Raw genomic sequence first — 72,089 nt, 5'->3', positions numbered from 1 at the left:
TGTAGCCGACACGTTAGTTTACCTCTCAGAAGGGTCCTCTTTAATAGTTCTTATCGCCAGCTCAGGTCTCAATTGTGAAAAAACATACTGTATCGGTCATCTTGCTCTACCTCTGCTGTTAAACGTTTCCCTACAAAGCGAATTAATCAGCTGCGCTGTCAGGCCTGTCGGTTAGAGTAACACTATACATGTTTCATATTATTATATGATCGTATTTATATTTTATAAATACAAGAAACGTATATTGAGTAAGGCCCTGGAAGAACTCTGGCCACATTGGGAAGGTATGAATTGAAAGCTGAGGCCTATAACTTGTTTTTGGGTAAACGAGCGCAATTTATTTCTCATATATACTTTTAATGTTGATTAGTTTTTTCAGACATTTTTCTCCTCAGTTCGGCGGAACCACGTGGAATGCGACGGGAAAGTCATGCAAAGTAGTTTTAGAAAGTATTCTCATTGATATGATAGATATAAAACCACATTGCTATCAAAATGACACCTGCTTGATCCTATTTAAGTGCGCATTTATAGTTTCCTCCAGCGTCCGCAGAGCGATGCTGGGGGATTTTACGGGAGAAAGTTTAATTTACTTTGGTGTATTTCTAGCATAAACCCACGGCAGCTCTCTTGATTGCTGTAGCGATGCGGGTTCAATGTGCACTTTTATTCTGCTTTGCTCGCTTTCTACGATAAACCACGGTACTGTGCGCGCAACTAAGCATAAGAAAATCGCCATCCACAACTTGGAGAAGCGCTCTCCATCCCCTATGAAGGTTCGTACACAGTGCGGGGGCATATTGATTGGACGTTTCTAAAATATGCAATGTGATAAGCGTGCCGTACAGCGCGTTCTTCCGAAAGGAGAAGTGCATACGCTATTTTAAGGCTCAATGTACAGGCACAGATATCAGCTGACAAAGGTGGGATGGAAAAGCTTTGGCGACCTGCGTTTTTCTTGAAGAAACGTTATTGGGCACTGTATCTCCATTCTGATGGGTGTTATTTTCACTCTCCTTTCACCGTAAAAAGTGAACCCACAGTGCAATTAAAAAAATGGTTGGCTCAAATTTCCCCAAGATAATTTCGCCGTCAGGCCGTGCGGCAGAAAGCCATTCAGGTATTACACCGCGGGAGTCTGATAGAAAAAGAAAGGGGAAGCAGTTTCGAAAAAATTAAAGCCGTTCCACTCTACGTGAAAGCTGACGGAAGTGCAGAGAAAGTGATTCGCCATAATGGGCTTTAGCGCCGTTATCCTCACACTGCTACTACCCAAAGCAATTCAAATTTCCCGCCTTCGTAGTGTTCGCTCGCTCCCTGCCTGAAGCAGCGCCAGCGGGAGTTCTGTACTTTTTCTGCTTGCGTCTCCTGTGGTATGTGCTGCGGTTGCACTGCCACTTTTTTTAAGTGCGAATGCACTTTATAAGCGACCCTAGATTCCGGCGACCGCCGTCCGTCCACATAGCAACAGCTGCGGGTGCGCGCGCTCCTCGTCTTCCTTGGCAACGGGGGGAGATGGGCGCGCGCTGCCTGGCCGCTGACATGGCACATACCCACGTGGGGGATTGGCCAGGAATCTCCTCGTCTTCCCTGACAACGGGGGGAGATGGGCGCGCGCTGCCTGGCCGCTGACATGGCACATACCCACGTGGGGGATTGGCCAGGAATCAGGCGTGAGAAGGGCTAACGCACCCGCTTAAAGGAGTACTGACACGAAATTTCAAAGCTGAGATCCGCTCTAGCAATCAAGTACAACGACAACACAAATAGGTGTCTGTGAATAAATGCATCTTTCTTTCTTTGTAGTTGTGTGTGTGTGTGTGATCTCTCTTTCGCGAACATTACCGAACCGCGCAAATTCAACTCGTGCATTCGCACTTTCACATTCTTCCCCTCGGGGAAATGCGGGGAAATTTTTAGCTTGCCATCGCAAAAAACAACCCAACGAGCGTTACGAACTAAATGAACGTGGGTGCTGCCGGTTAAGTACATATATTTGGCGTAAAATGTACCTGTAGTTCTTTTTTACGCTTAACAACGAGGAGGTGTAACATGACAAGCGCCAGCGTTTCACGATTTTCGAACGGTTATGGCTATTTAAACCGCTTGGTTTTCGAAGCCTCTGTGGGACGCCCTACGACGGAACGCCGGGCCCTACTTGGGTCCGTTGTCTCACGGCACCGCCTGATTCCGGCAATAGTTTGACATCGACCGTTACGGCGAGCTACGACGACAGGGGGAGCCCTGATACTGGTCTGCATTTAAAAGCCCTGGACGTTACCTAAGGTAGAGCTTGCCGTCAGCTATCGCACTGCGCTTTCGGGTTTTATCATAGCACGAAGTGGAGAACTGGGATTTGCTGCTTTAGAAACACGAAGAATAAGCCGAAATAATGGTATTTATGGATGTATTTACAGAAATAACGGGGCTTCCAGTACAGGGGAATATTATGCATCTTTAATAGCATTTTAAAGAAGAGAAGGTTTGAATCGAGTAATGTAGTGTACATTTGATGTACGAGATGTTTCTCCACATAATAGTTGCGCACATGAAACGTCGGCATCCCGTGTACCCACGAAGATGACCCCCTCTTCGAGGAGTTCATCCGGAATACGGTGTAACGGCCATCTACGAACTGGCAGTCCGTTAATGAATCACCCGCTACTGGTCTCTTGTTACCTACGTAAATGGTTATAACCGCCACTGGGTGATAGGTAGTGCCCACCGATTTTAGGTGAGTCAGTTTTTCACGTGCTCATCAAACTGGCCTTGCCACTTGCGGTAGCCGGTCTTTTAATTAGCCTTAATAAGAGGTACACATGCAACGTGGGAAAGGGCTGCGCGGCTACATCCAACCACGACGACCACTGAGTATTCTATAAAGATGTGGAATCGGCAAAGTCTCGAGTGAAAACAGAGTATACTGGAGTTATGGGAGACTTCAATGTTAAAGTAGGCCAGAAGCGGGCTGGAGACCTCGGCAAAGGCTCGAGTGAAAACCGAGTATACTGGAGTTATGGGAGACTTCAATGTTAAAGTAGGCCAGAAGCGGGCTGGAGACTCGGCAGTTGGAAACTACGGTTTGGGCTGTAGAAATAACCGAGGGCACTTAGTGGAGTTCCCCGAACGGAATAATTATGAATGCCTTCTGCATACGGGAGTGCAGGAAGTGGGCGAGGAGGAGCTTGAATGAGCCGCATAAAAATGAAATAGACTTCATACTATGCGGTAACCCCGGCGCCGTGCCGTATTTAGAAGTACAGCACTGGAAGTACAGTGGATGTGCATCTGTACAGTAGCCGCAACATCCAGGATAATACCGAAATAGAAAGTAGTCCAGAGGAGATAGACATCCCACCAGTAACGACAGAATGAAGGAAGGCTTTGAAAGAAATGCAAGGGGGCAAAGCACCTGGAAAAGATCAGATAACAGCAGACCTCTTGAAGGATTGCCGGCAAATTGTAGTTAAACCGGCAATCTTGTATACGCAATGCCTAATGACCGCAACTGTACCAGAATCTTCCAAGAACGCGAACGTCACCCTAATCCATAAGAACGATGACATGGAGGACTTGAAAAATTACAGGCCGATAACTCACTGTCAGACGTCTACAAGGCAATCGCTAGGTAATCGCTAGCAGAAGTTTTGCCAACTTAGATTTCGGTCAACCTAATGAACAAGCAGGGTTTCGACAAGGCTATGCAAGAATTGACCATATTCACACGATCAATCAGGTGATAAAGTACCCGGAGTATCCTCAATCTCTATGTACAGCCTTCATAGATTATGAGCAAGCTTTTTACTCGGTTTAAACCTCGGCAGTTATTTAGGCATTGCGGAACCAGGCTGTAGACGACTATTACGTAAAAACACTATGAGATGTCTGCAGTAGGTACACAGCTGCCATCATCATCCATAAGGAGAGCAGTAAAATACCTATAAGAAAAGGCGTCAGACAAGGAGACACAATCTCCCCCAATGTTATTCACAGCATGTTTACAAGAAGGTTTTCTGAACATTGAATTGGTATCACGTGGGCTTAAGCGTTCATAGAGAATACCTGAGTAACCTCAGATTTGCTGGTGACGCTACCTTGCTACGTAGCTCGGGGGAAGAATTGCAAATAATGCTTACCACACTTGATAAGCGGAGTAGAACATGGGCCTGAAAATTAATAAGTAGAAAACTAAAGTAATGTTCAATAACCTCGGGAGGCCACAGCGTTTTGAGATACGTGGCGAGGCAGTGGAAGTGGTGAGTGAATATATCTAGTTAGGCAAAGTTGTGTTCCCGGATACCAACCATAAGGCAAAGATACTTAGAAAGATAATATTGGGGTGGAGTGCATTCGGCAGGCATTCTCAAATAAGGAATAGAAGGCTACCATTGTCCCTGAAAAAGAAAGTGAATGACAGCTGCATATTACAGGTACTCACATACGAGGCAGAAACTTGGAGGCTCACTAAAAGGGTGCAACTTAAATTGAGGATGACTGACCGAGTAATGTAACGGAAGCAATGAAACAAAAACGACGCCATTCCGAAGTTTAAAAGGGTGGGTGAGAGAATAGCACCTTGTGTAGTGCCAGTCGTACCGAGAAGTTCATCTGCGATCGAATCAGGGAGACGGAACCTGGCTGTGCGGCCGCGCAGAAATGCCGCGATGTAACCGTACATCCTTGGTGCAGAGCTGGTATTTAGCAAGGATATTTAGGAGAGGATCGTGGGCAAGGTGATGGAATGCTTTACGCACATCCAAGGTCACTATGACTGGGAGAGTGCCTTCTTCCTTGAGGGAGTTTACAATGTTCAGAAAGTGTGCTTTGTTCTAGTCGGATAGGGTTCGTGTAAGTACATACGCAATTTCGTCTGTACCTCGGGCCGACTGCCGCTTTAGGTCTTCTATCGCCCACTTAATGTCCCGTAGGGTAAATGGCTCATCGCGTTCTGCAATGAAGGCGCCCATGTACAGAAGAAAACTGCTAGTTACGGGACGAGGAATCCAAGGCTCGCGAAGCTAGGTTGCTAAAGCTTCCACGCCGAGAAGGAATAGTGTTTCACGATTGTGAAAACAGGAGCCGATTGAGGCTTCAGTAGCTGCCACGTAGTTGCAGGTTCTTTTCTGATTGTGCCTGCCGTTGATGGCGCTAATTATTTCATTCCGTTGGTTCGTGGAAAGTGCAGCGCAGGGCTCTATGAACTATTGCGTCAATTCAGAAACGTGCTGGGCGAGGCGCCGATTTTTAGGCTAGGTGCGAAGGGTGCGCAAGAGTCGCTTCGTCCGTTTCCAGACACGGACAACATAAGGGTCCATGTGCCCAAAGAAAGTCCGAAGTAGTTGGGCAGTCGCGCAGACAGCGCGGGCTCTGCCGTGGCCCACCTGTAAATACTGTGTACTGGAGATAGTAGTTCCCGACACCTTGCGTTTGGTGTGCGCCAATCTCCCTTGTGCAACCGATGGGGTATGTGGCGGAGGAAGGACTGCTATGTGCCGCATGATGATGGCAGGCGCAAGGTGCTGGAAGAGAGAAGAAGAGGAACGGTCATCATCGCGAGTAGCTCGCTCTAAGAGAGCGCACCGAGACATCGCTCTGCGTTTCCTTGCCCGTCTCTGGTCTCTGCCTCTTTCCAAGCGTGCTTACCCATCTCATGTTTGCCACCATTTGTTTTTTCGCCATGTAACATTTTTGTGCAGCAGCGGGGTACATGCCCGTTCAGCCCCCACCCATCACTCCGTCTCTGCTCCTGCAGCGATCTTATCGAGCCCCTTGGATCGCGCCAGCATGCCACAGACCTGGTGAGCGATGGACACATCTGTTCCCATCCCGTGTCGCCAGCCAATGATGAGCCGAAGTGAGCCGAGACGTGACAAGCCGCGACCCGACAAACCGATGGTACCGTTCTCCTGCCCCTTTCACCGGAGCGTCTTCAAGGGCTTTATATGTTGCTGAGGTCTTCGGCAGGCATAGTTGTCCTGTGGCCGGCATCCACCAAGCTCGTCATCCTCATCTGAGGCGGTAATAACGCCTTCACTGTGTATTCTCGTTTCATCGTTCGTACTCACCACACTCACCCACCAGCTAAGGCGCCGACCGGGACGGTAACCCTCGACGGCGGGGCTATGCCACAAGAAGATGGCGACATACTGCTGAATCGCACTCATGCAGGACTTAAACAGAAAAGTAACAACACACAGGCAGGACGATGCGCGAACTTATTATTCTTCACAACAGGAATAAATATACAGAAAACGTCTGTGTGTGTGTTCTCAGTTCGCGCAACGTCCCGACTGTGTGTTGTTCCTTTTCTTCTTAAGTCCATAATCCGCGCGATTCAGCAGTACGTGCAACAAACTAGCGACAATTTGAGTAATTTTAGCCAAAATGGCGACAAATAATGCAATCTAATCTGATGGTGTGGGGCCCAAAGTTTGAGGAACAAGAAGCTGGGCAGGCACGCGGCCAGTGTGGAGTCTGTCATCGCCAACAGGTTAAAACTGTTCACTTCAATTCTTTATTTTCCTTTGGCAGGAGGAGGCTGGAGCTGAAAGCCTACGTCTTTACGTCTTGATGTTTCCGTCTATTCTCTTTCTCTACAGAACGTAGAAAAAGAGAACGTAGAGCATACTTTCTTTATAAAATGTAGACAAAACGGAAACAGAAATTTAAGTCAATTGTACAAGGGGGATTCAAAGAAATGCGAATAGAGCACACAGCCTCCGCCGCATGCCGCACTGTCTGGCTGCACTGTCAGTAAACTGCGCGCATGCGTAGTTCTTTCACAGCGTTTGAGAGTTTGGCCTACTGTTATGGGGACGATAAAGATCCCCAGGTGGTCAAAATTAATCCGGAGCCCTCCACTACGGCGCGCCTCATCGCCTGCGTTGCGTCGGCGCGTTAAACCCCACAATCAATCAATACTGTTATGGGGAATGCTTGATAAATAAGGCGACCCCGGTCATTTATTTTAAAGCATCTTGTTATGCTCTGTCGCCACTGAGCATCCTGTTATCTGTTACATTCTTGAGCCAAGCGCGCAGCAGGCTGATTGCAGCTAGCATGATACTCTTCAACCAACGCCGCCTGTATAAACATTGCCTAACGCGTGAGCGAAAAATGGCCCAACAGCCACTCTCCTGTTGCTCTCTCCTACCCTTCCCCGCTCCGTAGCCTTCCAGCGTGCTTTCGTGTCCGCCAGCCAGCGCCCCTTCTCGGAAACTATGCAAAATAGTGGAAAGTTTGTTTAGCGTTCCCGAGGCGGCGCTCCTACGCCTTCTTGTTTTTCACCATGCCTGTCTGTCTCGGTCTGTCACCGATAAAACTTCCTTTGTCACGAAGCAAAATCCCTTGCGCTGCCGCAGGCTGATGCCGGCTTTGCGAGCTTATCTACTCGGATCACAGGCCCTGAAATTTTCTGACTGGGGCATCCCACCTCTATCCCCTCCGCATTTAGGTATTGTTTTGACCCCGCTGTTCTTACTCCGCATCGGTACGCACTTCTAAAATTGAGGACTGTACTGTAGAAGCGCCCGGACAGCGTGGCGGGATCCCAGCTGCTTATCGTTTTGTTTCCTACAATTATCTGAAGTTTACAAGCACGTGATATTATTGGAAAGTAATCGTAGAAGTGAGCGCCTGAAGAAAAAACGTGCACGGAATTTTTTCTTCTCTAAATACTCCAGAAAGAAAAATATCAGTAAAATAATGGCTGCCCCATCCGAAAATATCGTTTTTCTGTTAGCTATATGTCTACCCGACAATCAGTATGTTCTTACACTATTTCAGTCCACCTCCGTCTTTATCTTTGGAAAAATGCAGCAAGTATGAAGCGAGCGACACGTTGAACGAAATCCCCCAGTGCGCCACAGAACTAGTGCCCCGTCGCGGCTAAGATGTAACGAAACGGCCCTTGATGCCCAACAGGCAAGCTGACAGACACACGTCGTAGAAGTGGGTGCAGCGTTCGCGATTCGCGAGCAGTGACGTGAGGCGAGGTGTCCGCCGGAACGCGCCGCATAGCGGATCAGTGCCTGAACTAAGCGTCCCTACCCTTCCCATTGCAAAGGGCGCGACGCGTAAGGCAATGTTAATACAGGCGGCGTTGCTTGAACAATGATCCAGCTCAGTGGCGACGCAGCGTGAAAACTCGCCTCAAAATAAGCGACCGACGTCTCTTCCTGATCAAGCATTTCCCAATAATGTAGGCTGCACTCTCAAAAACTCTCGAAAGAGTGCGCTTGCACGCAGTTTACTGACTTTTCAGCCAGACGGTGCAGCATGCGTCGGAGGCTGTGCGCTCCGTTGTTCGCATTTCTTTTAATCCCCCATGTACCCCTGTGAAGCCTGCTGCAACAGCAAAGCTGACTTCGGCATGCTGTCGGCCACTTTGCACACAGGCGGGGGTCTCGGCGCGGCATGTCCGTACTCGCAGCTGACCCACGGAGGTCTGATAGTTTACTGTGGCATATATGTGAAGCCGTAGTGCGCCGCCTTCCCCGGCAGACGAGCCACGATCCCGCACCGGACGACCATCGCATCGTCTCGGAAGCACTTGGGGGCCCGCGGTAAGTGTTCAATGACTGCAAGCGACGGCGGGCGCGTACAGCAGGAGTAGGGCCCTTCATGATAGTGCACGGCAACCTTTCCTTTGGGTGCGTAGTTGCATGTGGCGACTTCGGCAGGCTGGCGACCACCTCCCGCAAAGGCCGGGGCCCTTCCCAACGCCATTCGCCGCGGTATGCTCACAAAGGGAGCTCGAGGCTCACAAAGGGAGGTCTGGCAGCTTATCGGGGCATATATATAGCGAAAGTGGACTTCTGCTGCGTGCCAAGATATTGCACTGGACCGCCGTGGAGGCGGCGGCGTCAACTGTCGGCCCAGCGGGGCACATTCGCCTGGATGGACAAGCGGGGTACCTTCTTTTCGCATTACTGGACACATCTTCGCCTATGAAAGGCATCAAGCTGTACACCCGCCCAATTTTTTACCAATATCACAGGAGCGTCGACCGTTTTGTCGATCAGCGCCGCGTGATGGAGCGATACGGCAAACTGGGCGAGAGTAGCCGCATGCGCACTAAGCAAAGGCCGCTGCTGCCGCCGTCTGCTAGGATGTTCCAAGAGCAGACGGCCACCCTCGATTTTCGTTATTTGCTTATCACAATGCCTGCCATACTCGAAATTTTTCTTCAAGACCAGGCACGTGGCATCAATTGAAAGCAGAGTAATCAGCATTGCCCAGCGCTAGGTTCGTTCGGCAACACTGATTACTCTGTTTTCAGTTGGCACCACGTGCCTGGTCCTGAAGAAAAATTTCGAGTATGGCAGGCATTGTGATAAGCAAATAACGAAAATCGAGGGTGGCCGTCTGCTCTTGGAACATCCTAGCAGACGACGGCAGCAGCGGCCTTTGCTTAGTGCGCATGCGGCTACTCTCGCCCAGTTTGCCGTATCAGTCCATCCTACGGCGCTGATCGACCGAACAGTCGACGCTCCCGTGATATTGGTAAAAATTGGGGGGGTGTACACTGTGCGCCCGTAAATAGCTCCGCTGTTAAACCTTGGGTGACAACGGCTCTGCAAAAGAAGTGGCGCAACGGTGCAGTGGTATGCCAAAAAGTGCTACACCGAAAAAGTGAAATACGGGAGACAGCCAAAACGATGTTTACATGCTGTGCTCGCTGCCGTGAGCACCGCTGCCTCGGGGAGGCTTCGTTGTGGTGAAATTGTTCTACTAGTATCCAGGAAATGATGTGGTCAGAAGAAAAATCACTGAATATTTATTAGTAGATATTTAGGAATGCGTGAGTATCACGTCAGTATACCTCGAGCACTTGAAGCTGGGCACTAGTGGGCGTTGCGAGAGCACTTTTCTCCGCTCTCGAAAGCACCTCTCTTTTCGCGCTACCTGCACTCTGTCACTCTATGCTTCTGTATCGCTCTCTCTGTTGACAGAAAGACGGCGATATAAAAAAATTGCTACGGCTTAGTTCAGCTAGCCTTGGCTATGCAAAGCAAAATCTTCGCTTACTCTCGATGAGTCTGGCTTTCGCTTTCCTTTAATTTAGCTATATTGCCGACCACGTCTCAAAGCCGTTCAGTTCCGCGCAACGCTCACAGAAGAAGGCCGGGAGTGCACGGTGTTCATTCATGCCGAACGCACCGTTCCTTTTCATGGCGAACGCACCGTTCCCCTCTTGGCGCCTGCAGGGGTGGTCCGCTGCCCCGGCCGGAGTGGCGGGGGCGACCACTGTCGGCTCCTGCAGGCGCCAACAGCGGGCCCGGCGAATCACACGATACGCTTCGAGGGGCGTGTCACCGGGGGTGTGTCTCTCGTCAAACGGTGACCTTGGGCATTCTCCACAAAATCGCTGGACGAAAGTAGTAAAGCTTTGCTTTAAAAGAAGATGCCGCAAAATATTTTAACAGAGGCTCCACTTTTTGCTCAAGCAATAAGAAGAACATCATTACTTCAGCAGGAGCCTAGGGGAGGGGGTGACTCGGCGCGCGAGGCCGCTTTCCTTGGTACCCGCGACAAGTTTGAGCCCATCACTACGTACCGGCTGGGTCGCTGTTCGCAGTTTTTACAGCCGCGACATCAAGTAATAAATTGCCGGAAAACATCGGGTAGATATCGACCTGCCGTTATGCCTATTGGCATGGTGTTATCTTTATGCCTAGATTTTTCTTGCTATGCAAATCAAGAAAAATAGAAGATGTTAATGTTGTTCCCGTATAGGTATTACTGAGGTCTTCAAGCAGTTCAACTTTGAAGCGCGTCCTTTAAAATTTGCAAGTAGTACGGTTCCCCGCTTCGGGAATTCGGGCAACCCTTTGAAGGATCGGCATTTTCATTGATTGCTGTTCGGCCTTCGGATGTACTGAAAGACTTGTAAAATGTCGCTCTGCCTTAGTATATCCTGGAAGACTTAAAAATAGCTGCACTTCTTTTCTTAGAATTTAGTGCCGTATCGGTTTGAGAACCGCTGTTTTGACGGGAATAGGATCTCTGTGGAATTTGAGGTTGTGCATTCTTAACGAGGCTCCCGTCTTTTTCTATGCAGATGCTCCACTGGCTCGACAGGCGGCTCAGCTTTTTCCGTCATAAATAGAAAATTTTGAATTTTGGATGCGTTTAGAAGGGCATCACGACGAAGAGCGTTGCTTGTTATTTGACTGTCATTCGGTTATTCGGTTTTGCTTTGTGCTAAGTGATGCCTTCAAATATTTTATACTTTTTTGATAACCAGCCCTCGTTCGCTGAACATTTACTCTGTGCAGTGTTAGGTGATTCAGTTTTGCTAAGATATCTTCAAACGCCTCTGCATCTTATATAAAATGTCGCAAAACGAAAGCATCTTTCAGCATTACCGACCCTGCCTTTAATGGATCTGCCTGATTTACCCACATATACTGCATGCGGTATCCAGGTCTTTGCGGTTGTGGAGAGAGAAAACGATGGTGCATGCCAACCACGCTCAACAAATAATAAAATAAGACAAGAGAGAAAATATTCAATGTACTTGTTTGAATAAACAAAACTTTGTAGAGAATTCAATGGGCCGTGTACATTTAGTAATTATATTTACACCAAAACGAAAAAGGCAAATCCAGCCACTTTAATCGGTTATAACTTAATATACACCGGACACGCGTACTAGCTACGCATAGCTGAGCGCTTAGAAAATAGAAAAATCAATTTGTTTTGTTGTTTTTCTACACGTTTGTGAATAGGTCCTCCAATGTGAGAGCGGTTTATTTCAAATAGGCCTTCGGAAAGAAGGTTACAATAATTCTAATTCTGACGTTATAAAGACCTTATTAAAAGACCTTATTAAAGACCATTATTAAAAAGCCTTTCTTGGGCTACTTAAGTGCCAAAAGTTTTGTCTCTCTGTCAGCCTTTTTCTGTGACCCTCGATAGAAACGATTACCACAAGTTAACAGATTTTTTTGACGAGCCGTTTATGTAGGAACAACATTTCCAAACTAGTAGTTAATACTTGTGAACACTTTGCAGTACAAAGAGGACAATAGGCATACATGAAGCAACCTATAGCCGAAATAAATAACTGATGCTAGCATAGTTTTTTATGTAAACAGCTTGGGCGTAATTTTTTTTTGATAGAAGACACCAAATGCCAGTTCTAAGTAAAAAGTTTACCCATAAAATAGAAAACGGGCAAGAGCCCTTTCATAGACCCCGTGAGTCGGATGCAAAGAGAAAGATTAACAAATATTCCTAACGGTACGCCATGAGTAAGAACGCGGGAAAATTCAAGGGAATTCAGCAAACCTACACCGCGTTCATCACGACACGACCGACCACGGAGAGAGCAGCGTAAGAAGTGGTGTGGGGAGAAGGTTGAAAGAAAATAAACCTTACAACGATCATGATAATGTGGCGTTGGTTCTTCAGTTCAGGACTATCGTCCTTTGACGACGTACGCAGCCGAGCGATCAGATACACGACCAATTCTTTATCATTGCACGAGATGCTTCCAGGTTTACAGCGTCATTGGGCTCATTATATTTAATAGCTGCGAATATTTGGAGTAACAAAATCGGAGAACCATTTCGTCAGTTTCCTAAGTTTTATCCCATTTCCATCTTTGGTAGAAAGATTGATAGTAAATTACAATATGCCATGACGTGTTCTCAATTTCTTCAATTTCGCAATGGTTTGAGTATTCTGCATCACTTACGTAAGCGAGCACCGCTTTCCGAGACTTTTTTTAACAATTGAAATAAGCAGAGTCTGCTCTTAATTAGGCCTAACTGCGACGACAATGCATATTTTATGGTAGGAATTATGGTGAAAATGGTTTGGAAAGTTTAAATCTGCATTATTGGCGTTTGTGGCATGGCATTTCACTTCGCTCGCATTGAGGCTCATACCGAGTTTCGGGCATTGCCCATCAGCATAGTTCACTGGGGTACTGTGCCTGGTTTCTCAAGATGAGTCGCTTACAACCCTAAAATATCGTCTTCAAGAAACCGTTATCTAAAATGGTGAGTGCAAAATGTGATTGATATGACATAGAAACTTCAAAAGAATAAACAGTCTGTGGGGTGTGTCCGAGTCCACATTCACGTTGCCAGACACGTGGGCCATCACAGTGATAAATTTTTCTCTTTTGTTTGAATCAACAAAACTACGAGGCTTCAATGTCGCCAATCCGATAGATCGCTATGTACGCAAGTCGTTTTGCAAAATACCGCTTTAGAATATATAATGTCAACGTCGCTCGTTTTGCTACTCGCGTTGGCCTAATGAATATCTCGGCATCCATACCGTTGATAGGCCACTTTTAAAAAGATGTTGCTTAATAAACTTTGAGCTACTGCTTTACAGATAGGTGACCGTTGGTATAAACATTATAGGTTAGTCTTTTCGTAACAGCTAGGTCCTTGTGCGTTGAACAGGCTCCACTGTACCTGAAATTGGGTGACTGATTTTGGAAATTAAACGAGTCTTGCGCTATGAAAATCCCCGGAACGTATAAAGGTGTGGAAGGTCATGTTGCAAATTTTACGTACGAACTTGAAAATCTCGAGGATGGACGTATAGTTCGAAAGAAACGTAGAAATGAAAAAGAAACGTGATATTAAAGCTGCAATTACTCACTAAATTTGTAACTGGAATCAGCTTCAATTTAGTTGAAACTGGACTTTAGGGTTGTATAGCGCCACGAAAAAGACGAAGGACGGAAAGGATGCACAAGAACAAAGCGCTATGTGCATCATTTCCATCCTGTGTCTTTTTTGTTGTGCTATACAACTCTTAAGTATGATCGACAAACAAGCCCAGCAACGTACCGTATTGAAATTTGGAGATTAAGATTGAAATTTGGAGGTAGTAGTGTTTAGTTACCTCATTTAAGGTTTAAAGAATATCTCGCAACTCGACAAACCTAGGTTAAACAAGACCTCGACTGGCATTCGCGTCCGCGCGGTGGGTTAGTGCGTGCGCTTGGACGTGTGCGATGTCGTTGAGGTTGGCGAGGGAATCGAGCTGGGAGTCGAGATGTGCCAGGAACCACGTGATAGTATGTGGATGCAGTACTCTACCATGGAGGATTCTATAAGCTTCTTCGGCGATGGAGCCAGAGGCGTATGCCCTGACCGCCGCCCTAAAATCCGTGAAGATTTGAGTTCTCTCGTCGCCCAGGAGTGCCAAAGTGATCGCTGCCTGTTCCGCCTTAGCCGGCGTGGAGCCTCTGATGGTGGCTGCACAAGTCACCTGGCCTTCGTGATTGACTATTGTTGCGACGAAGCTAGATGTGCGCCCCTACTGAGCCGTATCCACGAAGCTGACCGTGTCAGGGTAGGCGTTGATCTGCTGGAGCAGTGCCACAGCCCTTGCTCTGCGTCTACCCGCATTGTGTTGCGGGTGAACGTTTTTAGGAAAAGGAGCAACCATGATGTTGTCCCTTAGGGGATCCGACATAGCACACATACGTTCCTCCACTAAAGTGGGGCCGAGTCCCAAAACCGCGGGTATCTCCCTCCAGACGGGTGGGCTGGAGAAGCGTGATATTTGAGCCGTTGCCTGGGCTTCGATGACTTCGTCAAGTGTGTTACATACACCCAGCTGGAGAAGGCGTTCTGTGCTGGAATTTACCGGAACTCCTAATAATTTCTTGATGCTCTTACGGCGTATCGCTTCCAACTTGTTCTTTTCGGATGCCTCCCACTTGTGCATCGCAGCCGCGTAGATGAATTTGCTCATGAGGAATGCGGGGAAGAGCCTGGGAAAGTTATCCTCCTTCAGACGCCCCCCCCCCCCTTTATTATAGATTCTAGTGATCAGGCCGGTCATGCACTCCGCTTTCGTAGTGATTTTACGGAGTGTGGTATTATTAACTCCACTAGATTTAATGAACATTCGGAGTACCCTTAGAGTGTCTACCCTAGGAATGTTGGCACCACTCTTGGTGTGGATCTTGATGTTAACCTCGTCGAGGGAAGCTTGCAACCCTTGGGCCTGGGACCTTTTCTGACACGTCTGTAGGAAAGTAGCTCAGACGTTTTCGTCGAACACCTTAGCCCTGTGCCCTCGAGGAAAGTTTTGGTTTGGTCTACCGCCTCCTGGAGACTCGATTCCACCTATTCTTCGCTGCCTCCGGTACACGAGATGGTGAGGTCGTCTGCATATATAGTATGATTAGTCTCTCAATTGCCGAAAGGGATACCGACAGTTGCCTCATAACCAGACTGAACAATAAGGGCGAGATCACGGCTCCCTGAGGCGTCCCTCTGGGCCCCAGCGAGTACTCTTCCGATTTGGGTTTTCCGACCTTTAACGTAGCAGTTTCATTGCATCTTGCGTTCAGAGGCCTGGTCTGTAGCCGACCGTGTGACAGGGAAGGAGACCATTCTGTTATACGTGCTTTGCTATGCGATTGGTAATTACATGCTTCGCTACCTTCCCGACACAAGCCGTGAGGGAAATAGGTCTCCGATCGGACAAGTTGGGAGGTTTACCGGGCTTCGGTATTAGTATTACCAGGGCTACTTTCCATCCCCGGGGAACCTCGCCCGTCTGCCAGGCCTTGTTGATTTGTTCTGTGAGCCCTTGTATGGAATCGTCTTCTAGGTTCCTGAGAGCCTTATTTGTGAGGTAATCAGGCCCCGGTGCAAAGCTGGCATTGAGACATTGTAAGGCCTCCCTGACTTCATAGGTTTGTAAAGGAGCCTCTAGTTCGTGGCTTGATCTCCCCTTGTACGCTGGGTAGTCGTTCGGCCCGGCCGTGCCCAACGGGAGGTAGCTGCAGGCCAGGTTGTCGAGAAGTTGCGGCACGTTTTCGTTTGTTTACGTTTGCTTCGGCACGTTTGCTGTATTGCCATCTGACTGGAAGGCGGGGAGGGTGGTACCAGTGCCCAAGCAGAGCAATCCAAGTCAGCCCCCCCACTACAGACCGATCATCCTCACAAGTATTTCATGCAAACTGCTTGAATATGTTACTTACTCCAGTTTAATTACATTCCTTGAATCTAAAAATTTTTTTTATAAACATCAGCATGTTTTTAGAAAAAACTACTCTTACGAAACACAACTCTTGCAGTTTACTAACGACCTATTTTCGGCCATTGATCGGGGTTTCTATATTTACTGCGTTTTTATAGATTTCAAAGAAGCTTTTGGCACAGTCTCTCATCGCTTACTGCTCTTAAATTTAAGAAAAATTAACATTGATCCCCAAATTCTTCAATGGATTGAGTGTGTTCTAACCAACCGTACCCAATTTGTTAGAGCTAATGACTGCGACTCACCCACTTCCGTGGTAACTTCTGGTGTACCAAAAGGTTCTGTGTTGGGCCCACTGCTTTTTCTTATATATATTAGCGACCTTCCTAATCATATTTGTTCCTCAATTCGGCTTTTTGCAGACGATTGTGTTATCTACCGCTAAATATTTAGTACTAACGATTGCTTGCAACTTCAAACTGATCTGGACAACGTTTCAGCATGGCGTTTTGACTGGTCCATGCAGCTTAACCTTTCTAAGTACAAACTAATGCATGTTTCTGTAAGTCACCACCCGCCTTCCCTTTATCTATATGTAATTAGCAATACTCCGCTCACAAGAGTTAACACCTACAAATACCTTGGTATTCACATCAGTAGCAACCTTTCTTGGCAAGCGCACGTAGATTATGTAACTAACAATGCTAATCGCATGCTTGGCTACTTACATCGTAACTTTCCCTTAGCTCGTGCTTCCTTGAAATTACTGCTTTATAAAACACTTGTTAGGACTAAACTCGAATACGCTTCCGCTATCTGGGATCCACACTTATTATCGCTCTCCTCATCGCTTGAATCAATCCAGAACCGTGCCTCTCGTTTCATTGTTTCCAACTACTCTCGGGCAGCTAGCGTTTCATTAATAAAAGCAAACCTTAACCTTCCCATTTTAACAACTCGCAGGAAAATTGAACGTTTAAGCTTTTTTCACAAAATATTCTACACTAACCCAGATATTAAAAATGACATTGTTTCACCTCCATCTTACATTTCCCCACGCTTTGACCACAGATCAAAAGTTGCAGTCCCCAATTGCCGGACTTATTTACGTTTCAATTCGTTCTTACCGAAGACAGCATCGGACTGGAACAGCCTTCCCACCTCCATCTCCAACAACCCTGATCCTGTTTCCTATAAGACGGCCATAACTTGCATTGTATAAACCTTCCCACTCCTCTCTGTAACGCCTTTCGGGGCTTTGAGAGTATTGAAATAAATAAATAAATAAATAAATTTCGTGTGGCCACGTACACAATTTTCTGCAGCACTTTTCTCTGGTTGCATCTAGTATTGGTCTCACCTAGCAGATGCTTGAGAAGATTCCACTTAGCACCCACCCTCATTTGTCCATCTACGCAGTTACATATATGGTCCCACTGCTGTTTGCTTAATAACCTACAGTGATCATCTAAGGCCTTGTGACCATCGCAATCTCTTTTCTGAGCAGTCGATTGAGCTTTTGCGTTTTCCACCTATTGGGTAGCGATTTGTTTGCTTCAAGGAGGTGCGCCGCCAGCCGACTATCCATCCTTTCAACCTCGAGGTCGGTGCGCACCTTCTTGGTCGCCGCCTTAATATCTTCCCTAATTAATAAGTTGCGTCCATTCCTCCAAATTAGCTGTATTGCCCTGCTACTCATGCTGGGAGCGCTCTTTCCTGATTTTTCAAAAAGGCGTCCCAGTCAGTGACTACGAATTCCCTGGGAGCCTTGCATCTTACCTGCAGAGTCATGGCCAGAATGTTATGCTCACTTCCCAGATTGTTGCTGAGATTTTTCCAGGATGCAGAATTGAAGCCCCTTACGAAACACAATTCGGGAGTAGTATCCCTCGTACATCGTACATAAATTGCCAGTCCTAGTCGGCAACGACGGATCCGTGAGAAGCAGAAGGTTGTGGTTGATTATGATCTGCCACAAGTCTACCCCTTTCTGGGTAGACTCGTGGTGGCCTCAAGCTTGGAGCGGGGCGTTGAAGTCTCCTGCCACCAAAAGCGGACTCGACCCTGCCCAACTGACTGCCTTATTTATGATAGCGGTGAACCTCTGCTTATGGTGGCTGGGCGAGCTGGACATGTTAAGAACGAAAATGATGTTTTTAAGATGCCTTCCAGGTATGATTTTAATGAGCGAGTGCTCAACCTTACGTATTCGCAGCCGACGTCGTGTACGATAAAAGTTAGATGACTTTCTACCAGGATGCTGATGCCCCTTTTCCCCTCGCCCAGACAAGTGTGGGCTTTCTAACCAGATACCGAAACATTGTCTGTAAGAGTTTCCTGAATTAAAAGAATTTGGGGCTTCTTCGATGTGGACCGAACAAACCGATTGAGGACATTTTTTTCGGATGAAGCCTCTACAATTCCATTGCCAGACTTCTATGTTATTGTTTTGTACCGCCATGTTGAATGTTATTAACGATTGCCTGTTGCCCTTGGAGGATGCACCACTTCGAAACTGCCGCGTCTATCCTGTCGCGCCTGGCCACGAGAGTTTTAATCGATTCATCGACTTTGTCTAAAACGACTCGCTTTTAGCCCGTAGCCTTCTCGATCTCTTCAAAACGACTATCCGTCGCGGTTTCCAATTTCTAGATTTGGCCGGAAAGGACGCCCTTCAGCTGCCCGCCTGTCTGAAAGAGTGCTCTCCTTTTGGACTGAACGCAAGGCACTGACTCTGCTACCGGAACTTCCATGGGAACCTCGTCCACAGAGGAAGGCGGCTGCTCAGGATGACTGTCACCCTCTACTATTTTCTTTCGATCTTCTGTCTTAAGTGCCGCGACCTCTGCCTTAAGCTGTTCGAGAGCATGTCTCAGTAACGCGTTTTCTTTATCCAGTTGATCTGGAGATACACCCCCGTTACCTTTCTCGGTGCTGGTGGCGGTAAGTCCCCCACTCGATCAGCCCAGCTGGTGTCCTGGCTGCTGCTGGCTGGCACCTGGATGCGAACAGCAGGAGGTCCCTTGGAGCGAGAGCGAGACCGCCCCCTGGAGCCATGTCTGGTCCTCGAAGGGTTGAGCCCCTTGTAAGACGACCGCTCTTTCGAGCATCCTGTGGATCCGTTGCCGGAGCCACCTCGATTAACCTGAACGGCTCCATGACGTATTTCCGCTGCAGGTATTGCTGCCGCCGTCGCAGCGCTTGCATCTCTCCCTACGGCGTTGACGGACCAGGCATCTCGTAACGTTGCTCAGGTCTTGTCTGCTGTCATGTGAGGCCCCCCGCAGAGGGTGCATTTGGGAGAGCAGTCTTGTTTGTTGCCCGGGTTGTTTTCGCCGCACCGCTGGCAGGTAACATCTTCGGCTGCCGGACATACATCGGCTCGATGGTCGAGTCTACCGCAGGCGTAGCAGATATTGGTATGTCTGCGGTACAGCGAGCACTTCACGAGGCTTGGGCCATATTTAACATAATCAGGCACTTAAAGGCCGTCGAAAAGAATTACGACGGTGCTCGTATTCTTGATTCTCCTCACCTCAAAGGCAGTGAGGTTTTTGGGCTGTGTTATGAGACGCTGTAACTCCTGGTGCTCTAGGGCAGGATCGATGCCACGTATGACCACCTTGCACGAGTTCTCGGGGGCAGCGAAGTTAACATTCACCGCGTAACTGGCTTGGCCGATGTTGACGTACTTCACCCCAGCGTTAGCCATGGCCTGATTTTACGTACTTCACCCCAGCGTCACCCCGGCGTTAGCTTCGAGGGGGTGCTCGCTATCATGATGTTCTGCATCATGTTTGAACAGATGATGTCTTCCGTGACGTCCGTCCTCCGTGACTTCCGTTTACTTCAGGTTGGCGGCGGTGATTAGGGCTTGGGCGACCCTAAGATGGCCCACCTTCCTTATGTCCAAGCCTCCCGGGGGAGAGCGATGATTCGAATATGCGCCTTTGGCGACGGGGGCAGCCTCGAAACGGCGTTGATACGTTTCTTCGCGTTCGCCGGAGCAAGGCCTCTGTTCCCGCCTCGCAGTGCGGGCGAGGCTCGGTCACCTTGCTCGGGCGCGTCCTTGCTGACCGACTTGCGCTTGTTGATCGGTGTTGTCCATCCGGCGCCGTTACTAAATTCCTCAGGGGAGATATCTTCCCCTTCAACATTGATTTGCATGGCCGTAGCCATCGTGGCGTGGCCGATAGGGGCCGCGCGAAGCTCACCCGCCGAGCGTTGGCCGGGGAGCCAGGTCTAGAACGGTAGGCTTAACGCGGCCGCGGCGTGGTCACACAGAAAGGCCTCTTCAAAACACAAAAAAGTCCACCCACCGCCACAAACTTGGTATCGGCGTGGTGATGCCGACTTTATGCGTCGAATGTCACTAAAATGCTGAAGGTGTGAAGAGAATTTCCGGCCGAAACCATTTCAAGAAGCGCGAGATGTCTCGATGTCCAAACTAGTCGGCGTCCCCCTAGTGGCCTCCGACATCAGTACTGAAAAAAAATATGCCGTGTACTGAGAATGCATAAAGGTGAACAAAATTATGATAAAAATATCAGTACTTAGTTGAAAATTCGGCGGAAGAGGGCATATATCCCTGCTCACGTTAGAAAAAAAATCTGCATAGATACGGAGAATTGTCTTCAAATCCGGAGCATCCTTACGCCTCTTGTCTATAGTGCCAGTTCTTTAGAGCCAAATGTGGTTCTGAGTAGCGAAACACGTTTCAATATTGTACCAACGAAAGTTTTCTATTGTTTCTTTTCGCCATTGATGTAAACTGATACACTTATAGCGATGAAGTGCTCCACTTTGCTAATTATGTTTTTTGCTAGACGATGGAAAATGTACTGCAGAGTTGGTCCGTTTACGCTATTTCTTAGTCGTATTTCCAACGGTTTTTTTCCGACTTCTTTCTTTATTCTTTGGTTATGGGAGGCACATATTTTTGAATTTGTCATGTCCTTTTTGTGAAAACTTAAGTTTTTCTATTTTTCCTTATTCTTGATTTTTCAATATTCTGCCCGACCAATTATCTACATTTAGGCTATTACAACAATTAATTACGCTATTATTACATTTGCGGTATTATACCGGTGGGGACTTGCAGCCGAGTGACCGCAGGTCACGTATGTTTTTCCCGTATTGTATGTGAGTGGGTACAGCCCAGAGCTTTTTGTACTTGATACCGTTTTCCTCTGCAAATCCCAAGTGTCGATTTGTTCAGAATGGCCATTAACTTACTTGCATACCGAGCACGGATAGTCATGGTTCACTAGTATGGCTTAGGCCTGCGTTGGTTTCTTGCTGTTGGCGCACGGAAGGACGACGTTTCGTGGTTTCGGTCTGTATTGCCAATTTGATCATTTGCGCGGGCGACGTGAAAACCAACCCAGGCCCAGACAGGGTGAAACAAATTCTTGGGCTTGTTAGAAAAATAACGTCATAAAACGAACAATTTCACAAAGAGACATCAAACAAACTAAAAAAATATTGAAACAAACATCACGGACATAAAAAGGAGACTCAGCTCTGCGAAAGAACGATTAAATGCGATTGATAACCTGTGCCATGACGTCACAACGGTTAACTGAGTCGTTAAAGAATCACAAGAAAAGCGGAAGACCATATCAACTGAACAATTGGAACAGAAAAATCTGGTTGTTGATGACCTAAATAACCGAATGCGCAGAAATAACCTCGTTTTCAGGGGAATTCTGGAAGAACCAGAGAAAAAATGCGGTGATACTGAACGCATCATCAATGAGTTTACTTCCTCTAATATAGGCTAGAAGGCAGGCTAAATAGATCGATCCCACAGAGTAGGGCGACCTAAAGCAGATCACATTGGCCCAATTGTTCTGACATTTCTGAATTTAAAAGACAAAAGCACCATTTTAAGAAATGCTTCCATAGTAAAGTATCTGCAAAACCCTCGCGTTTGGATTGAGCAGGATTTCTCGGGCCCAATGCAGCTCATCAGGAAAAAAACAGAGATTTCGCTCGCAGAGAAAGTAAACCAAATGAGAAATATACTGTGAAATATGATAAACGCCTCCTCCAAAACAAATATTACACCTTTGATTAAAAGTAAACCAAGTAACTTGTCTTCCACGGCGGGATGAAGCCGAAGTCTCTGCGCTAAATGAGCAAACTGCCGTTAGAACACAAGGGTAGGAAATCAACAGGGATGATTGACGCAAACATGCTAACCAAGGAAACTTATTGCCACCCTTAATGTGCAGCTTTTTAAGCATGCTTCATAAACAAGATCAGTTATGTGAATTTACTGAAGCATCTTCTTTAGATATTGTCCTGGGAACTAAAACTTGGCTTATGTGCTCGCGCTGTTGAGTCAAGTCAAACGTTGAAATTTTGTGGATTTCACTTCAGCTGTGTCCTTTTGTGACTTTCGCAGTGGTAGTGTGTTACCGTCCACCTGATTCTATTGCTGAATTTATTGACAACCTAAATGATTATTTAACTTCAATCCAAAACATGCAACCAACGTCACCAATATTCCTTGCCGGTGATTTAAACTACTACACGCAATAAGTACGCAGACGTGCACACCCCAAGGCTCCACAAAGAAAAGCGAATGCAGGGAGTTTCTTGATGTTTCGTCATTTCATCTGCATCAACTGGTTTGCAAACCAACAGGAGGAAGCCATATTCTTGACCTTGTCTTGACAACCGAACCAGAAGATATGCTTGTTCACGTCTTAGAATGTATTAGCGACCACAATGTAGTACACTGTGAATATCTTTTGAAAAAAAAGTAAACCTGAAAAAGAAACAAAAACTATTCTCGATTACTCCCGTGCAAATGTCGAGGCGATTCTTGAAGAGTTATCGTCTTCTTCTGTATGGTTCTTGCAAACCATGGCTTGTCGTAACACAGTTGATAACTGGCTCTCTATTCGAAGGAATCTTTGTGAACTGAAGAAAAAGCACGTTCCCAAAATCTAAATTGTCTCATCAACACGCAGCACGTGGTGCACGTCCCAAGTGAAAAGAGCGATCAATAAGAAGAAACGACTTTACTCGAAAGCGAAGTTTTCGAACTCGGATGGTGATTAGCAGCGCTATCTTGAACAATCAAATAAATTCCAAGCGGAAATTGAAGCGTCGAAAGAGAAGTTTTGTAATGGTGACATTGTCAGCATGTTAATTAACAACCCAAAAGTTTTGGAAAGTATTTTATCCCAAACACTCTTCTCAGTCCACTTTACCAATCGTAAACGACGGCGTGCTACTCTCGCCATCTGAAGCGGCAGCAGAAATAAACTGCTTTTTTATCTCGGTATTCACGAAAGAAAAGCCAATACCACCTGATCTTACGTTTGCTTCGATAAAAGCATCTATGAATGACCTCATAATCACACCTGAAAGAAGAAATAGAATGTGCCATAAATCGTCTTTCCAATGACTCGACCCCTGTTCCAGACGGCATCTGCCCAATGATGCTGAAAATGACTAAGCCCATATTATCACTGAATTTGCCGCACTTTTACAGCAGCCCCTACATACAGAAATCGTACTAGATGATTGTAAGATAGGCTCTGTCACTCAAATATACAAATCAGGTGACCGTTCAATGCCCTCAAATTATAGACCGATATCTCTAACTAGTATTCCAGACGAATTACTTGAACATATAATACATTGTGCAGTTATGAAATATCCAAGTAAACAGAACTTTTTCTTTAATAATCAGCATGGTTTGTAGCGAGGCCACTCTTGTGGGACAGAATTATTTGAACTCATTACGTATCTTCGTCGAGCTGTTCACGATTCCCTGATAATTGAGGCTATATTCATTGACTTCAAGAAAGCATTCGATAGTCCGCCCCATGTTTGCACATACAAATCACCTTTCACGTACGAATCCCCCCCCCCCCTATGTAATGCCCGCAAGGGCCTTCAGGTCTCGTCTACTGATGAAGCTCAGCCGGTTTAACATCCATATTACAATTATAAATTAAATTACAAGTTTTTTAACCAATCGCTACCAGTTTGTTTCAGTTAGTGATCAGTCTTCTGCTTTAGCAAAAGTTAAATCCCGCGTCCCTCAGCGCTTGGAACAATTTTATTCCTAATTTACATTATGATATCAATAAAAACATGTATTCAAAAGTTCAATTATTTGCGGATGATAGCCTTCTCTATAGACAAATCAACACCTCTGAAGATTCTATACTTTACAGGCCGACCTAAACAGAACTTTGCTTGGGTGAGAGAAATGGCAAATGGAAATTAATGTTCCGGAAACAAAAGCAATGGCATTTACCAGATCTAGTAACGTTCAGTTCAGATAGTATTTTATGAAACATTTGTGTAGGGAAAATGTGACCACGTCAATATATTTAGGTGTTCATTTAAGTTCTAGCCTTACATGGAGTGATCACATTGATGAGAGAATTTCGAAAGCAAATAAAACACCGGGATTCCATAGGCGCAATTTGCATTTAGCGAATTAGTCGACTAAACTAGTAGAATACAGAACTTCAGTTCGTTTAAAGATGCAATATGCTTCTATAGTATGGAATCCTAAACACACGTACCTAACAAACAAGCTCGAGTGGTTACAAAATAAAGCAGCGTGTTTCATTGCCAAGAACTGCTCCAGAACATCCAGCACCTCGGCTATCAAAGAATCCATCCAATTACCCTCCCTAGAAAAACCACGTCTTCTAGCACTGCTCTCTCACTTCCACAGAATGTATCATACCCCATCAACCTTCACTGAATCCCGTAGCAAGCCGCCGCATCAGATTTTTCCCCGCCTCGACCACCCCTTCAAAGTCCGCCCCATGTTTGCATGCACAAATCTCCTTTCACTTACAGATCCCCCCACCCGCAAGGGCCTTAAGGATATCTGAATAAAAAAAATGGTGTTACTCCGCCAAAAATGAATTTTTTTAGAAATGCAGTGTTCTCCAATACACGGTTCGCCAATTTCCCAATTCTTTATTGGTATTTTGTACGTTCTTTTCCGGACTTTTTTGTTTATTCTTCAATTTTTAGGGAGCTGTATCTCGTGCATATTTTTATTTTATGACATCTTTTTTTGAGAAAAGATTATTTTAATAGTTTTCTTACTTTAATATTTTCCAATATTTTTTTTTCAGAACAATTACCTCTCTTTAAGCTAGCATAACGTATAGAGGTGTTCCTTCCGTGAAATCTGCATTTTCAACGAAATAAAGTCCGTTAAGCGGTTGACCTTTTCGGTATTTTTCATTCACACTACCATGTTATTTTGGCCGTCTTTTGTTGTTTATTCTTCGGTTTTGAGTGGACATGTATAAGAAGCATATTTTTCACTTCGTTAGATCATTTTTGTGAAAATAAATCTTTTTCTTATTTCATCGTCTTTCAAAATTCTGTTGGACCAATTCCCTCTATTTACGCTAACAAAACGCTTACGGGTGCTAGTTCCACCAAATCTACGTTTTCGTGGAAGTACAGGGCGTTCTTTACGCGTTCTCCGATTTCTCTCTTCCGTAGCCGTATTTGCAACGCTCTTTTTGCGGACTCTTTTCGTTTATTCTTCGGGTTTGGGGGAGGTGTATAAATGTATATTTTTGATTTTGTGAGACCTTCTTGCGAGCATTGTATTTCCTTCTTTCCTACTTCTTATTTTTTATAATTTTTTCTTACCATGTACCTCCATTTACACTAATAAAGCGATTACAGCTGTTACTTCCTCCAAATAAGCATTTTTGTGGCAACGCATGGCGTTACAGGGTTCGCCATTTTCACTAAGTTAATTTTGTTCATACTTCCAACGTCCTTTTGTTCAGTTTTTTTTATACTTTAATTTCTGGGGCCCAGGTATAAAAAGCATGTTTGATTTTGTGAGATCTGTTTTTTTTTTTGCTTTTCAAAATGCTGTCCGACCAATCCTGTCAATTTACGCTATAATTTACGCTTGAATCGTTATTCAAGCTGTTATATCCACCATATCTGCATTTTTGTGGAAATACAGGGCATTATGCCATCCTCATTGTGTGGGTACTGGGAAAAGAATGCCACACTATAAACAAGACACGGTTTTACGAGTGGCGATTATGTAACCTTTACGTACTTGCTCTCCAGTTAAAAGCAGTTTTTCTTTGCGTGCCTAATGTATTGTTCCGAAGCCAAACACGACGCAGTTGTCTTCAAGGGAAACAATTTTATTCAAGCCAACTTGTGCTCCCCTCACAACTCAAAGAAAACGCAGGCGGCGAAGTAGCAGTCAACAAAGTGACGTGCGTAAGCGAGCGTCGGCGAGTCGAATACCGTGGCGTCTGCTCTCGGGAATTTATCTTTGGGCTCGAGTGTTTCTCGAACCATCGAATTGCATCCAGAACGTTGTAGATCAAAGAAGATTATACCCGTCTGTTGACGTTAGTTGGAAACGCTCTTCCCATAAAAATAGATAACACGTGCGGCATAAAAATAAAGAATGGAACAAGCGCTTCACTTAGCACACAGATAGCACATACCAGCACAGCCGAGAAGTAAAAACAAAAAACAAACAAACAAATCCAAAGCAAGGTTGGCGGCATTACCCCCCTCTAAGAGTGCATCGACCCGATGCTAAAATAAAAGAGCCCGAACAAACAAACAAAAAAGTCAGTCATCGTGCGTAGTAAGGTTCAAGCCGAACCACATGGACGTCTTCGGGCCGCGTGCGTCGTCATGGTGTTCCGGAATCAGAATCGGGGATCACCTCCTAGGTAAGATGACCAACAGTTGCGGAATACGGTAGGGTTCGAAATACCATCGCAGAAGCTTCTCACTGAGTCCACGTCGCGGGATGGAAGTTCTAACCCACACACGATCCCCCGCATGCTACTCGGCGTCTCGGCGTCGGAGGTTGTAGCGGCCGGCACCCACCAGCTTGTCATTTGTGCGAAATCGAGCGAGCTGGATGGCCTCCTGCGCACGCTGAACGTATCCTTGGACGTCGGCGTTGAGGTCGTCGTCTTCTACGTGCGGAAGCATGTCGTCAAACATCGTAGTCGGCCGTCCTCCGTAGACGAGCTCGAACGGTGTCATCTGCGCAGTTTCCTGGATAGCCATGTCGTACGCAAACGTGACATACGGAAAGACGTCGTCCCAAGTCTTATGTTCAGCATCGACGTACATGGACAGCGTATCCGCGCTCGTCGTGTTCAGACCTTCTGTTAGTCCGTTCGTTTGGTGGTGGTACGCCGTCGTTATTCAGTGATCAGTGGTGCTGTAGAGTAAAATTCCTCACATAAGCTCGGCAGTGAAAGCTGTTTCGCGGTCCGTGATTAGGGCTTCAGGGGTTCCATGTCTCTGCACGACTTGGTTTATAAAGAACTTGGCGACTTCTTGTCCAGTAACCGCGTAGCACGTCATGTAGTTTTATCGCTACAGCAATCCTCCACTTGTTCTCGGATCGTGACGTTGGGAATGGACCCAGGAGATTCATTTCAATCTTTGAAAGGAACTCTATGGGACAGCGATCGGCTGCAAAAGTCCAGCGGGTCTCATCGGAGGCATGTTTTATCGCTGGCATTCACGGGAGCTCCGGACGTAGTGGGTGACGACGGTGTATGGAAGGGTCAGTAGTACTTTTCCTTGATTTTTCCAATTGCGCGAGCTGTGCCGAGATGTACGGAAGACTGGTCGTCGTGGTGCGATTCCAGATTTCGTCACGCAGGTCGGCGGGGATGACAAGCAGATAATTCGTTCTCGTCCCGGGGCTGCAATTCTTGTTCACGAGGATGGAATTTTTCAGGCAGAATGCTGGTAAATTCCGCTTGAATATCCTAGGCACGGCGGCGTTGCATCCCTTGAGGTAGTCGATCATGACTCGTAAGTCGGGGTCGGCACGCTGCTGGGCGGCTTGATCACTCTCCATCAAGACTTAGAAGACGCGCTGTCTTCATCAGAGTCTTGTGGTTGTGGGTCGATGGGTCGATGGGGGCTCGGAACAGGAAGTCGGGGTCGGAGTGTTTCCTGTCGGATTTATAGACGATTGTAACGTCGAACTCTTGCACGCGCAAGCTCCACCACTCAAGACGGCCAGATGAGTCATTCAAACTGGCGAGCCAACACAGTGCATGGTGGTTTGTCACAACCTTGAATGGTCTGGCATACACGTATGCCGAAATTTCGAAATCACCCTTATAATAGCGAGGTACTCTTTCTCAGAGGCGGAGTAGTTTTTCTCCTCCTTCGACAGACCACGTCTAGTAAACGCTATTACTTTCCCGCAACCGCTTTGCTTTTGGACAAGGTGGGCACTCAAGCCTATATCACTGGCGTCCGTGTGCATTTCTGTTTCGGCGTCTTCGTCGAAGTGAGTGAGCCCGGGATAGTTTTGCAGGCGATTTCGCAACTCGCAGAAGGCTTTTTCTCGGTGGTTTTCCCAGATAAAAGGGGTGCTATCTTTTTTCAGGCCTGTGAGTGGTTCTGCAATGCTTGCGAAGTTTGCGACGAAGCGCCGGTAGTATGCGCACAGCCCGAGAAATCTTCGCACGCCCTTCTTGTCTTTCGGCCTTGGGAAGTTGGCAATGGCTGAAATGTTTTGCCGGGTCAGGCAGGACTCCTTCGGCGTTGACGACATGGCCCAAAAATCTGATTTCGTCGTACGCGAAACAGCGCTTTTCAGGCTTCAGCGTTAACCCCGACGTACGTATGGCCTCGAGTACAGACTCTAACCTTGCAAGATGTTTGTCGAAAGTACGGGCGAATACCACAACGTCATCGAGGTATACGAGGCAGGTGTGCCACTTCAGGCGAGCTAGCGCAGCGTCCATGACTCTGAAACGTTCCTGCTGCCGTGCACAGCTCAAATGGCATCACATTGAACTCGTATAAGCCGTCTCGGGTTATAAATGCAGTCTTCTATCGGTGTCTCGTCCACTTCAATTGGCCAGTACCCGGTCTTCAAATCCATCGATGATAAGTAACGGCATGACAGAGGTGGTCGAGGCCGTCGTCGATTCGTGGCAGGGGGTACACGTCCTTTTCGGTAATTCTGTTCAGTCTCCGGTAGTCAACGCGGAACCTTAATGTGCCGTCTTTTTTCTTCACGAGTATGAGCGGCGCAGCCCAGGGGATTTTTGCTGGCTGTATAATGTCGTTTTTGAGCATGTGGTCGACTTGAATCCGGATGGCTTCCCGCTAGTGTGAAGAAACGCGGTACGGTGACTGTCGGGTAGGTCGGGCTCCATCTTCGGTTATTATTCGGTGGTTTGCCAGAGGTGTCTGACGTAACTTTGAGTTCGACGAGAAACACTCACTGCATGTAGCGATGAAGCAAAGCCACTAATTTGCTCCGTTCTAATTGCGGCATTGCCGGATTCACGTCGAAGGGATGCGGAAGCTTGAAGGTATCTTCGGGTACTCGCTCAAAGTTGCCTACTGCGATCACGTAACTTGCTTGTGGCGTTTCTTCGAGGAACGCAATTGCGGCGCCCTTGTTTGTATGCTGGTACTCCTCGGGAGAATTGGTGCCCAAAACGTGGAATTTGCGTTGCCGAAAGCGCACAATGCCTCTTGCGACGGATACTCCGCGGTTGAGAAGCAAACTTTGGTCGCTGTCTACAATAGCTTCGACGTCAGGAGCAGCATATTCACGGTAGACGGCGATCATCAAGCTTGCGCGGGGTGGCAGTGTGACATGATCATCGGCGATCCTTAAAGCAGCACGGTGTTTGGGTTCCGCCGTCATGGAGTGATCAGAGGAAAAATTTATCCACTTGCTCTGCAGATAAATTATTGCACCGTTGTCCGTCAAAAAGACCATTCTAAGAATTACGTGTTTGGACCAGGTTACGCAAAATAACGAACGCGGGAGCGTACGTGGTGCCGTCTATGGTGACGCGTGATGTGCACGTTCCACTTGGCGTTACGAGATTGCTTCCTGCTGTGCGTATGTGCGGGCCGTCCCATGTGCACGTAACTTTCTTCAGCTTAGACGCGAATGTTCCCCTCATTACTGACTAGCCGGCTCCTGTGTCTATGAGGGCGACTACATTAAAGCCATCGATGGACAAGTGGACGTCGGATGTCGCCTTCCTCGAGTTCCGCGTGCGTCAGGGCGTCGTATCTAGGCTTGTGTGTGTTGACTGTCGGGCACTATACATCGTTGTCGTCGTCGTCTTCTCAGCGGCATAATCGGTCATGTCAGGTACACGTCGCCCCTTGTTGCTGTAGTCGTCACAGCCGACGAACAGCAGAGGAGTAGATCATCGCTTGGGGCTGGCGGAGTTCTTCGGACGGCATAGAAGTCCCCAAAGTGTTTTGAACTTCTTCGCGCATGAAGTCGAGCAAGTTGGTCACGTCGCGCAAGCGAGCGTCGGGCAGTCGAATACCGCGGCGTCTGCTCTGCGGGAATTTATCTTTGGGCTCGAGTGTTTGTCGAACCATCGAATGGCATCCAGAGCTCTGTAGAACAAAGAAGATTATTCTAGGCTGTTGGCGTTAGTGCGAAACGCTCTCCCTATCAAACGAGAAAACACTTGCTGCATAGAAATAAAGAATGCAACACGGGCTTCACTTGGCACACGGATAACACAGACTGGTGATGCCGGGCCGTAACAACGGAACACAAACAAAAAACCTAATTCAAGGTACGCGGCAGTATATACAGTCAAAGGTTGTTATTAGCCGTTGAACGGAGAACTAGTAAAGTAAAGTTTATCACATAGGCAAAATTGTATTAAGGGTAATTTGCTGTTTTAGTCATGTACTTCATTTCTGAAGTTGGGAGCCAATAACGTCGAAGTACTAGAGAAGGGTTCGGTGCTTTCTTTCCTGGAAATTTTATAAGCAGAAGAATTTAAAAATGCGCCCCAATTCACCCTGTGAAAGTGGTTTGAATGCGAAGCTGTAAACGACACCCACAACGACTACCCATGCGACGTCACTTATTCACACACGTGGCTCTACAAAGAGACAAACCAGGGGCAAGGGAAATGCATTTAAGCACATTATTTAGTACTTCAAGCGTACTTCGTTGCTAAGGCTAAATCAATGCATGGTTCATGAACGGGGGTTGGTTGAGTTGTATTGGTGAAGAACATGAGTGGAAACTTTCTTTTTATAAAATTCAAAGCAGCTCACACCAACGCGTTGCATCGCACTTCTCTTCCGTCGCTTCTGCCGCCGACAGTGGCATCCAGATCGGCGGCGGAGACGGAGGAGGCCACACACGGCCGCTACACGTGCAGTGGGCGGAGTTCACAGTGGCGCGAGAGGTCACTTGACGCTATCACACGGCGTTCAGCGAGAACGACGGCGGTAAACGGCCAGAGATGTGCTCGGTGAGTGCACCGTCTGCCCCCCTGGTCTCCGGACGTGCTCGTAGCACAATCACGCTTCTTTCCAGGTGCGACTCCTGGCGGGGCCAGTAACTTCTTTGATTTGTTCGTGGGAGTTTTCTGCTGACACCAACGGTCACGACAGCATACTTGGCGGGTAAAGGTAAAAAGCTTTGCTGTAAAAAGTCATGCGTTTTCGCGCACACAGCCATATACAGGCACCGATTTCATTTTTATTTTATACTATTCATTCATTGATCTATTTCCCCAAACATAATCATGCATAGTTCTCGTTTTGATCTCTCTTCAAATGCATCAATTCGTTTTTTTTTCTTGCTTTATAAGGTCCTAATATTATTTGACGCAGAAATTATATTATTACGCCTTTGGTTCATGTGTTTTTCACTTGTTAGGCTACGGATCGTGTTCATTTCAGAAAGATACACCAGCGTACAGCCTCACAGGGAATTTTCTCGTGTGACCACTTAACCACGAATTACGGTCTGGGAAAATACACAAACGATAATTCTCATCCTTCAATAGAGATGACGCAATAAAAAAGAAGTTTACAGTCGGTAATCATGTTCGCTGCAGGCGACTGACATTAAGCAATCGCCAAGTATTTTAATAAGGTGCTTCTATGTGAAGCCGCATTAACGAAGGCTTGCAACTGCAATTTTCACAGGTCGCTTACATCGAACGTTGGACACCAGCAATTCGTATTCGAGCAATTACTATACCTTTTCTGACTCCAATTAGCTTTACAGATAGGATACCTACGCAATGCGTACCAAAGCATTGATGACAAGTGTTACTGCGTGGCCAAGTATTAATTTTCCATATTTTTGTTGGCATTTTGCGCCGTAAACTATTTTGAACTCGCGACATGACAGGTACTCACAATACGCCACACCAGCTTTCATTCTCACCAAACTAATGTCCAACTCTTTCTTGACTTTGACAAGTTGGTTTTCTGCGAGCCTTGCACTCTGCCAGTGTTTACACTTGCACCGAACAAATAATTTCGCCCTTTTAGAAGTAACGACATATAGTGGTAATAAAAAATCAGTGCCCTTCCACTCCGTGAAGAAGGGTTACCAGCGAAGCTAGGCGAGATCGAGGAGTGCACGAAAGAAAACATGTCTGCTTGTAAGCTGTGATTGCTAATTCTTCCTAGCTAAATAGCCCAATAACCTAAAGACGGCCAGTTGAACGTTTCAGATGCAAAGCTTGTCATGCTCGGGGCAGTGTCCCTCCCTCCCTCGTTGTCGTTGTCCGCCTTCCGCACTCTACTGCGCATGCGCGTCTCTTTCGCCCCGTCAGCGTTTGGGCTGACGTCAGCGCAGTCCACTATAAAAATTAATAGTTAGGCGGCGCCCTGTTTCGATCCCACGACTCTCTGGCCGCAACCAGAGGTACGTGGGGCTCTTCCCACTGCGCTACAAATCAAGACGGGAGCATGTGCTACGAACACGCCTTATATCTTTCATCGTTCAAACTACGTCAAGAAGCTACTGATACAACGAAAGCGAAGCTGAACGTCAACGGAAATGACGAACTTAAAACTAATGGGAACTTCAGTGGACCCCATGGCTGCTTCGCATACTACTCAGGGTTCCCCTACGGGAAGATGGTGTAATTCTTTGTTTATGCGTTAGGTCAAGAGAATTGCAACGGCCACCTCAAACTTTCCTATGTTATCCAAGATTGAAAGCTTCAACAGAACTAACAAGTTTCGCGCAGCCTAACCACCACAATGGGTCTTTCGCTACTTATGTGGCATTGCTGCGACACGTTATTGCGCCCTAAAAAACAGAACAAAATTATCCTAGGTGACTCTGAAGCCCACTTTCCTTTAACACCTTTAGCGTTTCGCAAATGATTTCCGAAAAAAAAGCATGTTGATTTGAGCGGAGTACCGGAGTGCAATTATTGCTTTCCGCCTTGCGTAATTGCACGCTGTCGTCTCAATAGGCAGGCAGCACTGTGTTGTTCTCCGCACTCTGCAAACAGGTGTTGGGTTTGAGCGGATGCTGGGATTTGTTACGCCAGCTGTGAACATTTGAATAGAACCGTCCGGACACCCCAACCCCTCTCAATGCTCGCCGCCGGAGTCGAGGAACATGGTCGTTCACTGCTTTCCATAACAAGCGAGAAATTGCTGTAACGTGATCCCGCGTAAGGCAAATGATAGTCCTGTTCCTTGTATAGCTGACGTAGAAACAGACTATGGCATCTAAGGAAGACTTTCTTCAGCCCTTTTCTCGAGAGCTCCTGTTACTGACATTGGTATACCGTCGACGCAATGAGCCAGGACACCATTCCCGAAAGCGTGCACGGCTCTATTTGTTCTTACCAGATGGCGATTCGATATCGTATTGCCAGTCGCGCGACTCTTCGACTAATTGTTCTGAAACTTCCGGTGACCTAATGGGGCCCCAAAATAGACAGGGCTAATCAGACTTGATGGCTTCGTCAGCGGGCGGACGCCCCTGCCTGTCTGCTGGTTAACCTTTGGAAGAGCGTGGTCCTATCAGTAATTGCGCAACTTCTCTGCTGCGGGCGCCTTTGACGTCGCTATTTATTTTGCTTCGGATTACGTGGGACCAAGAAGGGTAATAAAATTAATCCTTGCTATTTCCATTCCCGATTTTCAATTACACTCACGTAATCGCCACGGGTCGAAAATAAGCACTGCTTTTCGCTGTGCATGTCAAACCGAAAGTTCTCGAACAGTAAAATCCGTTTGTATGATATTCGATACTTTCGTACGAATAGCTTTTATCCCAGCGCTTATATGATCGCCGAATTTGATTGCTGTTGCTCGCTGAAATTTTGTTGCAAGAAATAAATTAGAAAAGGGAGAGAACTTGATCAACATTGACAAAATATTATCGCCTAGCACATTCTTGCCAGTAAAAAAAAAAGTTGCAGAGGCATCTACGTTTGTATCCTAAGACGTAACGCGCGATAGTGATACTTATACTCCCACGGAACATTTCCGTACGCAGCTGCTGGATTTCCTACCTTTGATTCGCGAGCACGAAAGGTTATCGAACACAGAAAGACTACAAACTAGGGTTTTTGGGCGCCGTATACCAGGACAGACAAAGGCTGTCTGCGCTGATGTGGCTGAAAATGTCAGCGTGAAAGGTTGCGAATGCGAGGTGTTGGTCACTTTGAGCGAGGAGTAGACAGTGTCAGTGAATCAAAATGTTTGTTTCGTGATGTCTAGGCCAGGCTGGACAATTTTGCTTTTTTTAAAGACAAAGGGAGAGAGAAAAAAAAGTTCTTTGTTCAGGAAGAAATAGTTGTGGTGTGCGAAAATGGGGTAAAGAGTGGCATGGAGCTTTAAGGCGGAACCTGAGACTACGGCGCCAGATGCAGCAGCTCCTTTTCTCGCCCCCATATTCAGCTCCAGCTGACATTCAGGCAACTACCTGGTCAAATCTGCCTCCCATGCTTCGAAGAAATGTGGGAGGCATCTTATGTTTCAGTTGTTCTCCCATGGCCATACCCTTGGACATGACTAGGTTCCGGGTGAGCAGGTGGATGTTTCCCCTATTTTAGCAGACTTCTAAGTTAATGTCTGATGTTCCCACTAAACACCTTAACGCACACGGATTTTCCGATAACTGTATTGGTTATTCGTACACAGAGTTTGCGATTGTTCGGCATTGAGACATCGTTGTAGCAAGGGGAAAGATTGTGTTCCTATGCATAGGATGAGGATTCGTTCGTAAGGTTTTAAAGCAAAGCTTTCTACCTCAATCTGCCAACGGTTCTTTCGTGGGTTGGGGGACAAGAAACTCCCAGCGCGGCTGGGGAGGCGGAGGACACTTCTCACTCCGGGAGCACAATGTGGATGGCGCGGCGATAGGACGCTAACGCCGACGTATGGGCCCCGCCGACTCGCCCTAGCGCGTCGGCGGGGCCCTTACGTTGTCGTTGTCTTCTGCTTTAACGACGGTTTTGGGCCTGTTTTGGTGTAGCTTCGCGTCCATTCGCGCAAGGCTTGTTTAACTTGTTTGATAGCAACTCCTGGGTAACCCGGACCCGATGGAAGTAAGTGGCCGTACGTCAAGGATACGTTAAGGATTGGTTTGCAGGGTTGGAAAACAAAATGCAGAGGCCACTTTCACACATCTGGCCGGTAGAAAAACGCCACCTTTTGTGCACTGATTGTAAAAATGGGTCAGCGTTTTGTAAATTGCTCAATGCCAATTCGCTGGTTCCGTTTTAACAGGTGCTACAAACGACAAATGGAACAACTGGTACTGATACATAGCGATTATAAAATTTCCGCCCACTTTCTCGCAATTCTCAAACTCAGGAAACAATTTAGTTTAAATCTGTATAAATGGGAATTGTACAGCTCACATGCTGGATTGTTTCGGTGTCTGCTCTTGTGTCTCGCGGGGGTGTAGCCCCGAGCTAGGACATCAGGATGGCTAGCTTCCGCTGTCTCACCCTTCGAAACACGGTACTCTCCGTTTTCTTTATTCCGACGCCCGGCTGGGCTACAGCGGCTGCGTCCGCCGCTCGAGCCCGGCCGTGGCCGATGCTGGTGCGTTCGGGACGGCTCCCCAACGAATCTCTGAGTCAAGAGGTCCAACGCGTCAAAAGGTTCAATATTGGACCTTTTCACGCGTTGGACCTCTTGTCTCTTTGGACCTCTTAGCTCACCGTGGACCTCTTGACGCGGCTGAGGCGAGTCAAAAGGTCCAACGAGTCGAGAGGTCTAAGCTCTAACAAATCACCGCAAGCTGCCAACCGCACTGCGTGAACGTTTGTTGGCACTGTTATATAAAGATGCTACACTTCCATCAATGCTCGTAGAATTGTTCAAGCACACTTTACGAATATTTATTAGGCGCCAAGCAGAGCTCGGTAGACGCAACCGAGCACAGCGTTTTGTTATTCCAACTAATGCAATTGTGTTGGGTTAAGGGCGCATAATGCGAGTAAATAATAATTTTGTTGGCTGTTTTTACAAGGAAAGCTCCAACGGCATTTATGCAGGTTACAGGTAATAATAAAAATACCGAAACTAAATATCAAGCGCAGACGCCTTTACGGCAGGGCCTGTTACATCAGCTGTACTGTGCTTTCAGCGCGCTGTCGGAAACGACGATGCCGCAGTAACAAGTGAATTTATTTATTAGAAATACCGGAATTGTCCATTCCTGTGGAGGTTTGAGAAAGAAAAAAAGCAGCAAATTCAAAATAGCAATCACAGATAATGCTAAAAAGAGAACGAAGCACAAACAACCCAACAAAGCACGAAATGCAACTGGAATGCAGCATTTATTAAACGAAACCAGCACGTTAATGAAAGAACAATGACGTTCGCCTGTTGGTTCTTGGCTTCACTTTCTTCTCGGGCGTGCGCATAGGAATGTTATGTGGCGGCACGGCGCCTTTCTTCAACCATGGTTTCAGAAGCTGCAGACCATCTATTAATAAACGACACACTCACCTTGCACGAAAAGCACAGCATCAATAACGAGAGAGCGAACCAAATTTAGGGATTTTGCTCCAGAAGAAGTCAGCTTTCATGAAGTGACTACTGCAAACCCCATTGTGTTGCTGACACCTTTTCCAATGCAGAGCATAGTTATCCAAACTTTTCGAGCTTTATGTCTACGAAAGGTATGAACGCTGACTTCTGCCTGCACTTAGCGATTTCTATACTGCTGTACACAGCACATTCGATTGCTTTTTGCTTTTGCGTTCTCAATCCCCACGTTTCGAACGCTCTGGCTGCCTTCGCCCGTGACGCCAAACATCTACAAACAGCTTCGTAAAAAAGGCGCGCGGCGGCGCCACCGTTGCTGGAAAGTTCGAAAAAAACTAGAGGCGCTTGAGCAATAATCCTGGGCTCGGTAAAGGCCTAACGCCAGTCACCACGCCAGTCACAACCCTGCTTGTTCCTTGCCAAGCCGTCACTGTACCCTCCGATGCCATGTCGCGAAACTTCGGATATCCTTCGTTTGTACCATCTAACCACCGTTCCAAGTGGCCGGTTATACAGAATGAGAGTCGCAGATGAGAGTTTTCTTTCAAGGGAGTCAACCCTAAAAACCCAGCAGTGAAGTACTACAGATGCTTCAGCTGTCACCGACTGAGTAAGAATAAAGAATCTGGCGAAAAGATTCTCGTGGAACATCTCACTCTTGAGAACGGAGAAATGAGGACAGACCCGGACTACCCAGCCACACCCCACAGCGGCCAGCCGGAAAACGACGCCCCAGCGGCCAAAGTACTTGCCAGTCGGTACATGATGGAAGTACGTACGAACATCCGACAAAGCCGGAAGAGCCCGCGCGAGTCTTTTGATCAAGCAGTAGTATCTTTCGAGGACAGATTTAGTGAGCACAGTTCTGAAGTCCACGAGGCCATCAGGAAATAAATGGTTTGTGGTTACGGCTTCACAGCAAAGCGCCGTGCTTGGTCGAGAAATCGTCAATTCCGCGTGCTGAAAGGCAACTCAGTGAACGCGATTCTGCCAGAGCTTTTTTTTTAATTCCGATAGTATGCCCTTTGGGATAAGGTCCTACAGGTACAAGTTGACACCCGTCTTCCGGAGGAAGTCTAGAAGACAGTGTTGGTGGGGCCCCCACTGCCATCGTTAGAGATCGGGGGATCTCCCAGGATGCAGGCCTGAGCCGCGAAGGTGTCGGGCTCTCGCTACACTCAGGGAAGGGCACGTCCATAGCAGGTGGTTGGTGTCGGTGTCTTCGGTAGGAACCGTACAGAAGGGGCAGGTCGTGGTAAACGGGGCATGGTATCGCGGGGGCCACGCCCGAGTTACCGCAGGAGAGAGGGCCACCCCAACTCGAAGTCTACGGAGCAGGACCTCCTCCCAGCGAGCGAGCCCACTGGGAAGGTCTGTTCCTCACGGTGGGATGAGAGCGTGTGTGGCGCGACGCAGATCTTCCTTGAGTTGGACTAATTGTTCATGTGGGTCAGTTGACAGCAAGGGAAGTGGTCGTGGAACCGACGTACAGCTGCAGATCACCCATGCTATGAGCCCCTTCCTCCGGTTTCAAGACAACGCTGAAGGGCGGCGGATGCTTATATTCTTCGCCGACAAAGACTTGGGTGCGCTGGAAAACGCCGAGTATGGGCTCGGAGACGGCAACTTCAAGTACAACGCAAATGAGTTTCACAACCCGAGCCAGCTCTACACCTTTCATGCGGTCGTCGGCGGCGAAGCGCAGCCAGCCGTGTACGCGCTCATGCAGGCATTGGACGTACGTGCGTATGCGGTGCTGCTGACATGTTCGAAAGATGCCATGATGCGAATGTTTGGGTGCCTGGGGGCCCTTGCGACCACTACCACATGGATATTCGATTACGAAGCAGCAGTGATCATGGCAACAAAGATCGTGTTTGGCACGTCTTCTAGTACACCAAAGGTAGGTCCTTCCTTTTTTCAGCGTAGAAAAAGCCCATTGTATCTGTACGTAGATTCAAGACAGTATTATATAAGCAGAAGCTTTTTTTGGCTTCAGACTCAACCTAAATTTGGCAGTGCCTTAAAGCAAAGTCAGAGTTATTGGTTAATAGTGAGTAGTTATTGGTTAAAGCAGCAGCGGGCCACAAATCGGTCAACAGACGCGCCAATATACCTTTAAGCTATGGTGTAAGAATATATTAAAGCAGACACGTACAGGTCAGCAAAGTACCACATTATTCCATTGCAAGATTCGACTGCCAATAATTTAAAGTGCAAATGTGGTATTTTGTTTACCTGCCCGCTTCCATTTTAATTTACCGCTCTTTTCCTTTTATTTCTTCGGGTGACCACCTGAGTAACGTTTTAAGTGCCTAGTGCGCTGCTTAGTTCTGGTCAGTATTTCAAATTTTTCACATTGTATTTGAGCGTATGAACTGTACAGCACACGACACTGTTAGGGCGAACAAGCGATCGTCGTTTTTTTTTTTTTTTTTCGAAACTAACCGATTTCATCGAAGTTAGTATTTCTATGGAAAGTGCTTACTTAGTGCCTCTCGTGTCGGCAAGGAAATTTCGGTCTCGCACAGGGTGTGCGCAGTAAAACTGCGAAAGTGCGCCGACATCGTGTTCGCTTTATAACAGTCCCGCGATGTGCACTCCCTATATACTGAAGACTGTTAGTAGTTTTTTTCGTTGTTTCAATAATGCTTGTCGCGCTTTCTACCTCCATTTGAATGGTGCAACTAGTACACTTTGACAGTTTTTCAATGCATGCTCGAAAAGTGAAAACTACCGTTTTAAATTTAGCCCCATTAAATTTAGAGCATAAGCGTGAACTGGTTTTGGCAGGGCCGTACCCAGAGGGGGGGTTTGGGGGTTCGAACCCCTCCTGAAATCTTTTCCAGGCAGCACGTAAACAATACTTACTGTTGCTTTCAGCAAAAGTATCCCCTTCCCAAAATTCATAACCCCCCCCCCCCCGAAAAAAATTGCTGGGTAAGGCCCTGGGTTTTGGTGTTTTTTTGTTTTTTTTTTTCAGATCAAGGACTGCGCTTTCCACTTTGCAAAGGCTATAAACACGAAGCGAGATGAGCTCGGACTTCGGGGCCTCTGCAACAGCGACCCTTCGGTCAACGAGTGGCTGCCGAGGGTGCGGCACCTGCCGTTCAACCCAGACAGCTTCCGCCTGGAATTCGCGGCGGACCTCATCACAGCGCGGTCACCGCTGGCACCACTACAGGCTGCACGTCTGCAGCAGTTTGTGAACTATGTAGAGGGGTTTTGGCTCTCGAACCAGGTTGTGAAGGATGTCTCGGGGCAGTTTGGGGACCAAGGTCCCCACACCACGAACATGGTAGAGGGGTGGCATAATGGCCTCCACAGTCGGCTCAGTGCTCATCACCCAGCCCTCGCTTAATTCATTCAGTTCCTGCAAGGCGCGCAGTTCGCGTCGCAAAACTGGATTCAAACCCTTTTGAGGGACCCCCTTACTGTGGCAAGGGCGCCATCGCGGCAAGTCCGAGAAAGGAATGAGAAGTTGCGTAAGGAGATGGCCCTTTTCTCTTCCTATATCTCGGCAAATGCCTCGACCTTACAGGACAACACCAACTATCTCGATAGGGTTGCCACGTTTGGGCTTCTAGTCGCGGTGTAATTTCGAAAAGATTTTGTTTTACCAGCGCCTATCCGCGCCAGGCTATTTCAGCTTTTTAGAGCTGACCCGAGGTTTCCTCTGTTTATTGTGCACCGCTCCGGGTGACCTTATTTAATGTGAAGATACTTTTAGTCGACACTTTTTTGTATCAAAAGTTTCTTTGATAGACAATGTTTCCGATCCAGTTTGATGGTTCGGGTTATAATAACGCTGAAAACAAGATACTCACCACGCAAACACCGCTAAATTTTATGGCGTATTCGCTTGGCCACTCCGTTCCTCTGGCTCAGGTTCGCCAGATCTCAAGGCGGCCCGCAATCAGAGCGCGAGAGGCAGTGTACCAACCACGGAGCCAGATCTTGCTCCGTGGTACCAACTGAATGCATCGGCAATCTTAGAGCAGCGGGGCTGTAGCGCCAGCGTGCAGCCAGCGCGGGAAGCTGCCGGGTAACCCCACGGCCGGGCTGGAGGAGCTGGAGGAGCAGCGCGGCGCGCATGCGCTTTCGCCGCTCCTCCATTTCGACCGTGGTAAACCGCGACGTTTTGTGTGACGTGACCCGTCCTCCCGGCCAGATCGCGCCACGCTCTCGCTGAGCGGTCGGGAGCGCTCCGAGTTGGAGGCTGACGCTCCGAAAGAACCAACCGAAGGTAGTTCGAGCGCTCGAATTCTACCAACCGAAGGCGCGGCCGCTTTTCAGAGCACTCCAGAGCGCTCGTAAACGCCCAACCAATACGCCATTAGTCGACGACGCTCGACCGTGCACGTGACTTTGTAGGGCGCTTCTGCGACGTTTGTGTTTGCTTGTTTGTTGCGGACGCCATGTCATTCCATTTCAATATCATTCAACTGTTAAATAATTGGTTCCTGTAACTGTGCGTTTCTGTTTCAAAAAAAATTCCTCACTATACCTTTCTTGAGTAGCATAGCATAGTAATCAGCATAGCGCTGAAAGATGAGCTAATTCAGAGGGTGTGCGGGTGTTGGGAAGTTACTAGATGGAAGCTGAATTAGTTTACTTTACAGGGACGAAGAAAGCGTAGGTAATCTGTGCTACGCGTTGAAAGTATTAATTTGGTTTGGGGACTACAGAATTCGGCAACCTTTGAGAGGGGCCCCGATAGCTAGTCACGTTTAAAAAAACAACACACGAGATCCAAGGACTGGTCAGAGTTACGCAAGGAAGTATTGGCGATTAAGAGTACTGAGATACTAAACTGGAAGGCTGAACGTAAGATGCTGAAGTGATAATTTCTATAGAATTGGTATAATATGTGTCATGGAACGCGTATGCTGGAACAGAGACCCTAAATTATAAAAGACCAAAACATGCCTCTCAAGCAGTTTATAACCGCCACCAGGAACCGTTATACCCTAGTTACACGGCGGAAGTAACCGCAGTTAAGCGTAGCCGTGGTTACGTAACTTTAACCGCGGTTATGACAAACTGCGGTTTTGGCTGTTATACGCGAAATTCCAAGTGTGGTGACCGTGGTCACTTGGTTGTGAGAGTAACCAAAATAAATGACCACACTTTTAACTTCACGATAAAAACAAAAGAGAAGCAGTGAAGACATAAGGAAGTATCTTTAAAGCAGTCGCTTCAGACCCAAACGCAATGCAGTCGCGCGCGGCTATGAGACGGGCTTCCCCAACAGCTCGCAATCGGCTTGGTTTGCTCAGGTCTGCTCGGCGTTGGGAACTTTAGGTTTAGCATCGCGGGGGATATTTGACCGCCGCTTTCTCTACAACTGTGAATTACAATCCATAGCAGAATTTTTCACCGCACTAACTTTCACTTTCGCGCATGTGGAAGTTGTTTTCCGCGATCAGATTGATTTCGAAGAGCGGCGATAAGCTGTTGCTGCCGTGTTATGGGCCGGTTCGAACCGCTCGCAGTTCCGTGCGGGCAGGCGCGCCGGCGCGTTTGCAGGCATGGCCGACGTGCACGCCGATCGTTTCTGAGTGCTCAAAACGCTTCACAATTGCCTGGTTTTTCCTTTTTTTCGTTGGCGGACGACTCGCGGAATTTACAAATTTTCCACAGCTTTTGTCGTAGTTCTTCGGATGGATCGGGAAACGAGCCGCTGCTGACGGGCAGTCGCGCTGCTTGCGAGAGCGGCGCAAAGAACGAAAGCGCCTCTTGGGCACAGCTTTGGGGCGCCCGCTATTTGAGAACCTTCGTCTCCTCCGGACGCCAGGTGATTTTTTTTTTTTTTTCGCTTCCGCTGATGCGCCGCCGCTTGCGTCCGAACTGACTTGCGCGGTTTTGAGCACTGCGGCTGCGGCAACTGCGGTTGGCGTGACTGAACTGAGGTGGCCACGCTCAGTTTGCGTTAACCATGGCTAGCGGGATAACGGCAGTTTCGTCTGCCGTGTAACGCTGCAAACTGCGGTTTTGTCTAACCGCGGTTCGCTTAACCGTGGTTAACTGCGCCCGTGTAAGTAGGGTATAATTAGCAGTTTGTCTGTCTACTTTTCGCCAACAACCATATAGCAGTCGTATAGTACAGAATCGTCAAAATAGCTAGAAAAATCAGTAACCATCACAAGCACCCATTTATCGCAATCTAAACCCGCAAAACTTAAACCATATATTAATAGGACATTTTATTGGATCCAGCGATTTTATAAAGTGAGCTGAAGGAGGTCGTTGGACCTTTTGACGCGTTGGACCTCTTGACGCGTTGGACCTCTTGACGCGCTGGACCGGTCGACGCGTTAGACCTCTTGACGCGTAGTACCTCTTGACCCAAATTGGGCCTTTTGACTCGTTGTACTTATTGACTCCGCTGTCACGTGACTACTGGACTTCTTGTCTCGTTGGACCTCTTGACCAGAAGCGGAACGAATCCCAGGTAACGGCTGCAGAATCTCTGGTTTCACAATTTGTAGAGCCAGGTGTGTGAACTAAAGTGACGTCTCATGTGGAATTGCTGTGGGGGTCGTTCACAGCTTTGCTTTCCAACACCCTTCACAGCGTGGATTGGAGCCAATTTTTTCGAAGATGGCAGTGTGGTGGCCGTTGTCACACGGACACGGTATGTGAGTTCGTGTGCCCCTTGCATAGTGCGTCGTTCGCTTTCCGGCTGTCCGGCTGTCCAGCCGGCTGTCCGATCCGGCTGTCCAGGTGGCATTCTAATTTTCTGCCAATGAATTGAAGCACTAGAACAACGGGACAAGCAATTCGACACACATAAAGCGCTACTTCCATGTTCTAACAGTGTTATTAGCAGACGAATACACATATAAATACATCAACACTGGCCACGTCATAGTACAATTTCATCACGTCACACTGGACTCAACAAATAATTACGTTCTTTCTTTGATAAGGCGATAGACGCAGTACAAAAACACTCATCGTCCGCTTTCGCTGTAAAATGCGCTTTCAGTATCTCTCGTGTTAGCTGATTCTTTGGCTTGGCAACAACTGCGCACTTATCGAAAACGGGCATGCAATCATTCTGCTTGCAAGCCCGTGCAAGACCGGAGGCCGGTCTTTGAAAGTCTTTGAAAAAGACCGGCCCCAAAAGACCGGCCCCCGGTCGAAGCGTTAGAATAAATATTGTTATGTTTTTCAATGTGACTTCTCTTTCGTACAGTTAACCGTATAGCCAGGAACCTTTTCTCTTAACTATATATATATATATATATATATATATATATATATATATATATATATATATATATATATATATATATATATATATATATATATATTTATATATATATATATATATATATATTTATATATATATATATATATATATATTTATATATATATATATATATATATATATGTATATATATATATATATATATTCGTCTGCTAATAAAGCTGGTAATAAAGCTGGTGGGAGTAGCGCTTTCTGTGTGTCGACTCGCTTTTCCTGTTGTTCTAGCGCTTCAATTCAGTGCCATGTTCGACCAGTAGCCCCACACCAGCACCGTCGTTAACCTTCTGCATTATGGATGGGAATATATCACCGAAGCGATTGGTATTTTGCCTCCAGAAACCTGCATAATGTCTTTTGTGCGTCTGCTGTCACGTTGTGCTTTCACTTGATAATTCCGCTATTCGGGTTGTCAAGAGGATGGCTCCAACTTCCACTTCTTTGTTCCTGTATGTTGAAGGGTCATGCAGTCACAAAGATTACCAGAGTAGTAAACTACGATAATTGGGGCCTCGTGCTTTCCTACATCCCGGAGTCGGTGTACACTGCGGTCTCATGATATTGAAACTTGCCCCGAATGAACTTGAGCCTGCCCTACCGCCCCTCCATGTGTAAGATTGTATCTATATTTTTGGGAGAGGAGAGTTTTTTTATGCGGGGGTGCTGGATCGGTGCCATGTCTGTCATGGCATGCAGTGGTTTCCTTTCAAAGGGGTGGGGGGCCTGCCTTTTCTTTTCTGTTGGCGGTGCCTGTTTGTTTTCAATGGGGGCATAATGACTCCTCCAGATTTTGTTTTTACATCCGCTTTCTTGCTGCTACGTGTGCATTGTTACTCCGATATCTTGGAATGCGCTAGGCAGACACCCATTCATCGTCATTATCACCAACGTCCTATTTAGGACGACTGCAGCTTGAATGCCTCTCCTGTTGACCTTCAACCGCTGATGTCCTGCGCTTCGCGAGTTCATGCCTTGCTCCGAATGCGGTTATGTCATCCGTCCATCGAGTAAATTGCCGTCCCGTTCTTCTAGACCCGTCTACGCCTGTGTATTGAGTTACCCTGCTGGTGCACCCTTTGTTAGTTCGTGTCACGGTCAAAATTGCGAGGCTGAGAACTGCCTTATATGCTGTCCTAGTGATGACGTTTCATTCACTTTCATTGGTGCGGATAAATTTGGGGTACGGCAGGCTCTGTGATATTCTGCTGGTGATCAGTAGTTGCATTATTCTTATCGTTTATTTTCTCTTTTTCTTGCTCTTTCTTGGTTGGTCGTTTGGCTTGTGGGCAATTATTTTCTGTTTTTGGCAATTGTGAGTTCCGAACTACCCGCTTGTCTAGAACCTCGCCGAGCATTCTTACCTGGCTGTTCTCTGGGAGGATGTTCGTACCTATTTTTAGGGTGATTTTTAGCTCGGCCGCGCGGCGCCATCTCTCGTTTGCCAAACCTAGCTTTCAGCAAAACACAACCACGGGAATATTGAAAAGTATTTTGAAAACTTATGTGATTATACGCTATATTTTATTTTATTTATATTTTATATTTTATATTTCATTATTTTAATATATATTATATTTTATATTTTTATATTATTATAATATTATATTTTATTTTATTATATGGCTTTATTTTAGCCATTTTTGGCTTATATACTATGGCTTCCTTGATTTCTGAGAGACCGGAGTTAATTGTTTTCCCTCTGTTTTAGTTAAATCACCCCCTGCCCGCCGCAATGGCTCAGGAGTTAAGGCCTTGCGCTGATGAGCCCAAGGCCGCTCGTTCAATTCCCGGCCGCGGCGGTTATTTTTCTGATGGAAGCATAACACAAAAAAGCCAGTGTGTTAAGATTTCTGTGCTTTTTATATATCCTAAAGTGGTCAAAATTCTTCCGGAGGGTTTCACTACGACATGTATCGTAGCCCACGAGTAGCCTCGAGGCATGAATTAGCGGAAATTTATATTTGTGATCTTCTGGTGGAAACCCGCTTTGGTGTGATGACGCAAGTTGCGGGCACGGCAAGAGACCATGTCTACCGAGCAATATACCACCGACTGGGGATAGAACAAAGTTAAGGCGCAGGCGCCACACCTGGGGAAAATGCGTGTCCTTTCTTTCGTGCCCGACGTTCTATCATTGTCGTCCTTTCCAAACTTCTGTGGCCGTAGCGCCACATTAAAGGGTCAGCGGAGCTCCTGAATCTTGCTGCCTGAGTGACGTATACGGTGACGTATTTCTGTGGACGTCTGATGGGCAGGGCTGATAGCATACAGCTAAGAGCCACAGGGGAATCAAAAAATGATCATAATAACGGTATGGCGTTAATACATAATGTTATCGCGTCCACACATTATACGCAGCTACATTGCAATTAGCAGCATTGGCCCCCCTGAAATCTCCCACACGCGGTAATTAAGATTACAAGTTTGCTTTTCTAGTCTTCGCTAAGACGATGATGAGTCTTAATTTTTCGAGCTCAAATATAGACCCTTTGTAAAAAGAACATTATAAAACCGCACGATTTCCGAGAAACATGCACTTCCTATACAAACCAGGTTTTCATCAGTTTCAGAATAAAAAACGTATGCCGGCTGGGTGGTATAATTTAAGAGGGTTCACCAACTCAGCGTCAACCAAACTGCAAATTTTTCACTTCGTAGATGCTGTCAAATATAACGTCACAAAACGGCGTCTGGTTGCTGGTGAGAACATTTCTTATATATCATGAAAAATAACACGAAGGAGAGCCCGGCCTCCGATTACGGTAGAGCCTCCACTGCAGCCTCCCATTGCTACCGGCCGCACGCCTTCCAGACCTTTTCTTAGCCAAACGCACAAGTATGCAAATGCTCTCCCTCCGGACATCAGACGCTGTAAATGCAGAGACCTAAAAAGACACCTAAAGGCCACATTACCTGTTCGTACAAACTAATTGGGGCCCAAGAAATCACGAACACTTTTTTTACCAACACGTCCTTTTCGCCACAGCTTGGAAGCGAGCTTCATGATAAAGGTTTTTGTACAGTTTCTAAATAAATATATCTACCTTCAACACAAATGTGACGGTCACCGTGCAAATTACTATTTAGGCATGTGTTATGATTTGCAAAGGATAGGACAAAATGGCAGCCATACTATATGGCAACAGACGTACAGAGAATGTGTCTTACCAAGCCGGCGTTGCCATGCACAAGATTCGGCGGAACTAAGAAAAATGAGGCTTTAAGAAGCAGGAAACTCCCCAAGGTAAAAAATCGTGCGGAATAATTTTTTAGCAAATAGTTTTGCTCACAGGTCCGGTGTGTTGCGCACGCAACTTCCCACTGCAAGCACCGGACTCGCAGACAGCAGCTGCGCACAATGCAGCCAATATTGTGGAAGAGCGTCTCTTTAACGTGGCCATACAAATGCACCTGAAGCGGAGCTTACAGCCAGAAATGCACCGCAGCAGTAGCAAATCGACTTTGAGGCCGCGTGCGGGAAGCCACAAACGCATGAAACCACAGCAATATTGCAGCCCCAGAACCTAGTTGGGTCGCACACCGGATCTACACCGATGGAAGATTGGCGGCCAGGTGGCAACGCTCCTTCCTACCTTTGGTGTATGAACCAGGCATCCATCGCGGTAACCACCACGGCACTGCGGCCATTGCATCGTGTTTCTTTCGTTCGGCCGCTATTGCGGCTCGCTCTGCTCGCCCTTCGCGCCACTCTTCTTTGACGTGTTCATTAGCCGCCGAACACGATTACTTTTCTCTTCGGTCCACTTTCGGGCTCTTTCACAACACTATGTCTGTCCACCACAACACTTGTCATCATCACCATCATCATCATCATCATCAGCCTGTTTATGCTCACTGCAGGACGAAAGCCTCTCCCAAAGATTTCCAGCCACGTCTATCGATTGGTAGCTGAGTCCCCCCAAAAAAAATTTTCGTAGTTCATCTCACCAAGTTTTCGGCCGACCCCCACTGCGTTTTCCGCAGCCCGTCTGTCAAACGGCTAGTCCACCGGTTGTCCCTCATTCGAATTACGTGACCAGTCCATGCCCATTTCCTTCGAATAATTTGAACTAGACTGTCATCCACTTTCGTCTGTTCCTAATCCATGCGGCTGTTTTCCTGTCCTTCAGCATGACACCTTGCATTCGGCGTTCCACGGCCGGTTGCCCTGATCTAAGCTCCTTTTCAAGTTGTTTGGTCAGACCTCAAGTTGGTACCCCGTAGGTCATTACTGGAAGAACGGATTGATTACCGGAACAAGTTGTTTGAGCGACGGAGGAAGCTTACCAGTCAGGATATCTGAGTTCTTACCAAACGCAGCCCATGCTTATTCTGCGGGCAATTTCCCGTTCATGGTTTGGACAAGCAGCTATTACTTGCCCAAGATAAACGTATTCGCTGACTCTTTCCAATACTTCATTGCCTACCTGGAAGTGATGTCCCTTGGCGTGCTGATGCGACATTACCTTGGATTTTTTCGTGTTTATTTTTAAGCCTGCATTATAACTTGCCGAGCACAATTGGCAAAGCAAGCTCTGCAAATCCTCGCTGCTGTGAATGAACAGGACAATGTCGTCTACGAACCTTAGGTGCCTGAGAAATTCCCCAATGATGCGTAGTCTGTTTTCCTCCACCTGTGCTTTCTGAACACACTCCAGCCACTGTCCTTGTCTTGCCTCTCCTCTGGTGTAGCGTGTTTTCACTGGTTTTTCCCTGAACATCCTCCTGACAGGTTGTGGCGATATTGTGTCTCCTAGCTGGACCCCCTTTTGTAAAGTAAATTCGCAAGTTCGGTGATGGAGCCGTATAGTTCCCGTACATCCGTCGTATATATCACTCAATATTGCAACGTATGCCTCAAAGACGCAGTGATCACGTAGCGCGCTTATTGCTGCTGCAGTGGGCACTGCGTCGAATGCCTTGTCATAATCTATGAGTACCATATACAGCGGTGCGTTATACTCCGAACCCTTTGACTTACCTAGATGACAGCGTGAATATAGTCTAAAATTGAGAAGCCCTTCCCGAAAACGGCCTGTTCTCGTGGTTGTTGGAAGTCCAAAGTGGGACTGCTGCGGTTTCATTTCATTTCATTTCATTCTATTTCCTTAAAGACCCCTTGCGGGGTATTACATAAGGGGTGGGTACATAAAAAACTGAGCAGAAAACAATCGTTTGTCCTAAGCTAAAGATGATTAGTGATAGTGCCTGTGAAAGTAGAAGTACAAGTAATGGCAGGAATGTCGCCTGAAAGGCCATTCCAGGCAACTGTTGCGCGAGGGAAAAATGATGTCGAAAAAGTAACGGTGCGTGCACGTGGGCGTGCGACTTGAAGGGGATGACCGGTTCGTTGAGAGATGTGCGCTGGGGGAACAAAATAAGGTGGCATGCGCGTCGAGCTGTGAAAAAACTTATGAAATAACGAAAGACTGGTGATACGGCGGTAAGGGAAAGGTGGGGTGGTTGAATTTCTGCCTTTAGTGAAGATACGCTGACGTCATGGGAGTAAGAACTATGGATAAACCTAGCGGTACGGTTTTGAATTGACTCAAGGGTGTCTTCAAGATAGGCTTGTTGCGGGATCCAGATTGGGGAAGCATATTCACGATTAGTTGTGTCAAGGCTTTTGTACGCTAATAATTTTACATTGCTAGGTGCGTTACGTAGATGACGTCGCAAGAATCCCAATGTTTTATTTGCCGATTATATGACTTTCGTGATATGCAAACCCCATTAAAGATCGTAGCAGAATGTGACCCCCAGATATTTAAATGAATTAACTGTTTCAACTAGAACATTACTGATAGCATAAGGAAAAACAAGTAGAGAGCGGCGGCGGGTGAAGGATAAGGCTTTGCATTTGTGAGGGTTAAGTTCCATTAGCCAATCTTCGCACCATTGTTTTACATTGTTAAGATACATTGTAGAGCTAATTGATCAGAAGCGTTACAAACAGTGTGGTAAATAACACAATCATCGGCAAACATTCGGATTTTACAGGATACGTGAGTTGGGAGATCGTTAATAAATATAAGGAATAAAAGCGGACCCAGAACTGACCCCTGCGGGATATACCGGATGTTACGGGAAGGGAAGTAGAGGTAGCATTGTTAACAAAGACAGTTTGAGTGCGGTTACCTAAAAATTCACGGATCTAATTTAGGACGTCGGGGTGTAGGTTTAACCGAGAAAGTTTCAACAGAAGGCTCTTATGGGGTACTTTATCAAACGCTTTCGCGAAGTCCAGAAAGATGGCGTCAGTCTGCACGTTAGAATCCAAGTTAATATGCAAGTCGTGCGAAAACATGGCCAGTTGAGTCTCGCAGGAGAAACCTTTGCAAAAGCCATGCTGCGCGGAATTGAAAAAGTTATTTTAATCTAGGAAGTCCATGATCCGGGTGTAGATGACATGTTCAATGATTTTTCATGGGATGCTGGTTAATGAAATGGGTCGTTGATTGAGGGGTGACTCTCTAATACCTGATTTGAATGCTGGGGTGATATTTCCGTGTTTCCAATCTGCACGAAGCTGACCCGTGGAAAGAGACTGAGAGTTAAATAGGCACAAAAATATTGCACAGATGTGTTGAGTGTTCTTTAGAAATTTCGAATTTATGTTGTCGATAACTGATGATGAAGATAATTTAAGCTTATAAATGATTGCCAAAACTCCTGGTTCAACAAAAAGGATTAGCGGCATTGCCGTACAGACTACAGTAGGCTGTGGCGGAGGTGGAACGTCAGTTTCTTTGCTATAAACAGATGTAAAGTCTCTATTAAACAGATCGGCACATTCTGAGTCAGTGGCCACGTCACCTGCTTCATTAGTAAGAGTAATAGTGCACATGTGGTTGGGATTTAGGACCTGCCAAAATTTTCTAGGGTTACTAGCAAACAATTTCGGTACGTCAGTGTGAAAAAAGAATGCTTAGCGTTTCGTATTGCCGTGAGGTAAGCTTTTTCAGCTGCATAATATTTTAACCATTCGTTTTCAATATTCTGCTGCTTGGCGAAGCGAAAAAGGCGTTCTTTCTTATTTTCTAATCTTTTGGGCGTTTTAGTAAACCATGGTTTTTGGGAACTGGCACGGAAACTGAGCTTAGGGATGAATTTTTCGACTAGTGTATCACATTTATCCTTAAATAACTTCCAGTTATCATGCACCGACCGATAATGAAAATTGCCTTTGAATATTGGAAGAAAATCGTTTATTTCGTTATTTATAGCCTTGTAGTTTCCTTTATCATACAGTCGTATGGTTTTTTTGGCGGTTCGTTGTTTTGGAGGAGTTGCTAAAATGTCGGCTTGAATTACTTTATGGTCACTTATTTCTGACCAGTAGGAAATAAATGTTATGCTTTCAGGAACACTGATTAGCATTAGGTCTAATATGTTTTCATAGTCTTGGGTTACGCGGGTTGGTTTGGTCACAACTTGAGCTAGGTTGAAATTTAGACAAACATTATCAAATTCGCTCGCCTCACTCTGTAGTCCTCCGTTAACAGTTAGATTAGGCCAGTCAATATTCGGGAAATTAAAGTCGCCAAACAAGATAATATGGGCATTAGGGTACTTTGTTGAAAGTTCATTTAGAACAGAATTAAGCTTGCTGGAGAAGTCATGGTTCCTATGTGGGGGCCTGTAGCACACGCCAAATAAAACTGATTGTGGTACAGCTTGATATTTTATCCATATTTTTCCAAGTCTGACGAAAGATTCACCAAAGTTGCTGGTAGGCCCTGGCTAACAGCAATGAGCACCCCTCCTCCTGCCATCGCGGTCCTTACGGAAGATCTGAAAATCTGGCAAGTCAGCCAGAACTTCCTGATCGCTTACGTCACTATTAAGCCATGTTTCCGTTAATAAAAGCAAGTTGCTACTGCATGATGAAACAAGATTAGAGACCATTTCGCGTTTCGAAATGAAACTGCGAATGTTGGTGAAGATTACGGAAAGAGACAAGGTAGTTTGCTGCGTTGGTTGGGGATTAATTGATGATAACGAACGACGCAGTGATTGCTAGGGTACTTCCTTCACTGGCTGTGAGGATTCATCAAAGACGTAACGTTTAGAACCTAACAAAGTTTTGAAGCTTAACTTAAATGCTGCAGATTTTGATCTGGCGAAAGTCACAAGGTGTCTTCGTGCATGTCGGACCGCAGGGAAAAAGTCCTCACCAACGCTGTAGTTAGTGTCTTTAAACTTCTTGCCTTCCAAAAAGATCGACTGTTTGACCTTAAACAAACTAAATTTTACAATTACAGGACGGACGCGGTCAGGCGAATGGCGGCCAAGGCGGTGTGCGCGTTCTACTTGTGAAGGCTGTATATCTAGTTCAAGGTTTTCACTGATACATCGAATGACTGTTGCCTCTGAATCGGCAAAGGATTCTTTGGGATTAGGATCAGGAATACCATAAAAGATCAGGTTATTTCGGCGTGAATGGTTTTCGCTATCGTCTGCACGGGATTCAAAGTTATGATAATGCCGGGTGATTTCAGTCGTTAAAGTTTTTGTGTCATCTAGCTCTCTGCGCATGCTTGAAAGCTGACAGTAATGCGTTTCCAGGTTAGTCAGACCTTGGTAAAAAATACCTTGGTAAATAATTTTTAGGTAACGGAGAGGAGGCTCATGGGCCTGTAATTTTTAGCTCGTTAGCATCACATTTCTTATGTAGAAGACAAATTCACATTTTTCCACTCCTTTGGAACCCTTTAGGAGCTCAAGCACTGCGATTAGGGCGACAAGCTTTGTTAGCACAGCGTGGCCTCCGAGACACAATATATGAGAAGTAATGCCATAAGTACCTGCAGCTTTGCCTTTCTTCATTGCTTGGAGCACCGCCGCTACCTCATGTGTTGTCGGCGGCGGAACCGGATCCACACCATTTAGAGAAAAATTTCATCAAAATGATAGCATATTTCAACCATCCGGAATAGAGCTTTCTATTGCACTTCGTAGAACACCCACTGCATAATAAAAAACAGATAGAAAATCATGGCTAATATTCATCAACGTTTCTTCAAAAACAACTTCATATTACAATTTTAATTTGGCGGCACTAAAAACTAAATACGAAGTTGAGCATATAAACCCTCCACCGTTTAAAGGAGTTCACGCCGAAATTTCGTCACTGAGTAAATAATTAGGCATGAAGCAACGCAGTGAATGCAACAGCTGTCACCCGTCGCTCTCGGCACGGAGGAGTATCTTTACGCGCGACTACAGATTGTGTCGAGAAAGAGCAGTTATCCTACAGCGGAAAGTTGAGCCACCGAAGTGCGTGGCTCATTAGGCAGCATTATCAGCTCCTCTGCGTACTGCTCTTGAATGTTCGCGCCCTAGCAGATGTTATCTGCACGACGTCCGGAATTACGCGCAAGAAGAGCGCCTTGGCTGCCGCCCTACTGTTTTAGGACGAAAGCCTTCAGCACCCTATTCTGCGAAAAACCGTCTGTTGTTCCTGTACTGTCATGAAAGTGGCTGCCAGTGTAAATAGCAAATAAATAAAGAACACGTCTGTCCTTCGGAGGGATTTGAACCCGTGTATCCACAGCAATAGCCCGATGCACTAACGCTTGCTTTTACCCCATTTTGCCAGGGGTAGAACAAAAGGCGCCGGTGTGGCTGATCGTTTATTCATAGCACATACTCATATTGGGGTCTGGCGAGGAATTGCGAGCTTTGAGGTGGTAACCTCCAGTTTTTGCCCTTCCTTGTGTAGGCGTTGCTTCGATAGTGGCTTTCAACCTTCTTCGTTTTCTGAAACACTCCGCAAGCGAGGGAAAGCGGAAAAGCCGCAATTGAGGTGATGCACATGGAAGGTCAGAGGATAGCGGTCGTCCCATGTGGGCACAAACTCTCCCACTGTTTGAAAAAGATAGCTGCGCGGTCTAAGATGGCGTTTGTGTTTTCCGCGCCGCGTTAACTGAGGAATCTGTGCAGATAGACACAGCCTAGGCTAAGCCTACGTGCAACAAAAAGTACACGAATCCTTTCGTAGTATGCGTAGAACGCGTCGCGTATAGCCTTCCGCCATCTTGTGGGGAAAAGTGAATCGTCCAGACCAGACATTTTCGAGATTAAAGCCCGAAGGAGCTTCTCGATGTAAGAAATTTCTCAGGAAGGTGGCTGGCGATTAATTCCGAGCATTGTGGTAGCAACGCTGTGTTCAAAAAGGTGTGCGATTGTGGCAAAACAAAAGAAGCAACTCATGCGCCAGATAAGAGAGGCCCCGGTAATAGCAAACGCGGAGGAAGCAGTGCGTAAGCATTGCCACTGTAGCGTTATCATGGAAAGAGCTGGATTTTCGGTGTCAGATGTCACTTGATTAAAAAGGTGTAGATTGTGTACAATTTCACATGTGAATATAGAATACATTCACCTAGAAAAACTGTTGGAAGGTGGGGCCCTGTGTGTGCCCAGTCGCTTTTACCTTGTCTTTGGTAGCACTACCAAACTTTTAAGATTGTTGCAGCCTTAAAATAAGGTTTAATAATGGGATGCTGGGTGCAAGATTATTCGTTTGTGGGAGTCCATTTTAGCGTCATTTTTCTACAGACATTTTTTTTTGACATTCAAAATTTCTTTTGAGCAGTTAGTGAGAGGACAGAAATGGTACGAAATGGTTTACCAATCGTTATGTTTTTGCTGAATTTTATGTTCGACGGCGGGGGCTGCAGTTTGTTGGTTTCAAGTCGGGCTTTAAGCCACGGCCGATCACAAAAAACTAAAAGGTACAGAAATCTGCGACAGCTTCCGAACAAAAAAAAAAAACGTACCGAAGTGGGGAATCGATCTCACCCACTTCGTCGAGTAAGGCGGAAACGCCGTCTCCGGCCTATGCGCCGAAGCCCATAAAAGACACTTTACGCACCGACGTAGCACTAAAGCGCGCTTACAAGAGGGTCTGGGCGACGCTACGTCAGCGAGAACTCAGCGCCTCGGCTGACGGTGTCGGCAGCCGTAGGACCGCCTCGGCGACAGCCAAATGACCCATGCTGAATTCGGTCCGACACCGCCGGTTACATCGCAGGCGTTGGCAGTTCCGTAACGTTTCTTCGCGCGCCCGTCGGAAGCATACGACACGCAGCGCCGAAGGCGTTTATGATGATGATAATAATAGTGACAAAGGACTTTTCTTTTGGATTGGGCGACAGTCATCTGCCTGCTTTTTTCTATGCTTGTTGCACAATGGGTGAAATTTCTATTTTACGGGAAAGCACAACAGACCAATTGAGCGAAAATGCTGGCATTGGGATCCTTGCCTGCGGCACGGCACCTGAGGAGACGTGGCCACATTAGACAAGGTTTTGACTTTTTTTATGTCACCGAAGACAATTCTGTAATTGCCCTTAAATAAATAAATAAAGAGAGGCCGTGTGTCTTCGAGGCGTATAAACGGCAGGCGTTTACACCAGACAGTAGCAAAATGTCGCTGTTCCCTACGTACAAGGTCACGGAAACACGCAGCCAAGCGGGTGAACAGACAACGAAAGAAACCCATCATCGTTGCAAACTCTCACAGACATGTCGAAGCCATTCCAAAGTGTAAGGAAAGAAGCGGAGCGCACAACTAATCGCGTCCAGCGGACAGACGGCGAACGCCATCGACAACGCGGGAAGTAGGCAAAGCGGTTCTGCGGCCACGCCTGTCGGTTCTGCAGCCACGCGTGTCGAGTGCCTGAAGACCGATAGTGTGATTGCTTAATCATCGGGTAAGCAGACTGATAAGCAGATGCATCACCATTCCATTCGTCTGCGGGTGCTGTGAGGCTCTGCGATCCTCATCGGCGGCAGCATGGATCAGACGGGAACAACACGCCTCTGCGCTTCAAGGCGCACTTCCTCCAATGCTGGTGCAACTGGGGCGCCGGTGTCGATATGTATGTAAGCATGTCACTTTGTGACTAGTCGTATATGTCGCTACGTTCCGCAACTGGCGACGGCGCCAGTGATGCACCTCAGGCCGAGGAAGTGCCATGCAACAAATTGGCAAAGAGTGCAATACAATCAAAACGACCTTGTTTTTCTCAATATCAACTCGGGAATTTGAGGGTGACCTCTTGAGACACTACACAAGACGCAGATACTGTGCGAATCACTCAAAACAAGGACTACAAAAACAAAACCCCATTACGAAACAACCAACGAACTTTTTTGTGTGTGGAGTAAAAAACAACCCCCCACCCCCCTTCCCATCCGTGCCCGCAATTTAATGTATGCCAGACGGCTGAAAAAAAAAAACCAAGAGACGAGGCAAGACTCCTGATATAAGCGGAACTGCGCTTTCTTGCTCCAATTTTTTAGGGCGCAGCCCTTTGGCCCCCGTGCCTAGGCTGAGCCGTCGTCGTTACCGAGAGAACGATGCAAGACCGAAGAGTAAAAGAAAGCAAAGGAGGAGGATGTCGCGAAACTGTGAGGGAAGGGGGGAGGGGGGCAGGTGGTTCGTCGTGGCGGCGCGAGACGCTTCGCCGAAAGGGTAGGGGGGAGGGGGGTGGTAGGAAGAAGTATGGTGGGCTCGCACGGGGCGCTCGACTGCACGCCGCATGGGGCAAACGTGAGAGGGGCGTGCTCGTGACGATGATGTGCGTTCGCTTTAGACGCAGTTCGCGGCCCACGCTGTTCACGCTCACCATAGCTGCGCACTGGAGCCATCACGAGGGAGTGCTGAACTGGGAGTGAGGCAACCGGTCGTGCGCTTCGTCAGCCGCTGCAGCTAAACGAGCTGGCAGAGCGGAGGACGAGCACCGCAAACGCCAGAACTCCGAGTGAGTGCTGAACAATGAGCGAAGAAACCGCCGCATGTGCTTCGTCAGACACTGAAAGTACAAGTTTTCCTTAAAAATACAAATATATCCGTTTGAAATTCTTTGCCTCAGAACATTTTGGACAGTCGAAACGACTAAAGAGCTGCGCCCAAATATCGCAATAGAAAGTATCGTAATCGCCAGCCAATGTTTTTGCTGATGTTTTTTTTTCCCCAAGGTGCTCCACCGCTGCTCTCACGATGGTTGGCAGTTTTTCCGCTCTTTCGGCTAGTCATCTTCACCAGCTTGAACTTGCGTTGGTACGGTCCCGACGGAACTGGAGGGCCATTTGGTTTTTCTTTTCAGCTTGCTCTTTACGTGTGATCAAGCTTCTGGAAAGACGCATCTTAGGGCGTGCGACTTTCTGATGCCTTGTGGAGGTGTTTGCAGCTTGCAGAATATGCTAGGCTTTGGAGGTGCTCTAATAATTTCGAATCCTAAGAACACTCGTGTGTCCGACAACCCGTCTGTCGTGGGTGTACAGTGATGTGACAGAGTTTCTATCAGAGTGGAGTCTGAAGGAGCAAGATAAGAAACAGGAGAAGAATCACTAGCTCGAAATCGGCACTGCGCAAATCCGGTCTCAAGCCAGGTCATCGCTCTGGGGACGTCCGTTGCTCAAGCTCAACGCGGGACAAAATCACTCGTTTCACACGGCGCAAGTGGGTCGCCAGCAGATGCGATTCCTGGTTAAGTGGGGACTCCATCGTGGGTCTCTATTTTCTCATTAGTAGCGGCGTTCGTGTCGCGTGTACACGCCAACTAGTTTCGCGTTAACAGGCTGCAAAATCTTACCTAGAGGGTACACTAGCGCTGCAATCGCGTGCGTTCGTCGGATTCATGGGTAGTGTGTGAATCGGATGTGCAGACAGGAATGGTGCCACAAGGAAATTGATTTATTTACGCCTATTGGTTTCACACTGCTGTTTTCGGCCTGTCCATGCGTCGCAGCTCCTCTTGTATTTTGATACCGCCCGGCATTGCATTTTCTAAGCCACAGAACTCGCTCCTCCTCCCTCTCGCGTCTTGTTACCCAGGGCGCTTTGAAATATTCCCGGTTGCCACCGAATTAGCCATTAGCGTACCTTCCACGCGAGGGAAGTGCACAGCGTATGTAGCGGGTCAACAGCCTAGTCTGCGGCGAGCATTAAACCATGCCAGAAATGCGCCTGAATAATTGGGATCGTATTTGGTCACTGACACAGGCGAAAACTGTGAAGCTGTTGAGGTTAGGGCGGTCTCACGTCGCGGAAGTAGATGCCAGGAGAAAGAAATCGCGGCACCGGTTCGATGGACAAGGAAAACGAACATTTGCGCAGGACGGGAATTTAGGGCAAGGTTAGACGCTAACCAGAAGAGTTCTCACGACTAGAATGTTCTCGCTTAAAGAGTCTCACGTGGTCGATGCACAGTCATGTTGCGGAACTTGAAGGCGCAAGTGACGCAGACATCTTCATATGTAACAGCCCGAATCAACGCACAGCTGCTGTAGAAGCGAGGGCCGGCTAGAGAAGACACAATGCCACGGTCCGGGATAGAATAAATGCACTGGAGGAAAGGCCACGGCAGCGCATTGCCAGTGGCGAAGTGGCGTCTCGACGTTCTATACCAACGGTTGCAGAACACCCGGGTCCTCGCCGTCATGACGACAGGCTTCTGGAACCATCGAGCCCGCCAGGACGTCCTTATCATGATGATGACAACTATGATGACGGTAATGACGGTGATGGTGATGATGATGATGTCCTCGAAGATTTTGACACGTACCCAAAAGGGGGGATTAGCCAGGGCTAAATTTGTTGTTGAAATACGTGAAGACCTCAAACTACTAAATTATTTCAGGAAATAGGCCGTAAAAAGAAACTTAGTAATGAATAAAACCCGAATTACCCATATTTAGCACCTTTCAGCAATTCAAACGTCCATCTTCGGAGCCCTCTTCTTCCTCGTCGCCTTCGTCTTCCCTGCTCTGGTGAAAGCTTCGCAGTCCACAATGATGATAATCCACGGCGACACCTTGCGCTGGTCCTTTTCTTCTTTAGTTTGTTTTACAATAAATATTCTTAACATTACATATTCTTGTCACACGGGCGCTTACAATCGCGACTGAGTCGATCCCGATCGAGCTCAACCCTGATTAGCTGCTACTACACGGCCAGTTTTCATCCCGGCCGAGCGTGACCGCGCTCGAACTTAATTCTGGTTCCCCAAGCGCGATTGAGCTTTCCAAGTGCGATCGGAAGGGAGCAGTGGGTGATAGGCTGCGACACTCCGAACACGACCCCGCACATTGTCTGCATGTGCTCACTGAACTCTGACCACCCGTTCTTAGTACTACAGTACCCGACGGGTTTTTCGGACCTGGAGGGGAACGAACAATTGTCCGTATAAACGAGCAGTGGGAAAACCCGCGCGTCGCAAAAATCAACTTTATTTCATTTGCCGAGGTTCCTTGCCTTAAGTTTTTCCATGGTGTAAGAACGTCTTCTTGCATCTCTGCAAGCATCACATTTTCTTTGTAAACATTGGACAACAACGCCAAAGCGTTGGCAATGTCTCGCATTGGCAGGTGTGGGCGGTCGAGAGTGTCTGCCACGTATGACCCGTTTCCGGTTTTCTAGATTGCTTCCGCCGCAGACTACATGTAGAGTTATGACCTCCAAGATCAAAGTTTGTCACCGGGGCCGGAGTCAAGCCACTCCTCAATCCAAGACGAAGCTAGCCAGGCGGCCTAGAATTTAACGTGGCATGGTCGTCCTGGAGTGGCTCTGTCACGACAACGCAAGTCCTAGAAATCAAACATTTCAATGTATTTGGAGCGAAATATCCGTTGTTCATTTACACTACTTCTATTCTATGGCACAACTGGCGGTTCCGGAGCGGTAAAGTCCGGAATATCCAGCAAGTCTGAATTTCTGGTCGGCTACTGCGAGATGGGAGATCTCGTTGCGTTGTGGAGTTGCCAGCTCGGGGACCAGGAAGCCATGATTAGTCGGGCGAAGGCGGCGGCGACGGCGCGTGGGCTACCGGTGTAGGGAGGCCACCCACCACTCCTAACTCTTTCTCTCCCTTACATTATCCTTTGTTCTAGATAAACGTCTTCAAACCACGCTACCCGTTGAGTCATGACGTAGAAAGAAACAACTATAAATAATTACACAAATAGTACGAAATGATTTGACTCAAACAATCGTGCGATAATATTTATGCAGTTAAGTATACCTCCTTTTCAAAATTTCACTTGTACACTCAAACAAAATAAAGGCGTCATCAAGGTTTCCAGAGGCTATATCAAATAGAGCAGTTTTTGCTGGTGCTTTCAGTATTGCCGCTATAAATACGAATTTAAAGAAAAACAGGATGGAAAGAAATCGTGTTCGCAAAAGTGCTAACTGACCCAAACTCAAACGTCGCACCCGCTGCTGCGAACAACCACGCTACAACGAATGTCATTGGCAGAGTTGCGAATTCGGCTAATAGGGGCAGGGCATGGAGGGGGAACATTTTCAGAAGGGCGTATGGAGTCATGCGGCACAGCTTTCGCAACCAATCTCCACTGACGTCACATTCTACTCCCCTCGAGTGCCTTGGGCGCATTGAATTGTGGCAGCTTGAACACGCACCCCAGGCCCGTGTTAGCATTTAGTGGCTCCGGCTGGCTGCCGGTGGAGGTGGAGCGGCATCGCCGGAGGCGCCGTGCGAAATATTGTAGCGTAAGATACACTGACGGAGGTTGAGCAGTTTCGCGTGGACTCAGGAGGGCCGGGTTGCGCAAGCGTGAGGAGCCTTGGATTGGATTGGAATTGGATTAGATTGGATTGGATTGGAAATCCAATCTAATTGGATTACTAGTGTGTGGAGAATTGGGTCTGCGCATTCGCCGCTCTGCGCATTCCAGAGGAGTGACGTCTTAGCCACGGATGGCGCATTGAAGCCGGAGCGTGACCAGCTGTTCGCCTCCGTTGCGCAATAGCCAAGTCTGACGCTGCACCTCAGCCGCTTGATAGCCGTTTCGCGTTGCTCCTGGAGAGCCGTGCTGCGAGTGCGATGAGCAGTGACTGGGTTGTGCTGGACAGGACTGGACTGGATTGGATTGGATTGCTGAACCCTAGCTCATACTACGCATATCCTGGCATAGCCGAGCTAAGCCACTGCTATTTTTTGCGCCAGCGATGCGTTCCCAGCATTGGATCCTGGAAGTACTGCCACTGCCACTGCCCAAAGCGAGGCGAGAGGTATACTGCGTGCGCTGGAAGCCACCTTGTGTGCTCCGAGCTGAATTTGTCTTCTGATGCTAGATCGCTCCAACAACGAACCAATCGCCGCCGCAAACGTTCAGAAGTTTTTGCCGCCTACGGCTTGCCTGTGTTTGCCAGGTTTGTTTCGACGATTGCGTTTAACATTTTTCTGAGTTATTCGAGCGAAGCTTTACTTTCCTCACTGATGGCATCAGTAACGCGAATACGCCGAAGTGAAAGAAAACTAAACGTCTCCCGTGGCAGGAATCGTCCCTGGGTCCGTTTTCTTAAAAAGCAGGCGTCTTGCTCCATTGCGACATATTTTGTTCTTCATTACATGGGTGAATACACTCAGACGTGACAGCACGAGGACATTATAGTCAAGCAAACAAAAGAATACACTGAAGTTTTGAGAAGCACATATACATCACAATTCAGGCAAACGCACAGAAGCATTCAAAAGAGGGAACCAGTCAGGTGGTTGGTGAAGCGAATTATACAGCCTATATACAAATGCCACAGCTTCTCGGAAAATAGACTTAGTTGATCTTGGTGGCTCAACATGTCTATCACATAAGCGACATCGCCACAGACTGTACAAACCAATCAACACAAACATGTCATATGGTGTCTCACCAGGATAGCTGAGTGGCAAAAAAGGGGATTGAGAAATTCGTAATGTCCGTGGCTTTTCTGAGGGTTCGCTGCAAAATGTCCCAGAAAAAGGCAGTATCTCTGCAATATACAAAACAGTGATCAATTGTCTCTGGTCGAGAACAGAGCCGACAGTCTGTCGACCAAGCTATAACCCGAAACCGGCCTTTTATTCAAGTTTTAACATGGAGCGTGGCACTGTGTAATTTAAAGAAAATTGTTTTAACATCTGGCAGAACACACAATTTACACACTCTATTGAGGACATCCTGGTACGGACACTGGAGGTACGGAACGCGATATAAATGTATGAGAAAAAGCCCAGAAACTTGGGCATCGGAAATAGACTCGTGTGAAGTATTAAATATGTACTCCAGGCTAAACCAAGCCTGTAAGAAGCGAAACGTTTTAACCACTACTTTGAGGAAAACCCGCGGGCATCTGGTTGCTTCCACAGACAGCGAAGACACCACAATATCAGGCAGCAAATGTGCAAGATGTATTTGCAGTACAGCTTTCAAAATAAAGGAGCTTGAACATCTCTAAAAGAAAGAAGCCGCCAAACAAAATGATGAACAAGCCCAAGTTCCCCTCACACAGCCGGAAGATGTTATCGCGACGCAGTGGCTCATTACGTGAACACCAAATGAAGGTTGTGAAAATCCGGTGTATCCTGAGTCGAGAGCAATGTAACAACACTATTAGAAGACGGCGCGGTTTACACACGGACACAGGGAAGAATACTTGACACACACGAGCGCTCGTGTGTGTCAAGTATTCTTCCCTGTGTCCATGTGTAAACCGCGCTGTCTTCTCCTAATCATGTTAAACCAACACGCCCAGATAGCCACGTTAGTGCATTTCAATGTAACAACTGCAGGACATAAAGTCTTCGGGTCACAAGGAACGTGTTTCGCCCCCGAGCACGAGAAAAGATGTGCAGCTTCAGTCCTCGCAAGTCATTCACTTGGCGCTGTACCTTCACCGGCTGCTCCGACCAATGCGAGTCAGTATTGCTGAACAGCGAGAAGGGTACTCCTAAATACATTAGGTCACTATTCCAATTTATTCCGGCGAAACAATAGGGTGTAGTTCCCCATTCGCCCAACCAAAATCCACAGCTTTTCTCGTAATTCAGGGTCGCACCTGAAACCTCACAAAATTCTTGTGCAGTGGCAAGAGCATTCCATGCTTGCTTTGTCAGTACGAAATAAAGCGGCATCATCGGCACATGCTAAGATTTTCACTTCGAAGGACGATAGCAAAAACCCGCTAACACTAATGTCCTGTATTACGCGCATACATAATGGTTCCATAAGCAAAACAGGAGTGGTGATAAAGGGCACCCTTGACGAACGTACCGATGAAAGAAGGTGACTTGGTTCGGTTAGTCGACTGTTAACTATCACTCTTGTCGACATGGCCGAAGCGATTTGAAAAACTTAAACGACAACGAAAGAGTACTTCACAAGAGAGCATCGCGTTCAGCCGTCGCCATAGTTTGACAGAGGGGTGTGTGCTTTTTTGTACCAACTTCCCCTTATATCATAGCGGTGTAATGAGTGTCCTATCTGCAGGGGTGCCCATTTGCATGCGTTCGCTTTTTCGGTGCTTAGGCGTGGTGGCACGTTGTATGCCCGACAGTGTCGCGATGACTTTTCTGGTACGTTTTTGACCTCCTTCAGTGCATTGTAAAACAAAAGGTGCAGAACCACCGGGTTTGGGGGCGGGCGCAGGACCAACGTATCATCCTCGGAACCACATCGAAAGTAGTCTGCCGGTTGGTTTTCAGAGTTCTGCTGAATGTGTGCGATAGGTATATCTGGGAAAGACAAGTGCAAGATTACGCCTCGTATGCACGGTGGTGAGTTTTGGACTGATCGGAGCCGTGCCAAAAAAGGGTGATTAGCTAGAAGAGGGTCTGAGCAGCAATTTCAAAAGATAAAATGACCAGAACCGAGAGAAGTGCGGTGTGTTTTTGGAAATAGAAATAAAGGACGGGATGTCCTACTCGGCCATCTCACATTTGCACAGCGACGTCACACAACACTTCGGTACCGGCGCAAGGCGGTAATGTTCGACCACTGCGTCCAACAACGTGCACCACAAAACAGCCCGCTGCGCATCTCAGGTTGTGATTCGAAGCAGCGCTGCACGCGTAGCGCGAACGGCCGGGCACCGAACAGGCGCGCACGCAGCGCGGTAGGGCGGCCGCGGGAGTCACGAACAGAGTTTTTTTAACGTGCGTACGGAGTTCACGTATGCAAAGGTGAAAAGCATTCGTAGCCCACGCGGATGTCGTTTGAAACCCTTTTAGCTACACGCACGTGACGCACTCCGGGCGTAGGGCGTTTGGAGGCACGCGCTCTCCGCCCATAGCCGCGCATTACTCCTAGCGTCATCTGCTAACCGACACAGATACTGCTGTAGCCACTCTTGATATCGCGAGCCCGTTGCTACAACGATGAGAAACGCTGCTTCGTCAGGCTTAACAGCTGAAAAATGAAAAATCGCTATTCGATCTTGAAAACAAAAGCTTTAAACTTTAGGTGATTGTAAGAATCGGGAACCTGAAGGCGAAATCAATAGCTTAAAACCCGATTTCGCACCGAGGGATTAGCGACGAAGCTGTTTAGCGAGAGATTAGCCACAAAGTCACGGAAGAAGAAAAACTTTAGGAGGGAGCGTCACGTGACAATCGTGAAGCCCAGTCCCCAAAATACATGGGAAAACCTAATTAAAGCACACCCTCTTGTGGCACACAAGCGGTAGTTCTTTGCACCTCATACTGTCGTCCGCCGCGACGACGGCCGCTGCACCGCACCACTGCCAGTAATCACAACCATCCAGACGCGCAGGGGGCCCATAGGCAGAAGAAGTGGTCGAAGTTTATGGCACCGCACCACGCCTGTACGGAAGTGTTGTGTGCCGCTGTGAGAAAGTGGAGATGACATAGCACGACATCCGCTCATTTCATTTTATTCTACAAAACGCACCAGATCTTTTCGGGTGTTCAATGTTAATTTTTGTAGCTGAGCTACACTGGCCGAGGTTGAGCAGTTTCGCTTGGCTACTGGAGAGGCGTGCTGCGCATGCGCGTGGAGCAGTGACGTCTCATGGCGCACAGCTAACGGGCCGAAGCCGCCGCCGCGGGCACCGCGATTGAATTTGATTGGCTTGGATTGGTTCGGATTGGATTTAGTTCGATTGGAAATAGTTTTAGCAGCAATAAGCATGGTATAGACAACCAGGAAACAAAAATAACCACCTGAACCTTAGCTCACGCCACGTATATCCTGGCATAGCCGAGCTAAGCCACTGCTAATGTGTTTCTTTGCAGTGATCATTTGAACTGTGTCCTTCAGGACTCTTGTAATTACCGATTTATTGTCAAGATAGCAGACAGTCTAGAATGCATCACAAAACCTCTCAAGCACAATCTCATATTCGCCCTTCCAAGGTATGCCTATCGCCCGGACGGGCAATCCTAGAGCAACCAGCCCCCGTCCTCTATGCCCTGGGTCCGAGAATGTTGCGGGTTTCTCCCGCCCGCCCACAAAATCGGTGGTTCAGCACATTTTATTTTCTAATGCACTGAAGGACATAAAATTCCCGGGCCATCTCTAGTAAGGTGAAACCTGGGGAGGGGCGAAGCATGCAGTGTATAAGTGTATTCAAAGCTTCTAAGTCTCTCGCTGTCCGCACTGCGCGTGCTTACAGGAGAAAACCTGCCGTTTGTAACCAATTTCGAGAAAGAATTCGAGACATAATTTCGCGACGGAAGGTATGAAACGTTGCTCGTCGTGTCGGCGGGCTTGTCGATGGCGCTCGGCTAGTAGCATAAGATTCTGCCTAGCCTTCCAAGACAATCTGTAAACGTAATCTTTACGAGGAACACATTGGGAGGGGGAAGAGGGGTCGGATTGTTCACAGGCGCGTTATATTCCATAATGCGCTTTTCATGCTGAGCGCTTGGCGTCTTATGCATTGGTGTTTGACTTTTTTGCCCACGGAGATGAAACCGTTTTGCAGTAGAGGTATACAGCTTTGCTGTAAAAGATTCGTGTCTTTGAAGCATGAAGCGTACTGGTGCGTTGCATTGGAAAACGAGTGTCCCGGTGTGTTCTTTCCTAGGTTTTTGCCTATGGAGATGAAACGTTCTAGCGAGAGGTGTTGGGAAACGAGCGTCCTAGTGTTTTAGTGCCGTTACTACATGCGACGACAGGAGACGCCGACAGCCCCAGCTTCTGAGGCCTTCGCCCCTAAGACATGTCATAGAAGCTGTCACGACAGTCTGGAAGATAAAATATACCACCACGCAGGGTCACCGCTATTAACGAATAAGGTACGTATGCTAGCCTGCGCGCGAGTGAAACCGAAGCCCTTCGCGCCGCGAGGCAACTCTCATCTGATGATACCCTATGGTTACATTTCTATACGACATTAGGGAAGATGGCCCGATAACTCCCAGCAAACTGTCAAACGCAATCGTCGCAGCAAACATCACTGAGATGTAGGCCGGTAGGTGCTTGTGAAACTTTACAGTCGCCCGTTTGAGTGATTCAACGTGAGCAGTCAAATTCGCCTCACCGTTCGTGAGGGTGTTTGCTGCACATACGATCTACCTCTTGCCTCGCTGTGGCCAGCGGCAGTACTTCCGGGATCTCAGTCTTGGAGCACAGCGCTGGTGTATGCCGCCTTCTGCGACGCCGCTTCAACTCCGCGGTCAGGGCAGCTCGTGCAGCCGGACGGAGTCACTTAAAGGCTAGCACGAGCCAGGGATGGGCGTACGGACTCCCAAGATGCAGTGCGTGAGAGGAGTCTAAGGAGAGGAGAATGCGGCGACAGAGGAGGTTGGCTTGCGAAAGCTCAGCCGCCTGACCTCAAGAAATTTTTCTTCCCTCCATGCCTAAATTTTCTCTCGTTCATGGCGCAGGGTTACCCGAAACAAGGCGGAAAGTACATGAGTGCAGTTTCTCAATCGGGATTGAAACGTAGCATGCAGCAGCGGTGATGCTTGGAACGCGCTCGAAAGGTCAATTCCGGTTGGGTTCAATCTGGATTGAAAGTGCCTGTGTGACAGGACTATAAAGCATCTAAAACACTCACATCACTTTTCGCCTTGAAGCGGCATCATCCCTGTCGCGGCCAAAGCTGCAGAGTATAAGCAATCAAACGTCGGAAACACTCTGAGTTCTGCGCTAAAATATGCTCACCTCATCTGGCCGCGCCTTGGTGTAATAACACGCCAGGGCAACAACAGTCACCATCATTCTCGTCATAGTTTTAATTGACGCAGACACTTTGCAATATGGGCAAGTGCAAACCGTCGTAACTGGAGGCGTCGACGCAACGACAGTCAGGAAAAGTAATCAGCATCGCGTAGCAGCGCTTAACCTGAAGCTTGTGACAAATTTTAACAGGAAAGCTTTTTGTCAAATCATACTGTTTCGTGTCCGCAGTTAAAAATACCAAGAAATTGCCGAGTGCGGGCCTCGCGGGCTTCGGGACAACCGCCGGGCAGTTAACAAACCAAGAAAGTGTCTAGCCATCGCGTGCGCGTGGCATGCTACGACCACCCAACGTCCAGGGCGCACGTTTGTCAAGAAAAGCTTACCCACTAAGAGAGATTGGCCACACATGCTCTCAACGGGAAATACTCCAACGTTCGGCGTTCTAATGGCAACACGTGATTAGAACGAGGACACGTCATAACGTACGCCCTTCTAAGGTGATGTCCAATGATAACCACTTCCAGAAAAATGAAAGAACGTCACACTTATATCAACAATGACGGAATAAATGTCGTTGCGGCAGCGAAGAACAAGCAAATTGGATGCAATCATGGACTTATACCTTTGGGATGGCCCTGAAGGTTGCGCACAGCTTCGCTAACGTCGTCTTACGCTTTAATGTGAGTGTTCATCATTTTTTCGCTCCGCGCAACAATGAGATTGAAGACCCTATAAATGATTTCGCCTGCGGTCACTAATTGCAAGAAAATGCCTCGGTGGGTATATTAATAAGTTCTCCAAATATTCCTCAAGGCACCCTGCACTGGGAGGTAAACGCGATGCGTGGGCATTTTTTTTTTTTTTGCTTTGAAAAATCGGAATCGTAAACGATCAAGACACGCTTTTTCGAGTGCGCAGTGCTAATAATTCACGACCGACAATTTTGGTCCAGTTTTTCAACCAACTGTTCCTGGGTCCCTAAGTCTCTGCAGGTGATTTGAAGGCGAAAGCGAGCGATTATCAAACTTGTTCAGGCTGCATCATGTTTGCACCTTTTTTTGGTTTAGTTTCTTCGTCGTATTAGGCGAGTTATTCGGCAGGCAGGCTGGCCAAATATCACGCGTAGACTCCCTCACAGCGAGGGCCATGGTCAGCCTGCGCCAGTTCTGCTCACTTGCCGTCACGCGCACCTTTCAGAGTTGATGCATCAAGGTAATTATTGTTCCATCCTGAACACTGCGCTAGAGTTGCACGTCCCTTTCTCAGACTCCACCCTACACAAGCTACAGGAAGTTTTCCAGAGTAGATTTAGAAACCCTCGGTTGGCGCCTTCTGTGGGTGGCACGGGTGCTCCCATCTAAGTGCGTGAAACAGACATTGCCCAGGCAAAACGTGCGGCAGGCGAGTGCAGGCGAGACGGACGAGCACTTTGGCAATGCCTTTCCGCCAGGAAATATATTTGAAACCTTGCATCAGTGTCCTTCATATCATCATGTGAACTAGGGACAAAGGGCGGGGTCAAAGTAATGCTTACGTACTGCTTTTTCGTAAACCCTATTCACCATCATCGCAAACGTTTCTTGTAGTCATTAATCCCTCCACTCTTGGAAACGCCCTCAGAAACGTGGGCATGCAAAGGGAAGCAGGTTTGTGCGTTTTTCTAAGTTAAGTTTCCGTGCTTGATCTTGCTTTTATCCCAGAGAACGCATTTTAAAAGCCACTAACATTTTTGTGTAAGCGAAATACGTGTATCAGTTTAGTTCAGGCCTATTATTAATTATTGCATATAAAGTAATATACAAAAAGTGCAACGTACAGAGAATAAATGTGACATGTATATGTATACTACTGAACGAGCAAAAGGCGCGAGATAAAACCGACTGGAAAGGTACATAATGAGGAGTACCTGTTCTACTAACATTCGATTGCACGCGCTGGAGGTGATCGTCGCCCCTCTTCAATTTCGCATTCCCAGACGGATATCGCACCAAGCAATAATGGGGTAATTGAGTTCTACGTACGTCTGGAGGGTCAGCTTTTCTCAATAAACAAGAACTTGTCCGAGCCGATAACCAAACTCGCCACACGGCAATTACTCACGCGAGCGAGTGGGAAAGGATGAATGAGAAGGGCCCGCTATCGCCAAAAATCGCGGCTTGCTTTATCCCAACGACCTCGCTAGATAACATCGGCAAAGGCCAGGAACCCCAAAAAGGGCAGAACAGTGTGCACCCGAGCATGAAGAGCGCAGTTGTGTCCTTGCAGTCGAATGCCATGGGCCACGCCACGTGGAGCCAGGCAAACACGTTTTTTTTCTACCGTTTGATTCCACGCCACGCTGACCGCGAAAGTGCGCCGCTTCGGTTCAGTGCTCTTCACAACCTTAATTGCATATTCTGCACGTATCTTCTCTTATGCGATCTACCAAGGTTTCTTCTGAATTTGCTTTTGTTTCAGTAATCTTGTCTCTTCTGGAGGCCGTTTTTTGACCCGACGTTTGCAGGCTTTGTTTTGTGTGCGCTACAATTATTCCTGTGTGCGAGTTTATTTGTAAACACGCTTTCGATAAAAAGCACGATTGGAACATGTTGAACCAAGTTTCCGTGCGCCGCAATACCCTCTCGGAATTGACATCGCTACGACCCTTGCGGATGCGATGAACGCAACGCAGGTCTCATTTCTGTCTTCCTGGATACAAATACTCCCTCCTATTCCTGCTATAGTGCTGTCATCAGACTCAGACTTGCACACATATTGGGACATTTCGCCACGTCCTTTTTTAATTTGTCGGAAACGTGCTCCTGTTAAAAATAGTGATTTTGTCTCACGCAGTTACACATAAATTGCTGTTACTTGCACGTTGAGATCGCTCATAATTGTCATATCACAGTAAATAATTTGTAATTATTACCGCGATGTTTGTTCAGCTTATCAGATATCTCTTCGAAAATGTGGTGGAAGCTCTTGTCTTTCTTTTCCCAAACTGCTCATTACGGTTTTCTGGACATGTGGTGATCGAGCAGGCCATAGAAAATACCCGAAGATCGGAACGCCCTCGGCGTTAGAAAGCAATAATTTTTTTGCAAAGTATTATATTCAACACATAGTTTTGATCCTAGTTCTTAGTTGTAGGCTGGTTAGTAATTAATTGATAAGGCACAAAAGACCGGAAATTCGAGCGTTTCTACTGTAATTCCTGTATCGTGGTAAAAGGCGAAAGACTGAAACCGCTATGTTTCATGGACAAGCGGCGAAACGCGACTACAGAAGGGCCTGCCAAACCCGGGTCCCGGTACTACAGCGAGCGATCCAAGCTAGGACGCACGGCTGCGGACAGTGCTAATCACTCTGCTACGATCTTGCAGGTTTGTGAAGCACGGTTTTTTTTAACTAGACAATCTTGGATCGCTCCTTGTTGTAATGGGGGAGAAGGCACCCTCGTCGATGAAAGAGCTGCTGAAGTTTGTTATCAACTCAAATGAGGCTTTAAGAAAAGAAATGCAAGACGAGAACGCTTCCTTCAAAAAGGAACTTGATGACCTAGCGCGTGGTATGGACAACATGAACAAGTCTTTTGAGGAACTGCGCAAAACTGAACAGGAGCTTGATTCACTGAAAAAAGAGCACGCCACTCTCAAAGTAGAAAAGGAAGAACTTGAGCGCTAAGTCAGCGATATGCAAACAGAAATGACGCAACTAAAGCAGTTCATTAGGAAGCAAAACATTGAGATAAAAGGCATCCCACAGGAACCAAAGGAATCGCTAACAGAAATCATCCAGAAAATAGGAGAGAAAGTTGACGCAAAGCTGGAGCCGTCAGAAATAGACGTAGTTCACCGCGTGCCCACGAAAAAGCCGACCCAGACTAACATAATTGTTAGGTTTGGGTCATGCGCAGCGAGAGATAAGCTACTGTAGGCCGCAAGGAAGAAAAGGCTAACGACTAGCGATATTGGTTTCGCCGAAACGTGTCCAATATACGTGAACGAGCACCTGTGTTCCGAATACACAGCTCTGCTCGGCACGGCCATCGCCAAAAGTTCGTAAGTGGAAGTTCGTATGGGTGGCTGAATCTAAAATACTCGCCAGGAAGACGGATAACTCCAGTGTAGTTCACATTGCCACTCTGGCCGACTTAGCCAAAATGCAATTCAATTCAATTCAATTCAATTACGTTTATTCACCAGATAATACTGGTTGGCTGCCTGGGCTAAAAGCTGTGGGAACAGCTTGACGGGGGCCCAGACAGCCAGTACAAGGCAGCAAAAAACGATACATCAGTCAGCACTGCGCGTGCAATTGACTATTGGCATGCATGTTATAGATAGGAGAAATGTAAAAACGCTACAAGCATGAATGCCATTGCAACAACAAAAAGCGACTTCAGATGAGAAAAGAAATAACAATTGAAATGCATAAGCAAAATACACAGCCATGTACAATAGTGAAAAAAGTACAAAAAACAAGAAAACTTTGTAAGCATTAAAACTACATATTCACAAACATTTCCCGTGGGTCCTTTAACGAAGGATTGCATAGTGTTCAAATTTATTCAAAATATAAGGCAGGTTATGTTGCAGCATTTCATTTTTGTACTCTGTACAAAAATTAAATGAAATGTACAAGGAATTTGCCAATTATCATTGTATCGCGTGTTAACAGGATGGTTGCTGCATTGTATTAAGGAAGAAGCTGTCAAAAACTGTGTGAACGCTGGTGAAGACCTGTAAAATGATCGTAAGATACGGAAATTGTACATATTCTCAGCCGTGACTATCTTATACGTGCGAAAGTGTTGTAGTGTTGGGGCCAAATAATCAAGACTACCGATGTGACGGACAGCCTTTTTCTGTAAAAGAAAAATCTTATTGATATTTGATTTAGTAGTAGTTAGCCGGACTAATCTGTAATAGTTTACATGAGATGCGAACAACGCATTATAAATCTGTAGTTTGATTTTTGTTGGAAGTAGGGCACGACAACGTGACAATGCGCCGGCTGCTGCAGACAGTCGTTTGCAAAGGTTCTCGACATGAGAATCCCATGCAAGCGTCGAGGAAAAAGTTACACCTAAGGTTTTGTATTTTTAAACAATTTCAATTTCCTGCCCTGA

This window comes from Haemaphysalis longicornis, unplaced genomic scaffold (assembly GCF_048455015.1).
Source record: "Haemaphysalis longicornis isolate Haplotype H1 unplaced genomic scaffold, Haemaphysalis longicornis Haplotype H1 scaffold_40, whole genome shotgun sequence".
NCBI classification, from domain to species: domain Eukaryota; kingdom Metazoa; phylum Arthropoda; class Arachnida; order Ixodida; family Ixodidae; genus Haemaphysalis; species Haemaphysalis longicornis.
The sequence above is the reverse complement of the archived record's forward strand: the minus strand, read 5'-3'. Positions refer to the sequence as shown.